We start from the raw sequence: 54,883 nt of genomic DNA, 5'->3' as shown, positions 1-54,883 counted from the left end.
TCATAAAGTATACAGTATAGGGTTATGTATGGAATAGCATATCGGGTAAATGGCCTCCACGGCTTTGCTGGCAGATACACACTCTTTTGTTGAAATTTTCCATGACCGTTTTGCATAAATGTGGCTGAATTTCGGTGAGGCTCATTTTCATCTTGATGGCTTGGTTAATCGACAAAATTGTCGCATTTGGGGTTGAGAAAATCCACGAGTGATTGTTGAGAAACAAATGCATCCACAACGTGTCATTGTTTGGTGCGGATTTTGGGGCTGGAGGCATCATTGGACCATTCTTTGAAAATGCGAAAATGCGGCTGCTCAGGTAATAACAAAAGAGTGTGTATGTGCCAGCAAATCCGTGGAGGCCATTTACCCGATATGCTATTCCATACGTAACCCTATACTGTATACTTTATGAATCAATAAAAAATGTACAATGTTTTATTATAAACCTGTGTTTTCTATCAAAAATTACTTCTTGCGTGAATTTTGGGACACCCTTTATAATACTTCATCTAAGGGGTAGGATCATGATATACTTAACCATTCCTTATTTCTAGATATTTAAAAAGCCTTACCTGTGTCATCTCAGCAATGTTATCCACGAGTTCGCCAAAGCACGAATGGCCGGGCAGGACTGTCAGCCACAAGATCTTCGATGGTCGCTTTGCTCACCCATCAGAAGCTAAGGGGGATGTCTGTAACGATGAACTGCCACTGTGCCAGAGCATGAGGAGTGAGGTGCCAGAAAGGACAGCGAAGGAGGGCCAGAGGACACGTTCTAAAAAGACAAGTATAACTTCCAATAATAAAGGCAAAGCCCCACAAAACACTTGCTCAGGAAAGTCACTGTACTATGTACCAGCAGTGCATACAGACATCTCAACAAACAATCCTGGCCCGAAGATGTAAGTGCAAAGATAATCTAGAAATGAACCAGGAGTTCAGCCAGCACTGGGGAGGTGGGGGTTAAGTGCCTGGGGCGGGGGCTCCACTGAGCTGGAGCTGCTTACCTGTGTCTTGACAGATGAGGGGGACTTCACTGGACAGACCAAGGAGAAAACAAAGGTAGGCAGAGGGAACAGCATGTGCAGGGTCTACAACAGCAAGGTGTGTTCAGGGACGCTCAACCCGGGCACTGAAATGAGAGAGGATGGGGTGAGCTGGGAAGAATGGCTGGGGTAGGACCCGAATGCCGTGTGTTGTACGACAGAGAATTTGTCTGGTCCTTGTCCCTGGTTCTTCAGAGGGAAACACCAAATCTTTGGAATTTCCCGAGTGATTCTTTATTACTTATGGTGGGTCCCTGACCACACCTGGGTTTATGCTAACACTACGACTCAGGATGTGGACTCCCCACGGACCATGTGATTAGAAGGTTGGGGTTTTGAGCCAGCTGACCGCTAGGCAGTGGACAGGGGCTGGAGATGGAGTTCAATCATGCCCACATAATGAAACTCCCATAAAACTCGAGACACCAAGGCTCCGGTGAGCTTCCTGCTTGGTGAGTGCATGAGTGTGCGGGAGGGCGGTGCGTCCTGATTCCACAGGGAAAGTGCCCAGAAGCCCAACATCCAGGACGCTCCCCGACCTCGCCCTGTGTGTCTCTTCCTGTGGCTGGTCCTGATGTGTAACCCTTTCTCATTAAACTATCACCGTGAGCATACCACTTTCCTGAGAGTTCTGTTTACCAAATGTTCTAGCAAAGGAGCATACCTTAGGTAACTGACCAAATTTGTAGCCAGTTGGTCAGAAGTGTGGGTAGCCTGGGCATCTCTGAACTTGTGCCTGGCATCTGAACTGAGAGCAGTCTTATGAGGGACCGTGCCCTTAACCCATGAGTCTGTGCCAACTCCAGGTGATCTGCAGAGGAATCACATAGCAATTATTGCACCATTCTAAGGTGTTTGGATCTTATTTTGAAGGAGTTTAAATACGGGAAATATCAACTATTAGAAAAATCACTCTGTGGAAGTACAAAGAATGGGTTAGACAGGAAGGAATATGAAGGAGGGGGGGGGATCATAGATTTCTGAAGATCAGGCAGAAACAATAAACTGTCCGACAGACAGCATCAGGAGTGAAGACGAATTGCCATCATCTCTGAAAGAAGTGTGTGAAGGGGCAGATCAAAGAGCAGCATCCCCATGGGTTGGTTCTGCCAGGGTGTGTCCAGCCTGTGGTGGAAGGAAGGCAGCAGTTTATTGGAAACATCGCCTTCAATGATCCAAAAGCTAAAAGATTTATATCTTCTATAAAAAGGACTAACAAGATACATTTTCCTTTTGAGTCTGTGGGAAGAGTTTAAAGATGTTGAATAATACAGCATATTATTGTGTGCTCACCCCTGTCCCCAATTTAGCACATATTAACATTTTCTTCTTTTTCCTTAATTTATTCTATTTGTGCTTATTTGTTTTTTATTATAAATCAATGGTTCTCGCTGGGGGCTGGGGGAGTGGCAATTTTCCTCTCCAGGGGACATTTGGCAACGTGTGGAAATATCTTCTGTTGTCATAACCGGGGAGTGATACTGAAGCTAGTGGACAGAGGCCAGGGATGCTGCTAAGCATTCTACAATGTACAGGACAGCCCAAGAAAGAATCATCAGGCCCCAAATGTCAAGAGTGCCGAGCCTGAAAAACCCTGATTTAAAAGAACTAAATTGTAGAAAAAATGGAAATCCCTGTGTACCCACTGAGAAAGGGAGAGGAGATTCAACTCTCCTCTCTTTACTCTCCTTTATTCACTGTGGTAGAAAATAAGATCAGGAAAAGCCATTTCCAGAAATAAGATTAGATACAGGGCTAGGCTTGTTTCAGCCCTGACCAAAACATAATGTAACAAACACTCCCTCCTTCATTCGGTCCCTTTAGACACGGCCATCGGGAGTCCATCCTGCAAGATCTTCTACAGAATATAGTATGAGTTTAATATCTGTTGGAATAGAGTCACCAAAGGTAGGCTTATTAAACAAAGATGACCTATTTCAAATCATATTTTTATAAACAACTTATAAGAACCTTAGGTTAATTAACCCAAGAATTTGAGATACTGACATGATGCTTCAATGCAAGAAAAAAATTAATCAACTGAAATAAGTGAAAGTTACCAAAACAGATGGGAAAAAAAGCTTATTTTTTTATTTAAAAAAAGAACACTAATATTTTTCAACTACATACTAAGTACTATCCTCTACACTGGTGATAAAATATCATCTCAGGTGAGGGAAACATCATTTAAGATGCCTTCAAGGATCTCATAATCCAGAATGAGAAGCGCACACATTAGCAGATAATGTTCATGAGATGATGTGGTGGGACCATGGAAGAGAAATTTTTTCAGTATAATTGCAGCAGCAATGAAATAAAAGACTCAACTGGTAATAGCAACACTCTTTTCATCACACCCGAACTATGGTTTATAAGCATGCAATATGAGCTGAGAATGCCATTTAAATAGTCAAGTAAACTTGCCCTACCAGATTTAAAATATATTGCTGCAATAGTCCACAGTAATTTGAATGGTATGGCATTGGTTTAAAACAAGGTAGACATAATAGCACAGAATGCGGAGTACAGAAACAGAACGTACTCCATCATATGTATGGCATTTCAAATCAGCGAAGAGATAATGATCTCAAAATAAATTTTAATTCAGAGGAAAAAATGTTATTATAGCCCCAGTTCTCCTTAATACCAAATAAATTCTAGTTGGGTCAAAGATTAATTATTTTAAAAACACATGCAAAACAAAAAATATATAGGTGTTTTTTACATCTTGGGGCAAATAAGATCTTTCTAAACATGACACCAAAGCTAGAAATTCTGAAAAGAAAATGTTGATAGATTTTACTAAATTAAGATTTTTTTAAACTTCCAAACTATGAAAAAAAAACCTGTCAAAAACAAATATAAAAAGTGAAGCAACAAAAAAATGTTTAAAAACTACGTCATCTGAATTAATACCTGAAAACATATAAAGAAAGATCTCTTATAAATAAGAAAAATATGACTCTCCCCCATAAAAATGGGAACATGAAATGAAAATGCAATTCACAAACCAAGATATGCAAATAAGGTGGAAAGATATTGTTCTCTTTAATAGTCAAAGAAATGCAAATTTCACCACAATAAATGATAGTGAAAATTTAAAAGCCTGAAAATTCCAGTATGTGCAGAAGACCTATATACACTGAGAGTGGGGAAATAACTGGGTAGAAACCTACTGGATAGGAATTTGGTAATATGTGTAAGAAAGTCAAAGGAGAAAATAATAAAGGCAGGAAGAGGGGGGAAGGAGACGATACAGGGAATACTTTTGAACTAACGCGTCCTTTTCTAGGAATTTACCTCAAATGCATATCTGTTGTGTTTATAATGGTGGGTTAGTCTGCTATGGATGCCATAACTAAAAAACACAAATTGTGACTTAAACAACAGACATTTATTTCTTGGAGGCTAGAAGTCCAAGATCAAGGTGTTGGGAGGGCTAGTTTCTGGTGAGACCTCTTCCTGGCTTGCAGACAGCCAGGTCTTTTCCCTGTGTCCTCACATGGCCTTTGCTCTGGTGTCTCTCCTCTTCATATAAAGATGCCAATCATATTGGATTAAGGCCTCACCCTTATGACCTCATTGAACCTTACAGTCACACTGAGGTCTTCAACATACGAATTCTGGAGGAACATAATTCAGTCCATAACAAACAGTGAAAATTAAAAACAACCTAAAGTTCTATACAGTAAAATGTTATGCAGCCTTAAACTGGAATTGGTTTAAGTGATGAAATCACCCTAGCCAGTGTGGCTTTAGTTGGTTGGGCGTTGTCCCATGCATCAAAAGGTGGCTGGTTCGATTCCTGATCAGGGCACATACCCAGGTTGCTGGCTTAATCCCCAGGAGTGGGTGTGGAGGCAACTATCAATACCTATCAATGTTTCTCTCTCCTTCTGCTTTCCTCTCTTTAAAATCAATAAAAAATGTATTTTTTTAAAAAAGTGATGAAACCGATTTATACTTATTAATATGGAAGCTGCTATGATATGACATGTTTCTTAAAGGTTTTAAAACAATAGGCTTAGTATGAACACACTTGTGGGAAAAATATATTATATGTATATTTGAAAAATAAAGTTTATGCATCCCAAAGTAAACAAGGTAACATCTAGGCAATGGAGTTGTGGAAAATATATGCATTTAACTTTATATTATAGTGCAGAATATATAATGAATATTCTTACCTTTATAATAAAGGAGAAAGAAGTTATTTACAAAAGGACAGTTCAGTCCCAAATTTATTTCTTCCAGGATTATTTAAATAAAGTTCAATTTCTGATTACTAATTTTTTGCATAAAGAATTGCAAACTATGAGCCAAAGTGGCTCTACAGGGTGCACCAGCAAAGAGGCCACTGACATGAGGCAGATTATAAGCTTGAGTGCAAGTGATTCATTTGGGGGGAAATTATGAACCTAAATAAATATTAATTAACTAATAGAATTTATGGGTGTACTTAGTGGACACTTGGCAATCATTTTATTAATTTGATCATGTTAGCCTGTCAAACTAGATAATTTAAGCCAAAAGGCCCTATTAGACAAGTACAAAATAATATACTGACGAATTTCAGAGACAATTCATTCTCTTTTTAGCAGCTCAGAATCCAGTGCTCAACTTCAACATCAACATCAACATCAACCACATGGAATTCTGGGGGTAAATCCACTTTACAACTAGGAAAAAACCAAACAGCAGTCTATGTTTGTTTAGCTCCTGCTTGGTTTACCAACTAATCCAGTCCTCAGAGTGACAACTTTTTCCTTTTAGTGAAAAATCATCTCAGTTTGCTCCTTATTTTGAGTTAGATTTTGTATTTAAAAAATAAAAATTCAGCCCTGGCAGGTAGCTCAGTTGATTAGAGCGACGTCCCCAAACACCAAGGTTGCAAGTTTGATCCCTGGTCAGGGCACATACAAGAAGCAATCAATGAATGCATAAATAAAAGTGTTTCTCTCTCTCTCTCTCTCTCTCCCTCTCTCTCTCTCTCTCTCTCTCATCAATAAATAAAAAAATTATTTAAAAATTTAAAAATATTTTAAACCTAAATTCAAGTCAGGTCCTTCAAATTTGAAGAGCTCAGCAATGAAATGTCTGGTGACAGTGGTGACAGTCATTCAGACTAGCAACACTCCCAGTTTGGTTTGCCATTCTGCATCATTAGTGATGCCTGTGTTGTAGGCAGAATTCCGTAACACAGCTTGATTTGCCTAAACTCGAGAAACACCTCTCTCCCTGTTAGATGGGAAGGTGGCATCAAGGGTGGAATTCATCTCCTGATTTGTCACTATCTTCAGAAGTTTGGCTCACTGATTCATCAGAACAAGTGAAGGCATGATGTCTTCCAACCTCTCTTGAGCTGATCAGGCAGCTGATGGCAACCTTGCACGGTCCTTCAGCATATGGGTTGCATAATCTATGGGGGATTCTGCAGAATATGTTGATAATGACTTCCTCTGACATTCCAGTTAATTATCACTATTGATTCTTTAATACTTAAAAAATACATGATGCTTAATTTGTTCATGAATCAGTGGTTTAATAAATGCCAGTGTATATATTAAATTATGTTAATGTTTAATATCTTTTATGAGCAGTCAAGAGTACATTAAAAATTAAAATAAAATTAATTCCCACTTTCCCATTCTTACACTGTAGGTAATGTTATTTTACACTGTACAAATTGATGTTCGGTATTTGGAATTAATGAACTTTGTGATTTGTTTACTGCCTGGGGTGTTATTCATTACTTTTTCAATTACTGTAAAACTTTATACATCACAACATGAGACCCTAAGCAATCAGATAAACAGTGCTAGGGAGTTTTTCCTTTTAAATGGGATCATGTAATAAAGGCAGAAGACTAAATTAACATCTCTAATATGCCAGCCAGAGACACTGGGTTTCTCATCGGTGGGCTTGCGAAGAACCTTCCAGAAGTGAACCTTTCAGAACCAGGATGCTCAGGAGAACCTGGTGTCCTGCCCTTGAGCAACTGAAAAGTCACGGTTTTGTCGCCCACAGCACTCAAAAGCAAGATTCCCTGGGACCCAGTGTAATAGCTAGAGGCAGCTGAGATTTTCAAAGTACTGCCATGTCATATCAGCCTACAAACTTTCAGAACTGCCAGGCCGTAAATGTGTCCATGTGTTTGATTTCTTTTCATATTTCTTTTAGTAAGCATGGACAAGATTCCCAGCACTGCCCTGGGTTCTAAGGGCTGAGGGAACATACAGAGATGACACCACCCCCCACCCCACCCCACCCCACCTCAGGGTTTTTTTGTTTGTTTGTTTGTTTGTTTCATCTCCTGGAAACCCTGTGTCATTCCCAGGAGGGGCACCCCATGTAGAACATCACCCCTGCTGGGAAACTCACAGGGAGGCAAGTAAAGGTTAGAGGGGGCCTCACTGAGCTGCTCCCACAATCACAGGAGAGGGAGAAGAGCAGTGGGGAGTGAGGAGAAGCCGTTGGCAAGGTGACAGAAGCAGCACATGGGCTCAGTGGGAGTCCAGGTTGCACACCAGCGAGCCAGCTGGAGGAGGTAAATACACAACCAGGAGGGCCCAGGCTTCCTCCAGCAGCTCAGCCCACTCTGCCTGCTGACCCTCAATGTGCCAATAGGAGGGGGAGCTTATCACTTGATACGAGGGATCACTATTCAATGGCAAGAATGAAGGCAGGAAGGAAAGACCTCTCACCTCCACAAAAAATAGACCTGATGACAAGGTGCTGCATTACTAATGCCCCAGAGGCTGGGGAGCCTGTTGGCTACTGGGGCTGGGACCAGGCCACACAAAACACCAGAAGGAAGCTGGTGGGAGCTGTGTAACGAATGAGCGTTTATTGGTCCTTTGCAAAGTTATACAAAATGCCCATCGCACAAGGAAACATCAAACTAATTGTAGGCATTTTATTTCTGTATCAAACATATAACAGAATCTCCGTTTTCTAGAATTTTCCTAATTAGTCCATTCTGGCATGTCTTAGCCATTCTGTGCTCACCCTTTTGGTTATCCTGGATTGGAACAGGTCCCCCCAGTGCCATGGCTCCTCAGTCACAGGGATGGTCCCAGTTCACTCGTCTGTCGTATAAGCATCTATCTGGGCTGAGCCCTCACTTCTTATCCCCCAACCTGCTCCTTGCGTATAGCCTTTCTGAGACCCTTGGACCTCCGATGGCTTCTCTGGGCCTTAACCCTTCTTCCTGCTCCTCCTTAATTTAAACCCATTCCGTTTATGAGGCCTGTACAGACCCCTCTAGGAGCCCCTTACTCAGGGCGGGTCTCTGCAAGCCATCCCAGTCCCTCCGGCTGAGCTGACCAAGGCAGTCGTGGATAATTTGCTTTTTGGAGCCAAGGAAAAAAAATCTTTTGCTTCAACACTTCCAAAGACCCCCTGGTTCTTCCTGGATGGTGAGGGAAGGTGTGGACCTCAGGGTCTTCATTCCAAACATCAGTGAAGGCTCCAGAGTTGTGGCTCACCCCAAAATGTGGCTCCTCAGATAATAGGACCAGACACTGGACTCCTTGGCTTGAGTCACCTCTCTCATCATTTGATGTTTTCTGATAAGGGACAATACTATAAAATTAAACAAGCAATGGTGTTCCAGTAGTTGCAAGTTCTGGGGAGTGGAATTCTTTTAGGCCTGTTATAACTATCTATAAAAGGTCCCCAAAGCTATATAGCCCCTGGGAAGTAAAGATGACTTAGGGCCTCTGAAACTGCCACAATTATTTTGTTAAATAAATCATGCTCCCCAGAAATACCCGGATAATTCAGGGATACTCTTTAGAACCTGGCTGTGGTGACCTCATTGTAGTGAACAGAGTGTGGGTTCTGAGAAGTCAGGACTAGTGTTCAGTTCCAGGGCAGTTCGTGGCTATAGTGCAATGATGGCGAACCTAGGACACGCGTGTCAGAGGTGACACGCGAACTCATTTTTTTGGTTGATTTTTCTTTGTTAAATGGCATTTAAATATATAAAATAAATATCAAAAATATAAGTCTTTGTTTTACTATGGTTGCAAATATCAAAAAATTTCTACATGTGACACGGCACCAGAGTTAAGTTAGGGTTTTTCAAAATGCTGACACGCCGAGCTCAAACAGTTCGCCATCACTGCTATAGTGTCTTCAGTCCCAGCTGGGCCCACGCAGTCCAGGGACCACCAGCCCCTGTGGGAAGGTGGCAACAGGCTGGGAAAGTGACCGAAGGAGGGTTCAGGGATCTGCCCCACCGCAGTCTCTGGAATAGGTGTGCCACTTGCCCCAGTTGGAAGAACTAGTGAATTCCCAAAGCTGAACGTCAGAGCGCCGATTTCTCGAATATAGTGGGCAGCAGCCTGGATATTTTGGGAACCACCCATATCATTTCCCTTCTCTCTCCTGGGAGAGCAGTCTACATCTACACATCGGTTCCCAGGAGATCAATCTCCAGAAGCCCCGTGAGTGCAGGTTACAGGGTCAAGGTCCTGCTGCTTCAGCTGCCAGCTCAGGTGATGAGCAGAGAGCCAGAATCACAGAGGCACGTTATGTGGACTTACGCTGCTTCCATGGCAACACACAGACACCATGAAAACGACTGTGAAAAGTTTAGCCATCTTGATGTACCTGTTCATCTTAAGCTTATTTCAACTATCACTTTAAATGGTCAGCTTCTAACCTGATCTGATTCTTGCAACTTGTGTTTGATTTTTAAGCTTAAAATATTAATGAAACGATTTACTTAGGAATTCACCTGGTGTCTATTTTTTTTTTTATGTATGGTTTTTGCAACAGCAATCCCAAACTCTTGAAGGACTGTTTACTTCCATTATTTTTATTTGTAAAAAATATATTTTTATAATCTATTTTTATTGATTTCAGAGAGGGAGAGATAGAAACATCAATGATGAGAATCGAGCCCACAACCCGGGCATGTGCCCTTGACTGGAATCGAACCCCCACCTTTCAGTCCACAGGCCGATGCTCTATCCACTAAAACAAACCAGCTAGGGCTACGCCTCCATTATTTATTGATTGCTTTCTGCTTTGTTAACCCAGGGAGGTCATTCATTCTCAAAATATAAACTCTTGCAATTGAATTGAATGACTCAGATCTCCGCCCCCCCCGCCCCCGCCCCCCCACCCCCCCACCCCCCCGCCAGCCATGTGGCCAGGTCTCTCCTCAGAGCTCCAGATACCTGTACAGCTGCCGAAAGCACATCTCTACGTGTCCACATGTCCTGTTGTATGAAACAAAACCTGTTCCCTTCTTTCCCAACTGACTTCCTTTTCCAAGTCTCCTATTGACTTCTATCAGCTACACTGTGCAAATATTCCTGTTTCCTTTGGGGATCCCAAACCCATTTATTTCATCACCCACTGGGTCCCATGAATTATACATAGTGTCATCACTTCCTGGGTAAATGAGTGCATATTTTTCTGGGGAGAAGGCCTCCCAAGTTTTCATTCTATTCTCAAAGGGTCTATGATCCTCTCCTCCTCCAAAAGGATCAAAATGGTCTGCCATTTAATCAATGCTATCATTATGTTACACTTTATATTAAAACAGCCCCGTGGCTGAACCCCTGGCCTGTTCTCCTTTCAATCCATCTGTACACTGACGCCACCCACTATTTCTTCAGTCAAACACAAGTGCTAATGGCTTCAGTTCTCTCTCCCTCCTCCCAGTCTGAAGGGTCCCCAGGAGCTGGGCAGTGCACCCCCCCCCCCCGACACACACACACACACACACACACACACACACACACACACACTTTATTCCTAATTCTCTGTGGCTGCTCTCCTACCTAGAACACCTCCCTTGCCCCTCTCCCCACCCCTAGCCACACCCACATTTTAAGCAAAAGAAGCCTTCCAGACTAAGACCGTCCTAGATATAAGAGTTTGGTTTCAGATAGAATACCCATCTGAGTGGGGATGTGGGCCTAGAGGGCTACAGGGCTGAAAACCTTGACTTGAGAGTTGTCTGCACAGAGTTTAAAATCTTGAAAAAAAGACGAGCTCTCGAAAGCTTCAACCTTGAGGATGAAAAGAGCTCTCAAAGGGAGATGAAAGCAGAAAGCACTCAAGTGCTCATTCTCAATTCTACAGCACTTCGGTGCCCGGCCCTGTGCTCCGCAAAGAGTGTCACTCCAACGCTTACAGAATGAATGTGGATGTTACATTGAAAACGTGTCTGATGGGTGGTGCAGGGAGTTGCATAGGGTCAAATTTGCCTGCAAAATATTGTTGCGGGACAGGGAACCTGGTCCTGATCAGGTCTGCCCAGGGCCGGCCAGTATTGTGTCGTTTCTTGATTTCGTGCAGGAGAGATTTCACAAGTCCAGGTGATTTTGAGGGTACGCTTACTAAAGCTGGGGACAGTGAGACAAGGAAGTGCTTAGCGCAGAGGAAGTAACAGGAGAGGACAAGATGGCCTCTTTGGCTCACTAAGAAGTCAGAGAAAAGGGGGCCTTGGAGACAGGTACAGGGGGTTAGCTGTCCATTGCTCCCTGGCTCCTCATCTTGTGGGGACCCTGAGAGTTTAGAGATGCTGCCAGTGGGGGAAGGTGAAGGGGAAGAGAAAGACATTGTGCGCGCTCCCAGGAAGGAGAGCACATGCTGGGTCCTTGGTTTTGAGGGTTTTTACCTGTCTCTTGCAGGCGGGAATCTTAGGGGCGGTCGCAGGGAGGGTTTCAGCAGAATACTCATCAGTTTTCCAGGTGTGCCCTTTCAGGGTCATGGTCTCTACGGCTTGGTCAGCGCCTTAGTCATTGCAGCTGGTCCTGGTGTTGCCCACCTGGTTTTGCCGCTTTTCTGGGCCTGGATCTGAAATACAACAGAGGCCTAGATGTTATCTCTAGGGTGGTGACCTTCTCCAGCTGGCTGTAAGTGGCTTGGCCAGTTTGTTCAGCTCTCCATCTCAGTTTCCCCATTCCACTTGCCAAGGAATGTTTCCAGCTTTTACTATCCTGACTCAATCTTTTGAACAAAGTGATTTGCAAAAAATAGGTGAATTATTTCCCTTGTCCTTGCATTAAAAATTGTTATTTATAAAAGCATGATAGTTGATAAACTGTTTAAAGTAGTGCATTAAGTCAAATGACATCCTTAATAGGTGCTCATTAAATATATATCTTTCTATTAACATTTTTCATAGATATGATAATAAAGTACATCTAAAGTGGAGAGAAAAAAAATAGACTTTGAATTAATAACTGGTAAATAATTATCTCAGGCATTTGCTTAATTACTGTTACTTATGCAACTACCCCAGGCATAATTTTTCAGGAAATTATTCATGTCTTCTTAGCAACACATTCAAACCAATATTATTGGTCTCTAAGTAGTAAATGTGTCCGCAGTTAAGTTAGGTATTTCATATTATGAGTAAGTATTAGTATTAAACTTGGAGCTAAAGAGAGAACAAAAAACGGGCTGGTGCACAGACAAATACATAAGGTCTGTTATTTTTGCAGGCAACTGAGTTGCCAAATTAGCTGTTACTGGGATGGAAGACCAAGCAGGAAGCGTGTGGCTCCAGGGCTGGACTCCTCTCTCTGCATCAGCAATGCTCACCAATATGACATCCCTGCAATGCTTCATCCTCCTCATTTGCAGAAGGTAATGGATAATAGCAAGGCCTAGCAAGCTTGGTTACTTGCGCCAGGCACACAGTTGCTATGGAGCCAGATCTCTACCTGACAATCTACTGCCTCCCAAATCTGCAGCCATTTTTGTGTAAGTTTCCCCCAGGGCTTACTCATGCCCTTTGGACCTCCATGCACAAGGGCCCTTTAAAAACCTTTCAACGAGGCTTCCTGAAAGCTCCTGAAACCTTCATCCCCAAAGCCGCTACCCACAGCATTCCGCCAGCATTCGGACCACACAGTCCCACTGTGCCCCAAATCTAGCAGAGAATTTCCAAGTAGAAGCCCCAAGGATAACTGCTCCTCTCATTTTACATGTGACAAAACAGAAGCCTGGAAAACCTAAGAGCCGGCCCAAAACTGTGCACCTGGTTATGGTGTGGCTGGGCCAGAACTCTGATCTTCTCCCCCCAGAGTAGGCGCCGCTGTACCCCAGTTCTCCCAGCTGTTAGTGACGTTAGCTAAGCAGAGCTGGCTTTTCAGCAGGTGAAAGCGGGTCCCTTTAGGAGTCCTGAGAAGCATCTGAGACTTTTGTTATTTATTAGAAAGGCATTGCTCCAATTTACTGGAATGTTTCCCTTTTACAAATTGACTCCTGTCCTTGCCAAACCCTTCCCATTGATTTCCTTTGGAAATGACCTACTTTGACACCCTTGACCTTGTTGCCCAGCTGTGGGCGTGGGGATTCCTGTCCTCCAGACTCCCTTGTAAATGTAGTGAGCACTGGCAAAGAATGGGAGGAAAAGGCCGGAGATTCAGAGGTCTTATGATGCAGCCAGCAGCCAAGTCCTTGACCTTCGAGCAGCCTTGGGTGCCTATGCTTTCAGGAAAGGCTTGAAGGTAGCTCAGTGCTAGCGTGGCTCAGAAATGCCCTTCAAAGGAAAAAAAAGAAAGCCTTTCAGCTGGATAAACTTGGGGTAGCCCTTGTCCTGCCTTGTTTCCAACTTAAAGCTCCCTCACCCCTCTCACCCTTCCTCACGGGTTTAGGCAGTTGGCCCAATTTGTCAGCAACCAAAGCAAAGACCATGGGCTGAGCTGACTCACTTAGGAACAGTAATTCCTTTCAGAGAAGAGTCCCCGTTTCATTTAGGCACCAGAGCAATTATTTGCTGGCTGACAGTTCTAATTACTTTTTACTGCAGGTAGGTAACTGTTCCAGAAGCCACGCTAATAGGATTACTGGTTTCTGAAGGGCTTTTGGAACAAGTAATTTTCAAGTAGTCAGCTCAGCCTGTTCAGTGAACTTTCCACTCGGGGTAAATTCCTTCCTCTGCGGCTCCTCACGGCAGGCAAGCTGTGGGTCCTTGGATGGGGCACTTTGGAATGCAGGGGTATTCTTCTTCCATGCTCCTTTGTTTGAAAAGGGGAACAGAGCAAATCATGCTTGAAGATTTTTCATGAGCTTGCACCAAATCATTCTTCTAATTTTCAACTGCTCTGGCAGTTGGTATTACATTGTATCAGCCAGCCCACCTTTTTAGCAGTAGTTAGGGTCACTCACCTTCCCAGTCATGGTGTCCCATGGTAACTTCTCCCTCCATGCTACCCATTTCTGAAGGGAAGTTAAACAATAAACCCAGAAGACCTTTGAGTTGAGGTTCCCACCAAGATTACCAACTGTTTTAGACTGCAGATAATGATTTCGCAACACGGTTCTCTATTTGATAAGAAATAACCCTTCTGAATGATTACCAACATTTGACTCTATCAGTTGGTTTGACATTTAACAAAGTTTAAAAAGCTCACCCATAATCCGTTGGGAAAACAGCGTCTTACTGAGAAGTCATTCAAGGTGTTTTTGCTCTTGTTATTATGACTACTTAAACATTCCCACCCTCTGCATTGCCATAATTGTTCTCTTTGTGTCCCCGAGTTGGCCTATCCTGACACCTGGCCAGGAGAAGCAGAAAATACAAAGTTATATTATTGGGAGAAGACTGGGCCTAATGTGAATCTTAACAGCTCAAGAAGATGCAGTTCTGCTTTTAAGTAGATGAGAGCACTGAGTTCTTGGGAATCAAGAGAGGATGAACTATATAGACTATTTCTTTTTCTGCTTCATTGAAAGATAATTGACATGTAACAGTGTAAGTTTGAGGCATACAATGTGATGATTTGATATCGTGAAATGTTTACCACAGTAAGGTTAGCTAACACCTCCAGTCCCTCAAATAATTACTATTTGTGTGTGTAAGCCAACTTCCAGGTATCCTATATAATAAAAGGCTAATATGCAAATAGACCAAATGGCAGAATGACCAGTCGCCATACTGTGCACTGACCACCAGGGGTCAGGTGCTCTACGCAGGAGCTGCCCCCTGGTGGTCAGTGCACTCCCACAGGGGGCGGGCCACTCAGCCAGAAGCTGGGCTCATAGCTGGCAAGCGCAGTGGCAGTGGTGGGAGCCTCTCCCACCTCTGCAGCAGTGCTAAGGATAGGTCTCTAGTCTATCCTATATAACTAGAGGCCCGGTGCACAAAAATGTGTGCACTCGGGGGGGAGAGGGGGTCCCTCAGCCCGGCCTGTGCCCTCTCCCAGTCTGGGACCCCTCAGGAGATTACGACCTGCTGGCTTAGGCCTGCTCCTGGGTGGCAGAGGACAGGCCTAATCCCTAGGTGCAGCCCCTGGTCGGGCTCAGAGCAGGGCTGATTGGGGGGTTGGGGCGCTGCCCCCTGTCATGCACAGAGCAGGGCGGATCAGGAGGTTGCGATGCCACCCTCAGTCACGCTCAGGGTAGGGCCGATTGGGGGGTTGGGGCACCGCCCCCTGTCACACTCAAGGTAGGGTCGATTGGCACAGAGCAGGGCCAATCAGGGGGTTGGGGCGCTGCCCCCTGTCACTCACAGAGCAGGGCCCATCAGGGGCATTGGGGCTCCGTACCCTGTCACGCACAGAGCAAGGTCGAACAGGGAGTTGGGGAGCTGCCCCCTGTCACGCACAGAGCAGGGCCAATCAGGGGGTTGAGGAGCTCCCACCGTCACTCACAGAGTAGGGCCAATAGGGGAGTTGGGGCACCGCCCCCTGTCACACACAGAGCAGGGCGGATCAGGGGGTTGGGGTGCCACCACTGTCACACTCAGGGCAGGGCCGATGGGGAGATTATGGCTCTACCCCGTCACACACAGAGCAGGGCCCGTGGGGGGGGGGGTGGTTGGGGCGCCACACCCTGTCACACACAGAGCTGCAGGGCAATCAGGGGGTTGGGGAGCTCCCCCCTATCAGGCACAGAGCAGGGCTGATCAGGGGGTTGGGGCGCCTTACCCTGTCACGAACAGAGCAGGGCGGATAGGGAGGTTGTGGCCCCGCCCCCTGTCACACACAGAGCTGCAGGGCGATCAGGGGGTTTGGGCGCTGCCCCCTGTCACGCTGATCCTGGTGCCAGGAGGCCTCGCGGCTCCGCTGATCCCGGTGCTGGGAGGCATATTACCCTTTTACTATATAGGATAGAGGCCTGGTGCACGGGTTGGGGCTGGCTGGTTTGCCCTGAAGGGTGTCCTGGATCAGGGTGGGGGTCCCCACTGGGGTGCCTGGCCAGTCTGGGTGAGGGGCTGAGGGCTGTTTTCAGGCTGGCAGGTGACTGAAGCTCCCAACCGCTCCTTTTCTTCTTCTTTTTTTTTATTCTGGGCCAGCTTTAGCTCTGAGGCTTGGCTCCAGCTCTTAGGCCTTGGCTGCTGAAAGCAGGTATCTGGTTTGTTTAGGTTCTATAATCAAAACACTGTTTCAACTCCAGCTCTGAGATCCCGGCTGGCTGAAAGCAGGTTTCTGGGGTTTTGTTTAGCTTCTATATTTGTAACAATGTTTCAAACTGCAAGCTCAGAGGCCAGCAGCGGCAGGGAGGGAACGTTGGAGTCCTCCGTCACTGAAGCAAGCAAGCCTCATGTTCACTTGAAGCTGCCTGGTGCCGGCCGCCATCTTGGCTGGCACTTAATTTGCATATCGCCCTGATTAGCCAATGGGAAGGGTAGCGGAGGTACGGCTAATTACCATGTTTCTCTTTTATTAGATAGGATAAAGCCTAATATGCAAATCGCCTGAACGGTGGAATGACCGGTCACTATGAGGCACACTGACCACCAGGGGGCAGACACTCAAAGCAGGAGCCGCCCCCAGCCCACAGGCCCCAGGCCAGCCAAGGCAGGTGCCAGTGGAGGCCCCCGATCACCCCACCAGTTGCCCCGCAGAGAGAGGCAACTGGCAGCAGCAGGGGGCGGGGCTGGTGAGCCAGCAGCACCAGGCTGGCCAAGGTGGGTGCCAGCGGGCCTCCACTCCCCCCTGCCAATCACCCCATAGATCGGCCCTGATCGCCAGCCAGGCTTAGGGACCCCACCTGTGCACAAATTTTGTGCACTGGGCCTCTAGAGTGTATATATATATAGTTAAGCGACTGTCCAACCAGTAGCTATGACATGCCCTGACCACCAGGGGGCAGACGCTCAATGCAGAAACTGCCGAGCTGCTGTGACTTGGCAGTGGTAGTTCTCAGGTGACACACACCAGAACCAGAGAGGAGGGAGACCAATTCTGGGGTGCATCACCCAAAAATGGCCCTCTCACAATCCGGGACCCCTCAGGGGATGTCAGAGAGCAGGATTTGACCCAATCCCTGCAGGCAAGGCCAAGGAACCCCACCTGCTATAGGGACCCCGCTCACTACACAGATGCCCTTCGAGCCATGGCACCACCCCAGGTGTGGCCGGCCAGAGAGGGACCCCAGGAGGTTGGCTTCAGGGCATATTCAGCCCGTCCTGCCCAGTCCTGCCCCGCCAGCCACCTTCTAATTAATTTCCTTTCAATGTGCACAAATCTGTACAATATAGTCACTGTGCTGTACATTAGCTCCAGAAATATACTACTTTATATTTAAATATTTATGATCCTTTGTATTTCCTCTTTGATAAATTGCTTAATCATGACTGTTACCCATTTTATTGGAGTCGTTTTCTTTACTTGTAAGAATTCTTCGTTAAATATGCATATATGATGTTACACAGGTTGAGCGTTAACCCATAAACCAAAAGATCCTCGGTTCGATTCCCAGTCAAGGTATGTGCCCGGGTTGTGGACTCAATCCCCAGTAAGGGGCGTGCAGGAGGCAGCCAATTGATGTTTCTCTCTCATGCGTTTCCATCTCTCTACCCTTCTCCCTTCCTCTCTAAAAAAATCAATAAAAACATATTTTTTAAAAAAAGAAACGTTTGAAATGCGCATATCCCTGAGAGATAAGACATTAACCTAAATTTCACTTTAGCATATTAATAACTCATCTTTTCCAGAAAGTGAGCTTTAGGAGAAGGTGTACTGTGGAGGATACCAAATCAAGACCCTGAATGTCTGAGAATGGAAGCTATGACTCGAAGACCAGGGAGGAGAAAGTGGAAGCCAGGGTGAATGGGTGTAAACCATGTCATAGTTTTACTAAGGGTCCGTTTACCACGGTCAGCAACCTCCGGATTACTGCTTATCTGGGTCCAGGAGACCCCTCCCTGGGGAATTCTAACAGTGCTTCACCGACACTTCACAGGCACCAGCAGACAAGAAACTATTTCTCCTTCAGCTAGATGTATTTTGGGGAACAGTGAGAGGATGTGTAGCTGGTACCCACCCAAAAGGGAAGAATCCTGCCCTTGGGTTCTGATCACAGTGTTTTTCTACTGGAAAGAGAATGGATATTCAGCATATTTTAAGAGTAAAAGCAAATGTAGATGAATTACAGACATTTTGAAACATGAATTGAACTAGAAGTAAAAACCAAAAGCTTTCTCAAATATGTTTTAAATAAACTATTAGAGCCAGACTACAAAAGAATACTTTAAGTTTTGACCAGAATTTTAAATATTTGTAAAAATCTTAAAATATATGACCAAAATAAACAGAAAAATATGGAGGTCACCATCTTCTGATTGGGCTCAATGTGGAAATAATACTTTACACTGTTGCCTAAAGTCAATAATAACAAGAGTCAAACCGAGATAAAATTCTAAAGAAAGGGGATCTGATAATTAAATCATGAGATGCATTAACCTTCCAGGAGGCAGCAGGAAGAAGGTAATCTCAGCCTACGTTTCTATTCAGCAGAAAAGGGAGCCCTGAGAAGTTAAATGATTTGGATGCAAGTCCCCTATAGTCCTCTATGATTGATAAGGTGATGTTTTTGGTTCAGTTGTAAGTATCCATACAGATGAAAATTAATTACAGCACATGCTTGCTTGCACTGTCAGCCATGTCCAAATGCTGCCTTCTACTCTACTATAATAATCACATTTCCTCTTGAAAGGGATTAAAACCTCCACAAATACTGAAGAAAATTGAAAATCAGTGTGAAATAGACTGCAGTTTAAAGCTTCATGAAATCAGCAACTTTAAACAGAATTACCATTTTTGTCCCAGATAAAATTTCAGGACGCCCATCCAAAGCAATCCTTAGAATACTTCAATGTCTCCAATTGTATTAGTGGGAAGGGAGGCAAAACAATCCTATTTGGATCTGTTTTGAACAAAACAAAGTTTAGAGACAAATTCCATAATTTACTTTAGAATCAGAATCTTTTTTCTGTAATATTTTAGTTGTAATTTTGAAATAGCTGAAAAATGTTTCCTGCTATCTATTCCCCATGTTCACTGTGAACCAAAGTGCTGTGGGATTGGATCCTTTATGTGACAAAAGATAAACGCGAAGGTGCATCAGCAGGGGATGGAAAGACTGAATTCCACACATCCTAGTTGCAATGGGAAACCATCTATCCTCATCACTTCCCAGCGATATAAAAAGGAAAAAGGAAGACTGCTGTATTTCACAATCATGTGTGAGCAGCTGACCACAGCTTTCATAAAATATGCCTGTCAGCACTTGCACCCAATTACTTCAAAGACTCAGTCTCTTGATCCAAACAATTTCAAAAGCAAAAAAATAAAATGGTGCCTAGAAAATATTTATTGGGTTCAACAAACAATGAAAATTGGGGTGAGGGGCTTCTTGGATTTCTGTGGATTCTTTCCTAGAGAGCTAAAATTAAGAATTATCAAAGAAAATAAATTTCAAAATGCTGTATAAACTCTTTTGGAAATAAGCTACGTATACATAAACAGGTATTCTCTTAATCTGTGCAAAAACCATCTCCTGACACTAACAGATATAATACCCTGTTTTGGTAGTTCCATTTAGGATCCATAAGATGGCACACCTAGTTTGACAGTGGGAAGTACACAAGTATCTTCCACAAAATGGGTAATTTTCTAGTTATTTGAATGGGTGGTGGGTTCACTTTAATATTTTGCTTAATAATTTACATTTACCATATAATTTTGTAGGTATAAATATTACACAATCAAGGTGTTTTAAAAGAACATAATAGCCTTGGCTGGGTGGCTCAATTAGTTGGAATGTCATACCATACACCAAAAAGGTTGTGGGTTTGATGTCTGGTCAGGGTATATACCTAAGTTGTGGGGGGTTCGATCCCCAGTCGGAGTGCATACGGGAGGCAACCCATGAATGTTTCTCTCTCTCCCTTCCTCTCTCTAAAAATCAATAAAAACATATCCTTGGGTCAGGAATAAAAAAAGAGAGAACATAATATTTTCCTTTTAAAAAGCTACATTGTAAGAGAAGCTGTCCTTTTTCATTTAATTCCTCTTTTTCTCTCAATGGTTGTTGATTCAAGTGTTCAACATATATTTATTTAGCGACTATTATGTGTCAGACATGGTTGTAAGTATTGAGGCATAAGTAAAAATATATAACAAAAACCAACATCAATAAAAATACAGTTCCTGTCCTCGTGCAGGTTACAGCTAGTTAGCTGTGAGCACTGAGCTGAGGGGTAATTCTTTGCAAGCCTGGTACCTTTTAGAGTGCCTTGCCCATGGAAGAACCTCAATGTTTCCTAGTGGTTTTTCATCATGTTTGTTCTGCCTATAGATCATTTTTAGGGGTAGATTCTTTATGTCGTAATCAGCTCATTTTACCATTTAAAATAGACTTCATCCAGCACCAAGGAAATCTGTCACACTGGATTCCTAAAGCCACTTGGAATCTCATCCTTTTGGGAATCTCAATAACCTTGTTTTACTGAAATAATAATCATTGCAACAAGTTTCCAGGTAGAGGTAAGGAGTTGTAGAAGTCTACAAATTTTGTTTTGTATTCAGTTACCCCATCATTAACTATTCATATATAGAGGAAATTCTCCAATGACAGCTCCCCCCCCCCCCTTCTCGGTGCCCTTTAACATACAAGTTTTACACAAATTCAGAGATCACAGGGTCCAAATGACAGGGTTCCATCTAAGTCTTTCTGCAATAAAATTTAGCAAATGCTGGTGTTAATTAGGAGGAGCAGCACAAGGGAAGGAATACAAAGAAACCCATGACACACTGCTATGAAAATTACTCATGCCATCACTACGCATTCTCTCAGTGAAAATGTTTTCGAGATAATAAACAAACATTTATTGAAACATCAATTGTACTAAATCTCATGGGAAAATGTTTCATGGAAAATCTCATTTATGTACTCCAGATCAGAGTTGAATTTAATTATACGTTTCAGGTAGCACAAAATTTAAAACAAGAGACTACAACTTCAAAATGTCAAAGACTAGGTTTGCCAATATGGCATATTATAATTTGAAAAATGCTATTATCAGTGATTAATTAGAATGCTTACATTAAAGAAAAAACAATGCTAGAATGTGTTTTGCCTTCCAAATTCTAGTAGCAGAAAAATGGCCAGTTTTTGCCTTAGAGTCTTATTTGATAAAAATAAAAAACCAAACAGTTCAAGTATTAATATAATTCCCTTTAATATTAGATGATCAATTACATATGAATGACTACATACACACTTATCAGTATAGAGATCATATGTGTTCACACAGTGGTAAACACTAACCACATCACACTGAAGAGGATCTTTTGGATTTAAAGTTTTTTTGTTTTGGCCCTGGCCAGTTTTGCTCAGTGGATAGAGTGTTGGCCTGCGGACCGAAGGGTCCCAGGTTCTACTCAGGTAAACAGGCTCCTCCCCAGCAACCACTCATGTGTTTCTCTCACATCAATATTTCTGTCTTTCCCTCTCTTTTCCACTCTCTAAAAATCAATGGAAAAATATCCTTGGGTGAGGATTAAAAAAATAAAAAGGATTTTTTGCTTTGGTTTTGAGAGAGTCAGAAAGTCTAGACCAGTGGTTCTCAACCTTCCTAATGCCGCGACCCTTTAATACAGTTCCTCATGTTGTGGTGACCCCCAATTTCATGGTTACAAATTGAACATAATTAAAGCATAGTGATTCATCACAAAACAATATGTCATTATATATGTGTTTTCTGATGGTCTTAGGCGACCCCTGTAAAAGGGTCCTTCGAACCCCAAAGGGGTCGCGACCCACAGGTTGAGAACCGCTGGTCTAGACTTTATGACAGGGTTCAACATAATTATGTTATGTATATATGTTTTTCTGGGAGGTTTCTGTGGCTTTTATCAGACCCTCAAAGGTGTTGATGACCCTGTTCTTCCCCTACCCCCCCCCAAAAAAAACCCCGCTAAGAAGCATGACTCCAAGAGAGATTAATCAGTACTCACATTCTAAGGTACCTGCTATATAGAATTAATTCAATAAACATTGTTGAACGAATAAACTTTTTCTAGAATATCACTGATGCTGTCATCAAAGATAAATGTTGAACAGGAAAGACAAATCAGGAAAACAGTGACAAATCAAGACTGACTACTATATGCAGGACAGATCTTAGTCTTTTTTTTGTTAATTTGTTTTTAAGAAACTAATCAGAATGACAAAAGATACACAGAAGAATGTAAGAATATTAGCAAAGAAAATATAGTCGATGTGTTATAAAATGTATACTAGAATTTTTGAAGGTGAAAGCCTTTCCTGGGTTTGAAGGAGTTTTGACATGCAGTTTTTAATTTTCCATCTACACTCAGGAGGAGACCAAAAGTATAAATGGTAGGGAGAAGCGGCACAGAAGGAAGTTTTTTCAGTCTTCAGTTATTGGGAGGAGAGTACCAAGGGGAATGCAAAGTGATCCAGTGCTTCCTGAAGAGCACACTCACTAGCTCCTTGGTATGGCTGCCTTTTGGGGGGCAGGGGGAGAAAGGGAGAATGTAGCGGTTGCTGACTCCTCCAGTGCCCTGAAACTATTATACATCTTTAAACAGATACTAGGCCAAGAAAGGAGCAAATGCCTTGAAAATTCTAGCTCACATTCGGGGAGCACTCCCAATAGGAATATTTGGAAGCATTAACTGGGTGCACATCCAAGCCAGTACTGTCGCCACTTTCTTGTGAGGTTTCTGAGGAGTCCCAACAGAAGGTCAAGTCCAACTAGAATCTATATCCTTTCCTCATTTCGGTATTATGAGTTTTTGGAAAGTAAGGTACAACTGCTTACTGCTGTCTTATTTACTGTAGAAAAATATGTAGGAGATACATGATGAGACCAATATTGGAGAAGATAGTCCAGGAATTGAGCCCAACCATGGTGACATTTGTGGCATTTTCACTCCTCACCTCTAATGTAAAGTATGAAAATACTGTCACTTAAAGAGAGGATAATTTCTTGGATCTTCTCTAATTCCACTGCTAATATGTTCAGATTATAACTAATTTGTAGGCCAGCTACTGCAATCTGGTTCAACTTCTAGTTCTGTCTCCATGGGTGAACCGGATAAGTTATTCATCTTCTCTAAGCTTAACTTTTCTTATTTGTGAAGAGGAGTGAAATAACAGGATTTTGTATGCAGTATGCTCAGTAAATACTAGCCATTCTTCTTATAGTGATTGCCTTCATCAGTGTCCCTGTCTACAGTTTCTCTCTAAAATTCACCTCCCACTTTGCTGCCACACAATTATTCTTAAACTAGTGGCCGGGTGCATGGATTTGTGCACACTGAAAAGAACTTAATTAGAAGGTGGCCGGTGGGGTGGGACTGGGTGAGAGGGGCCAGACACGCCCTGGAGCCAACCTCCCGCAGTCCCTCCCCTGCCAGCCGAACCAGAGGCGGCACCATGGCTCAAAAGGCGTCTGCGGAGTGAGCGGGGTCCCTCCAGCAGGTGGGGTCCCTCAGCCTGGCCTGTGGGGATCAGACTGAAACCAGCTTTCTGACATCCCCCAAGGGGTCCCAGAGTATGAGAGGGCACTCTGCAAAGTTGCTGTTGTACAGGGTGTGGAACACAAACGCAAGTGTGCAGTAAACCAGACTCGGGGCTGACAGTACCCTAGCAACAACATAACCCACCGCTGAAGGTGAAATCGCATGGCCCCATGAGGAATTGGTTCTGGGGTGCGTCACCCAAGAACTGCCGCTGCCAAGTCACTGCAGCTCAGCAGCTCCTGCGTTGAGTGTCTGCCCCCTGGTGATCACCGCATGTCATACCTATCAGCTGGTTGGACAGACACTTAGCCTTATCCTATATAATAAAAGCTAATATGCAAATAGACTGAACGGCAGAACAACCGAACTGGTCGCTGTGACGTGCACTGACCACCAGGGGGCATGTGTGGAACATGGTGGGTGTTGGCCGTGGCAAGATGGTGGAGCAGGTGAGCAGGGGTGCTAGACCAAGGCAGGGTGCCAGTTGCTGTCATGGGGGCAAGCCTTTGGCGGTTACTGAAAATTCTTTGCTCCATTCGCACCTGCTGCTGGCACCAGCCCTGCTTGCACCTGCTGCTGGCGCTGAATCACTTGGCGCCAGCAATGGGTGCGAATGGTGGCTGTCAGCCCTGATCGCCCGAGGGCTTCTCTACCTCCCCCTGCTCCTGAGGGGCAATCAGGGCAGCAGCCGCCACTCGCACCCACTGACGGCACCAGCCCCGCTCACACCTGCTGCTGGCACGGGCCCCAATCGCTCCACACCATCAGCAGGTGCGAGTGGTGCCAGCGCTGTCAGCGCATGGGAGTGGGGCTACCAGCAGACAGGGGACTGGAGTCTGTGGCAGGAGGGGCAGGCTGGGGGCATGGAGGGTGGGCCAAGACCCACCCCTGTGCCTACCGCAACCTCGCGGCCCACAGTTCCTTTCAAGGTGCACGAATTCGTGCACTTGGCCCCTAGTGTGTGTGTGTGTGTGTGTGTGTGTGTGTGTGTGTGTGTGTGTATAAGTAATACCTTTGATTTTGTCAGTCTCTATTCAAAACTCTTCAATAGATTTCATGCAAACAGGAATAGTTTTATCTTCCTGCCTGGTATGTGTGGCCGTTGTCTAGCTAGCCTTAACCACCCTAAACCCACCCTGGTCTCTCATGAAGCCCCTTAAAAACAGAATAAACTTCTCCTTTCCCAACATACCTTGCTCTTTTAAGCCTCCCTGCTTTGTTCCTGGTATTCCATCTGCATGGAATGCCTTCCCTGTGAGTATCCATATAAGTTGCTGACCCTCCAAGCTAGCTCAGGTGCTACCAGCTCCACAAAGCTTTCTCTCATTCCTCTAGCAAAGTGAGTTTTCCCCTACGGATTCCTGAAATAGTTGTCATTTCTTCTACCTTGAAAAACTGTTACTTAGGTTCACATTATCTCCCAACCAAAATATAAGTCCTTCAAACCCAAGGTTCCAATCGGTTTCATTTTATATCCCTACTAGAGGCCCAGTGCACGAAATTCGTGCATGGGTAGAGGGTCCCTAGGCCTGGCTGGCGATCAGGGCCGGCCGGGGCCTCCCTTTCCTGGCTGCCAGCTGCCAGCCAGGGCCTTCCTTCATTCCCACCGCCCCCTGGAGGTCATCGCTGTCATAGTGAGCAATCGAACTCCAGGTCTCCCGGTGGAACTCCCGAGGGGACAATGTGCGTATTAGGCTTTATATATAGAAGGAACACAGGGCCACACTTACAAAAGGTGTTTAACAAATATTTATGGAATCGAGTAACCATATATTATTACTAAAAGTACAATGTGGTAACAGAAGAGGATGAAATGAAGTGCTAAAGAAGCACAGTGGAGGTAGAGCTTATTTTATGACTGCATTTGAAGAAAGCTTTACGGATATTAGAACTTTTTGGACAGAGAGCTAGGCCAAGAATGCAAATGAATAAAGAATGAGTGGGGAGATCACTTTGACTTTGGATGTGCCGAGTTTCAGATGTCAGCCCACACTTATCTTATACAAAAACATCCATTTGTCCAGTAACCCTCCAGCTGCAGGGAACCCTAATCACCTCTATACGGTAAGAACCCTCACTTCCCATTCTGCTCATCCTCCCAGCTTGTGGCACTGAAAACAGTCCAAGGTTGACCAACTGTCCCAGTTTGCCTGGGACAAAGAGGTTTTCTAGGACAAGGGCCTTTGAGTGCTAAAACCAGGAAATTCCAAGCCAAACTGTGATAAGCCAGTGACCCCAAGGGCCCCAAATCTGGCTATATGCTATATATATATATGCTAATAAGACTATATTACTATTATGCCTTCAATTAAGAAATAAAGCTATGATCCCTACAGTTTATTTTGGATCTGAGTCTGTCCATCTGTTCTTCCCACAACGTAGAAAATCCTGAAGGAAAAATCTTCCCCTCACCAAGTCAAGACAGTTAAGGGCACTCAATAAATGCTCCAGGAACCAGAGAGCATTACGTCAGTAATTTTTACAGTTTACACAGTGCTGGCAACACTCACATCTCATGCAGCCTTCACCAGCAGGCTGTGCGACCGAAGAAACCCAGGCTCTGGGAAAGCTCGGTCCTCTGCTCTGTCTACTGTGCACAGCAAGCAAAGCGCCGGCTCCGAGCACCGCGGCTGCCAAAGAACACCGTGTGTTCCACAGAAGCACGAGCGGCTGCTGCTATATGGAGATTATGCAAAACTGCAGTTTCCTTTCTTTTGCAATGTCCACGGACAGGGTACCGACACACAATAAAATGGAGTGTTCCTTTTAGGGTGCCAGTGGTGGGTTGTTCCCTACAGGAAAAGGCATAAAAGGCAATTAATTAAAATATTCGTAATTGGTGAGATCAGGTAAGAGGAGCAACAACTTACAAACCAAAAAAGAAGGCAAGTGGTACGAAGATTGTGCTCTCACACCCAGCACCTAATCAGAACATCTACCCAAGGCAGTGAATGCGCCTGCATTAGTCAATACGGGAGGGCATCGACACGCCCATGGGTGCCTGTATCGATCAACCCAGGAATCTTGGCCGGGGCTGTGAATGGGGAAAGCCAGGATGTATAAATCAGGGGGGTCAATTACTCCTAAAGCTTCGTAAACCGGAGAGACCGGGCCTTGCTGGGTGTATGGGCCCGCAATTCACCAACCACCTAGCCCTGTAGCCATGGCAACGCCCACGCCGAGGCAGCGCCAGCATTCACCTTCGGATAAGCCACAATCCACCGCACTTGCACCTACGCAGCTCAAATAAAACCAACCGGGACGTCGCCTCCCGCCCAACCAAGGCAGCCCAGCCATGGCTTCTCCGTGTTCCTCTCTCTAACCTATGCAGGGAACATGTTCTTTTATTCTTTACAGCCGTGTCCCCGGCAGAGAGGGCGAGTCCTGAGCGACGGCCACTTTTGCTACAAAGATAAGAAGAGTTTTTCTCTTTTTGGGGGGGTGGACGTCAGAGACGCCTGAAAACCGGATGCACACCCAAACAGAAGTTGCCTAAAAAGGCAAATGAGCTGATACGATCAAAAACATTTTTTTCAGCCAACATCTCGGAGCATGTCTGTCAGGCAAGCTCAGTTTTGCCCCTGCAGGCCACTGTTTCTGGAGCGATAAACAGCTTCCAAGACGTCTGTTTGATTGGGAGTTCAAAACAAAACAAAACAAAAAACCCCGCATTCCGTGCGGGTGGGACCGCGCGCCGCGAGCGCAACCATGACGTATGCGGGAGAGCGTTCCAGAACCGCTTTCCAGCGCCAGCAAGTTGCCCGGGAAGCAAATCTCACGTTTGCTCCTAAAATTTAAGGGGAATCCATTCGCCCTCCCCGCGCCCGGTGAGAGAAAGCAAACCGAGCGGTCTGACGGAAGCGGCAGCTAAAACCCCTGTGAGACCCCCCTCGTCCCAGGGCGGCCACTCAGCTCCCTGAGCTCCCAGCCGCCAGCCCGCGAGTTCTATCCCCGCCACATCCCTGGGACCTACGCACAAACAACACAACCCACCGCCAAGTAAAAAAAAAAGGGAACCCCCAACAAAACTTCTGCCGCGCAGCCTTTTTTCTGCCGCTCAGAGAGCGCCGTGAACAGACCCGCGGCGTCCGGGGCGGCCCTCGCTGCCACTAGTAAAGATGGCCGCCCTCAGCGGGGCCGCTCCCTCCCGGCGGCCGCGGGCTGCCCCGCGAGCCTAGACCACTCACGCGGAGCCCTCCACGCCCGCCGCGGCTTGACGCATTGCAGGTGCGGAGCGGCCAATCAGGAGGCTCAGCTCTTTCCGGCCAACCACTGCAGGGGCGCGCTGGCCAATCAGAGCGTCCTCGTCGCCCTGAGCGAGGAAAGCAGGCTCGGCAGCGCCAACTAAGCACTCGGAGGCGCGGCGCGGTCTGGGGCGTTACTGCGACGGCCTGTGTGCTCCTCCGCCGGGAGATATAGTGCCCTCGCCCGCGCCGCGCCCCGCCCCGCCGGCCGGCGCGCTGTTGAAAAGCCTGGGTGCGTGGCTGGCTCCTTCTCTGCCGCTTGGGGACAAACAGTTGCCTTGGGAACGACGCTAAACGCCTTGGCCGTGGCCCTCGGAGGGGCGATCGCCAACCACCCTCGCTCTGCTCCCAGGCTCAGTGAAGCCGCGCTGGTTGCTTTGCATGCGGCACGCGTTGGGAAAGCGGTGGTCGCCCGAGAAATAAGAAAACTGTCCCTGATCTCGAAAACCGGATTCAAACTGCAGCGGAGCCGACCCTTCCTGTTTGCGAGCGCAGGCCCTGGCCCCGAGGGCACCCTCGTGGGCACTGGCGTGTCAAAAGGGCCCATTTTCCATTCCCATCCCCACCCCCTACCCCCCTGCGGTTTCCTGATCCCCTCGCGGGGCTGCAGTTTTCTGCCCAGTGCGAGCGGGAGCACCCGCCCGGGGCCGGGGGAGGGGATGGTGGGTTGCCTGGCAGCCGCCTGACTCGGCTGGTCCTCCCCCCTGGAAAGCTTGTTATTTCTCTGAAAAACGCCCTGCTAGATGGAGGTTTAGCGAAATGACTGCCACCAGGGGCCCGATCCGGTACCCTTGTCTGTCTAGCTAGCGCTAGGAGATAGCGCTAAGCCCTGATGACACAGTGGAAAGTCCGAGACTCAGGGGGGTCCGTAGACACACACGCCTGCAGCCGCACAGCATTTTCGTAGCAGCGCGCAGCCTGGGATCTAGGCTGTGCGTCTCCCGAGCCTGGGAGTCTCTGCTCCATCACACCCCGGCCCGAGCTGACACTGAGGCTGTCAGATGGCTCCATTATTTGGGGAACTTTATTGTATAACCGAAGGAAGCTGTAGGAGCTAAGGGAATCGTTTTATTTTTATTATTTTCTGAACGTGATTTTCAATCGTGTCCTACAGACAAAATACTAGCAGAGAAGACATGTTACTTGGTTATTCTCCCAACTCTCGGAATCTAGCTAAGAATATGAAATCTAATGGATTTCTCAGAACTGCCATTTCATTGAACATCCTCTGTGATTTTGGCACGATTAGGGCTTGGATAATCTCATGATTTTTTTTTTTTTTTTCGCGATCGAGCTATAGTCACATCCTGTTTCTAAGGTTACGCCATGAATGGTCTTTCCTGGGGTTTTACGACCAGTAGTGGGGACGGCACTGTAGCCAGGTAAAGGTTGTTCTTTGATCGGAGGCCATCGTTGCCGCTTGCCATTTATTGCTGCTGCTTAAACTTTTACTCAAAGCCTCGTTCAAAAGCCGTGGTTTTCTTTCTGTGGGCGGCGAGTCGTCATCCCCAAAGATGTTTGCCAAGTGAGCAAATATCTGAACTTCCAAGGAGCTGCTCACCATAAAAAATACCTGCCCAAAGAAGCAATACTTCACATGTCTTTTTGCCATGCATATGGCATAGGAAATACCTATGGCAACATCTTTGTATCAAGTCAGAGGGTGATGTGAGAAAAGAGATCTGACTGTGTCACTAACACATTGGGAATTCTTGGGTAAGTTCCTTTGTGCCCAGAACCTCAGTTTTCTAGTCTGTAGAATGGGAAGATTGGATTAGATGATTTCCAGATTTCTTTCCAGCTCTAACCTTTGATTCTGCCGTGAAGAATTTGGAAGATAACTTACTTGTGTCATTATATTCAGCCTGATGACAGTGCTTTAGGCTTTTAATATCACCTTTATATGTCCCCATTTACAAAGAAGTTAGGTTTGCTAAAAAGTTGGCCCCAGGCTTATCTAAAACATGAATCAGTGTGCCACAACATATTCCTTTAGGCTTATTACTTCAGTCCTGGTACAACCACATTTGCTGCTTTTGGGTGGTCAGTAAGTTAGCTCCCTATATTGTGAGCTCCTTAAGGACAGGACCCATCCAATTTATCTTCATATTCTTAGTGCTTAGTAAATTTCATTTTACAGTCCAGGGACTTAATAGAGTTTTGTTGAAGGAATGAATGAACAGTAATTACAACAGTGGTAGAAGAATTGGATGTAAAAGGGTTCTTGAGTTCCAATCAATACTTATTGAGAGTCTACAATGCAGAAGTATTTTCTTTCAACATTACAGATGTCTCTCTCTCTCTGTCTCCACTTCTTCAAATTAAGGAAATATCATCATTATGGGACATTAATAATGCCTTCTTAAATAGTAGGGCTTATCGCCAGGCCTTTCTTTGTATGCATTTTATTGCATTCTTTGAAGAATACAAAGATTTAGAAGAAAATGATTTCAAAAAAATCTGACTCACTCAAACCAAATTGCTCACTTTCCCCGTGTATTGTTGCTTTTCTCGTTGTTGTAAAGAGACAATGTCCTGTACCTAGCTTTTGATCTTTTTTGAGTTTTTTGAAATAAATGTCAGGATTGATCAGTCAGTTTGAGCAGGCACAGCTTAGTCTGTTCTAAGTATTTTAATGGAGTATCATTCAACAAAGTAGGAATTCTTTAATGATCTTAAGTTTTACCATTTATAAAAAGATGAAACTCGTGAGTCAAGTCCCCTATGACTATAGCTCTATTTATATCTACATCTCCAGGGGTCTCCTAGTTACTAGGGAATTCTGTACAAATTCCTCACAAAATTCACAAGCAAAATATTAAGCATCATAAAAATCCCAAGTTTGGGAAGAACAAGAGAAAGTCCATCTGGTTCACCTTTTCCATTTTTCAGGTAAGTTCTGAGAAGTGATTAGTTAGGGACAGAGCAGGCTTTAGAACAGGGGTGGGCAAACTTTTTGACTCGAGGGCCACAATGGGTTCTTAAACTGGACCGGAGGGCCGGAACAAAAGCATGGATGGAGTGTTTGTGTGAACTAATATAAATTCAAAGTAAACATCATTACATAAAAGGGTACGGTCTTTTTTTTTTTTTTTAGTTTTATTCATTCAAATGGGCCGTAGTTTGCCCACGGCTGCTTTAGAATGATACTAGACTGATCTGGCCTTTGACCTTTGATTACATTTTAATCAAAGATTAATCATAATAAGAAGAGCAGAGGAATGCTGCCATCCACAAGGCCTCCGAGTGACTGTGGAAAACTCTTGCAATGACTTTGCTTTGGACTTTGTTATCCCATTTGGGGTTTGGCTGTCTTGAATTGTTGTCTGTGCTAGGCCTTATCTATACAGCTGTTTAAAATCTTTGACCTTCATTTAAGTTGCTGACCCTTTCCTGTTAAGCCTTATCATGCTTTCTTTACTTGTGTCTTCTCAATTCTAGCCGTGTTTCCCTCTCTTATCCCCCAAAGCAAATGTTTTAAGATGGCTAACAAACAAATGCAAAGGAATGTAGCCGTACAATTATAATTCTTTTGTATTTTTTAGGGTACGGCAAAGTGCTAATGAAGAATAGTCATGGCTATAGCTTCATTTCTCATAGTGAAACTTTTAGGCTGGTTCCTCAAAAAAACAGTCCTCTTCTTCAGCTGATTAAAACAGGTATGGACTGGACTTGTTCAGAGATGGCATTCTTTCGCAAAAAGGAAACCTCGTTCCATGGCTCCAGCGGCACCTAACCTTTAACCTAACTGGCTGACTAGCAAATATTTAGAAGCCAAACACCGTTTAGAAAATAACAATGGCTTGGTAGAAGCCTGTGGTATCGCCATACAAAACACAGGCTGAGATATATGCTCCAACCTCAAGGCCTTACAAAGTACAAGTTCCCACGGCGACAGAGTGCTGAATAGCTCTCGTCGGTTCTTCTCCTTTCTTCAGGGTTTGAAAATGAGAAATGCCTCCGTTAGCATCACGGTGTCAATAGGCCATTTCAATGCTGGCTTATGGATTTTGCTGCTATTCCGCTTTGAGGTCATTTCCGAGGTTTCAAACTTAGTGCGAGACAGGTGCAGCCATGCCACTTTGCGTGGTGGGGGAGAGCTAGAGCAGTGAAACATGAAACTATCAATCAGTTCTCTTGTCACCAGTCTCTTGGGCTGCTCAACAAGAGGGTCCTGACTCAGCAGCATTCCGCTGGAGTGGTGAAGGGAACCAGGCCGGGGAAGGCTTGTTCCCCAGAGCCCGCCTGTGGAGGGCGCAGAATGATGGAAGACCTGGGGTCTTCCCACTGCTGAACACGTTAGACTATAGCCTCAGATTCCAACTAATTTTTCCTTGACTTCTGATCTGACTTTTGTCAATTGAACTGACCTTTTCAATAGTGTCAATACCACACCTGATATATGTCTAGGGCTTTATTGTCTACAAACTAATTTGATCTTTTTTTTCTCCTCTCATGTGATCCTCACACAAGCCCTTGAGGTATATGATTATTATACCCATTGTACAAATGAGATAACTGAGTCTGTGGCTAAGCGGCCAAGGAAGCAACCATTTAACCTAGCAAAGAATATTCCACAATATTGTAAAAGAGGTTTCTTGGGAAATAACTGTTTTCAAAACAAAACAACAACAACCAAAAATAAACCTTTCATTGAAATAAGACAAAATTTCTATCTAAACTCTTGGTTTGTGGAGGAGAATGTGAGAAGAGAGGGGCATACCAATACTCATTCGTACAACGTGAAAATTCTCCCGAAGGAAATATGTTCAGGGAGCAAGTGATCCCATCATCCTGTTGTGACGCCTAGAATTGGTTTATTATCCCAAGGACTGAGAGTCTTTACTTAGAATGAATAAGGACTCAGGAAGCACCTTCACTGGACTTAGAAAGAGACCCAGTTTTTCTGTTCAAGTACAACTTGCCTTCGGCCATATGTTCTCCATGACAGGAAGCGGGGAATGGGGTCATTTCGGTGAAAGTAGGGAGAGAACAGCCGAAGCAGGAAGGCCCAGGCCAGGAATGTGGTTGCTCAGGTGATACAGGGTACGGGTCGGGATCCCAGCAGAACAGTCCAGCGTGTTCCTGAGGAGGTGTGGCTTGCCACCAAACCTAGGAAGACTGGCTTGATTTGGGGGTTAATAGAGGACACACTGCTGCAGGGGGTTTAGCATTAGAGCAAAGGACTCCCCCCCGCCCCCCTTTTTTCCCCTCTACTTTGGAAAATCCACACCTACTGTCTTCTCTAGTTCCATGAGTGAATTGAGCTCAACACTAAATAATTAAATGATCTGTCGGTATTTATTGACTTAGTGACTATGATGAGGCCAAAGAGTATATGATGGTAGCTTCTGCTACTAACTGGTTGAACAGGTAAGATAGAAAAGATAGCAAGCAGAAGTGGATAAGAGGTATAGGAATTCGGGAGATAAGAAGTTCACAAGGAGCGATGATAATCAGGAATGTTTGGAAGCCAGGGCATTTAAACTGGCCATGAAGAGAGGAGGTGAAGATACGGACAGCCATGTGGATCCTGGGAATGGTGTGGAAAAGGCAATGAGTTGGAAGGGCACAATATGTATTCAGGGGGTAGAGAGTAAACCAATTTGAAAGAGAGCTCATATTTGTAGAACAATGGGGGGGAAAAGTTGAAAAAGTAAATCAACCAACTGTTGAAGGGCTTTGAATGCTGGGCACAAGGACTTAGCATTAAATCCTGCCGGCACTGAGGAGCCAATGAAAGCTTTTGAACAGGTAAGTGACATGACGAAACTAATCTGGCGGCCGTGTATTGAATGGACCAGAAGAGGACACGATCACTGGGATGATAAAGAACCATGGATGTGATATTAAAACTTTTAGGACCCTCAAGATGATCTGTTTTCCATTTTTTTTAATTGTCTAAAGTTTTACATATGTCTCCTTTTTTTCCCCGATTGAGACCCTCAAGATTCTTGATCCAGGCAACACGGTAGTGCCGTCCAATAGAATTTTTTGAGATGAGGAAATCTATGCTGTCCAATGTGATAACCACTAGCCATGTGGGTCTACTGAGTTCTTGAAATGTGGTGAGTGAAAGTGAGGAATTGAGTGTTTTATTTTAATAATTTTGATTTAAATAGCCTCATGTGGCTGTGGCTACCATATTGGACAGCACAGATCCAGAAGGTAGGACAAAGGCTTTTCATTATGATTCAAAACCAAACCACAGTTACCAAAAGCAGACCTTCCCTCTGCTGGAAGTGATGAGACCCATTCTTTGGTATAATCCACAATCAACATCAATTTACCCGATGTACCATTATGGTCCAGTTCTCTGCATGTCAGGCCCCCAGTGAAAGTGTCAATTTGCGCCACTCTGGCGCTGCTCTTCAGGCAAACTGAGTCATCCCCAAACCTGCCATTCCAGTCTATCACCGTGGCCACATATCCCTCAACTGAATAGTCGGCGAATCATTTGTAAGCCGCTAAATGCCTATTGTTGCAGGGATCTGCTCCCTGTAGGGTAGGAATGAGAAGTTGCTGGTTACTGTTTTATGTTGACTGAAGTTACTTTTGCACTTAGTTTTTTGATTCATGGGGAAATAGTGATTCAAGAACTTCCAAAATAATACAATTTAGAGAAAACTGCTCAGTAGGTTAGCCGCATTAAAAAAACAAACAAACAAAAAAAAAACAGCTTGAATTTAGTGTAAACAATTAAAGCACAAAACCTATGATCTTATCCCATCGAGTATTTAAAATCTGAATTCATATACTTGGTCCCTAAGTCTTTTCTAACCAGTGGCTGCTTGTGACTTAAGAGCTCAATAGGTCAAAGCACAGAACTAATGAGGCCTCAAGTCATGGGTCTAGTCTCATTAATGGCCCATTATTTTGCTCTGTTCTCTATCCCTGACCCCTTGCTGTGTTGCATATTCATGACCTTGGTCACAAGGGTGGAACAGGCCAGAGAGGGACTAGTGCAAATCCATCACCACAGCTACTAGCAAAACAAGCTCTGTGAATGGAGGGCAAGAGGTGTCCTCTACTATACAAATGAAAGCATTTGAGGAAAAAAGAAAAACAAGAACAGGGCACACATACCAGGTGAGTGTGCTGTTTGGAAAGATTGCACTTTAGGCCATTAACTAAATATATTGATGAACATTGCAAGCTGGAACACACAGCAGGACATGTGGTCTGGTTATGATTCACTGAGATTATGGGACACTAAATAGACACCTATACTTGTATGTTAAAATTGATAATGTTTTCCTCATGGTATAAAGTCATGGTCTAACATTTGCTTGTTCTGTTCTGATAGCAACATCTATTCAAATTTAAATGTTATATTAGGATTCTTACTCTATTCTTTACCTATAGGAGTCATTCATAAATGATAATAGCAAAATTTTAAATGAGATATTTTGTTGACAGAGATAATAAAGCTTTTCTAAACAATCCTGTATAACATTAAATGAAATGTAACTCCACACACAAACAGCAAGAATCTGTTCTGGCTCTTGGAGATGACTCGAGGTAGAGAATCCCAAATGGTGGATAATTACCAAAATGCCATTGGACTATGGGCAGAGAGGAGGGAACGGGGATGGTAGGGAGGCAGGAGACAAGATTTCTCTCCTGTGAGATAGCACAGGACAGGGGCTCTAGTTTGGGGTTACAGATTTCTTGAGGAAAATAAATAGATAATCCATCCATGAAGACACAACTGACTATAGTTATATGTAGTGAATGAATTTAGGTTACTTTGTAGAAACCATGAGATAAATTCTCTCTCTCTCTCTCTCACACACACACATACACACATTCATTTTCTCAAAAGAATTTAAATTCCATAAAGGCAAGAAGATCTATCATCTATCTATCTATCTATCTATCTATCTATCTATCTATTAATCAATCAATCAATCATCTATTGATCAATCTTAGCTACTGTATTCATAGGGCCTAAAAGAGTGTGGGATATAATAATATTTAAATAGAGCTTTGTTTTGAGGCAGACGTAGATATGTAAATACATATATATCAGGACTATACTTTGATTTGCATAAATTTATGTCTTAAAAATCAGGTTTGCTCTAAGACAATTTTGTAGAAGAGAAACTTAAAAGACCAAATCCTGGAGATAGGGTTTGGAACAGGACTAGGATTAGGGCACACCCAGTCACCTCTTTTGATGCAAGCATAGAGACATCGACTGCATGCTTGACAGTGAGAAAGGCTCCTTGCCTCCTTAGGCCTCATCCGCACGGTGAGAGATGCCTTTCACCTAGAAGGCATCCCAAAGGTAAGGTTTTGCTTGAGTTTTCTCTCACAGACACTCTACTCCTTGTGTGTCATAGAGCTATTACGACATTCCTATGACCTTATTTTAATTTTAACTAAATGGGTAAGAAGTATCTCTTTAAAGTCAACATTTAAACTTATTCTTCCCACTCCCCCAACAAAAAATTAAATAAAAAATAAATCCTATTAAATAATAGATATAGTGTGATTCTTACATGCTTGGTTCTCTGAGCTAGAATCTTGGGTTCCACCACATAGATTAGGCAAATCACTGAATCACTCAGTGCCTCGGTTTCCATATAAGGACTGAGCAGAAGAATGAAATAACACATTTAACACAGAACCTAGCCATAGTCAATGCTCAGCAAATTCTTTTTTTAAAAATTTTTAAACTATTTCCATTTCTCCGTTTTTTCCACCTCATCTTCAATATATGTATATTGAAGTATGCATACATATATGACACGTATGTGTAATATGTATATGGGATATATGTATATTTTATAATCATCTGTTATAATCTCAGACACAGGGTTTTACGACTGGAAAGAACTTATAGATTAAATTCAAACTTCTTGTTTTCCCCAGGAGTATGTACAATAATTGCATTGGTATTCTTTCTGTGAGACTCAGAGGGTTGGGGCGATCTGGTTACTGACAGAAATGATATTCAAAACTGAGATTCCTGGTTTGGGGCTTCATTCTTTCTACTCTTGGTCTAGTTAACATTATTTTATTTAAATAATAATGATAACCATTTTCTCTCAATATCATGACATATTCCATAGGCTTGGTTCTCAGCAAATTATGATATATAATAATGTGGCTAATTTTCCTGATTGCTGATCTCTCCATAAATTAAGTTTATCCACTTTCGGGAGGTTAGAGTAGTCCCCCCTTATCTGTGGGCATTATGTTTCAAGACCCCAGTGAATGCATGAAATCACCGATAGTACTGAACCCTAAAATGTATGTTTTCTCCTATATATACACCTATTTTTTCACTAAAAGGAAACAATTTAAAACTTTTATTTATGTATTTATTATTATAGTTATTATTTTAAAATTCTCATCCAAAGATATGTTTCTATTGATTTGAGAGAGTAAGGGAGAGAGGGGAAAAATCAATGTGAGAGGGAAACATTGATTGGTTGCCTCCCATACATGCCTCAATCAGGGTTAAACCCACAACCTGGGTATGTGCCCTGACTGGGATTCGAACCCGAGACCCTTCGGTGCAGGGGACAATGCTCCAACCAACTGAGCCACACAGGCCAGGGCAAGGAGGCCCTTTATAGCTTCTCTTTGGAGTATCTGAATTGCCAGCATCACTACTCTTGCACTTTGGGGGCCATTATTAGGTAAAATAAAGGGGTACTTGAACACAGCACTGCGATACAGCAACAGTCTATCTGGTAACCCAGACAGCCACTACATAACGAACAGGTGGGGAGCTTATTCAGCGTGGATATGCTGGACAAAGGGATGATTCATGTCCCAGGCAGGATGAAGCGGGACTCGCAAGATTGCATCATGCTACTCAAAGCGGCATGTCGTTTAAACCTTATGAATTGTTTATTTCTGGAATTTTTCATTTACTATTTTTGGGCCGCGGTTGACCATGGGTAACTGAAGCCTCGGAAAGTGTGGGCCAGGGGAGCCTATTGTACAATTGACAGTTGAGTAACGTGGGGGTTAAGGGGGCGGGCCCCCTGGGGGGTTGAAAACCCGAGTATAACTTCTGATGGATCCAAAACTTAAGTTGTCCCTTGGTGTCCATGGGGGTTGGTTCCAGGGCCTCGTGCAGAAACCCAAATCCGAGGATGTTCAAGTCACCAGTATATAAATAGCACAGATCAATGCATACAGTGGGCCCTCTGCATCTGTGGACTCCCAGCAGTACAGGTATTTATTGAAAAAAAATCCACCTATAAGTGGACCCACAGAGTTCAAACTGTGACCTTTGTGCTGGTCAAGATGAAAATCCTGTAATCATCTAAGTTGTTAGAAGAATCTGCTTGATGAGGGCAAGTCCTTCACATTGCATGTTTAAAAATTTCAGATATTGATTTCATCCATATATAATCTAAGATTAGAGCCCTGAACAAGGGCTCACACTCTATTTTATGCTCCATCCTGACTCATGGTAAGATCTTGGGCAAGTCACTTGACCTTCTTATATTTCAGTGTGGCAAACTAGCCATAAAACTGAATAAAGTATGACCTCATTATAAACCCACTAGACTTGAAAGCTAAGATGTGATTTGATACATTTAAAAATTACCAGAAGATAACTCTAGATGGTGAATATGAAGACTCAGAATAATGAATTTTCCTGTAATAAGTAAAGTTATTCTATTGTTAGCAAGTAAAGTCATGGGAAGCATTTTATTTGGGCGAAATAGGTTAAATGACAGAGGGAGAAATATTACTTTATAAAATGCCTGGTTTTCAAAACCATGGATTGTAGCAATTTAACCAAAATAATGATAAGAAATGAAAGAATATTAGAAGCTAATGAATCCTTAATAATTAAATACATTTCATTTCTAGGCCATTATTTCCTCCTACTCATACAATATACCCCATGTTTTAAAATGTATTAAATTAACTACTATGTGAGAAACCTGACAAAAGAATACAAATTCCTTCTCTCTCTCTCTCTCTCTCTCTCTCTCTCTCTCTCTCTCTCTCGCAGCCTCTTTCTATTGACAGCAGGTTCACCCTTTCTGTGGTATGCTAGAAAGAACATAAAAGTAAGAAGAACAACTCCACAGATGACTGTCTAAGGTTACCTCAGCAGTCCTGCGGCATCTGCAATGTGCCTGAACATTTTCCATTCTTTTAAAATATCTTTCTGCAGATTTTGTTAAAGCATGAAACAAACACAACCAAAGTCCTTTAGAGCAGAGCTTCTCAATCCCACACGTTGCCCCTTTCTCTGAAAGAGTAAGCAGATGATAACGTGCGGCTGTTGCCCGGCCCTGTAAACAAAAGATCAAATTGTGTTCTGCCTTGGCAAGAAAAGAAACTGCAGCGTTTTTGTTTGGTCAAGATTTATTTTTTCTTCTTTTTACAAGTTTTGGGCTTCAAATCAACAGCTGGAATTGCCCCCCCCACCCCCCCCCCCCAGTTTACAGAAAAAAATGAAAACAGTAAATTTAAAGATTAAAATGCCATTTAAAAATGAATATAATCAAGATTGTAGGTTAAAATCTAGTCTAGCTCCATAGCAGTGTCAATTAGCTGTGTCTTCCAACTGTACTCTGAGGGATTCTAAGTATTTTTTTCTTCCTTTGTTTCTCTGGATTGATGAATAAAGATCTGATCCCTCTCAGTCAGGATCAGTAAAATTAAGAAAAACAATGCAAGCATGGTTATTAAGGTCCATCGAAGATATACAGATACCTAAGTTTTAATAAGACTGCAGTCAGGATGAGTAATAGTATTTTCCATAGGAAAAAGAGAACAAAACACTAGGGAAGAGATATTGTTCAGGCATACAAAAAAAAAAAATAGAGGAAACGTTAAAACATCCCATTAAGAGTGGCTAAGCTTATGAACGTGATAGATTTAGCAATTGGGCATTTATAATTTGTCTCAGCTATTGCTTCAAATTTTGAGAAAAAGAAAAACGCCCAATTTCTTGCATGAGGAAAACTGCTTTGCCCCTTCCAGACCCCTCTCCCGGGCAGCTGAAGGTGCCCGGTCAATTCCTCTGTCCTGTCCCCAGCTCCCCGCGGCCGCCCCAGCCCCAGGACGGGGTGCCCAGCGCAGCGGCAGGAGACGTTAGCGCAGGGGGTGGTGGTGGGGGGGGGGGGGTCTTGCAGATGGGGTGGGGCTGGGTGAGGGGCGGTCGGCTTCTGAAGCCCAGGGCCGCCTTAGGGCCGCACTGTGCAGGCGCTCGGTTCTCGCCCCGGCCCCGATGGGCCGGCCGGGTCGCTCCGCACCGCTCCCCGAGCCGGGGCCGGAGGTGGCGGGCGCGCAGAGGGCGGGGGGGGCCGGGCGCGCCGGGGGCGGGGCCCGGCGGGCGAGGCCCGGCCTTCGCGGCGGCGCTGAGCGAGGCGGCGCGGCCGCGGCGGAGGGATACCGAGCGCCGTATATAGCCCGCGAGCGCAGGGCGCGCTTCGGCATTCGTGCTGGGAGGCTCGCGGCGCGGCGCCGTTACTCGCAGTCGGGCGGCGGCGCAGGCGGCGGCGGCAGCGGCTCGGCACAGCGCTCAGCGCACCCCGCGCCTTAGCAGCAGCAGCAGCCGCAGCAGCAGCGGAGGCTCCCGCCGTCTCAGCCCCGCGCTGGTGCAGGCTCCCTCGGTCCTTCGGCGCTTCCTCCCTCCGTTCGCACCATGGTAGGTCGGGGATGGCAAATGCCGGCGTAGCAGCTGCCTGCCCAGGATTTCTAAACACATTTTTAGTTCAGTCCGGATTTATTCTTCTTTTGCTGTTCGTTTGTCTTTTTATGGGGGGGGGGGGTGGATTTCCCCCCTCTTTCCCGGGCATTACGCAGCAGTGGCGGCTAAAACGGATACATTTCGGGTTTGCATCTCAGTTTCTTCGGCCAGGGATCCTCCTTTAAATCTGGGTCCTCTTGGGGCTCTGACTACAGCTGCACGGGGCTTCCGCATCCCCCGCCCCCCCCCTCAGCCCCGCACCACTGCATCCAGCGCGCCGCACCCGGGCTGCCCGCAGCGCCGCGCCTCGGCCGGGGCCCCGGGGGGGTGGGGGAGCCGGGCGGGGCCGGGCACTAGCCCCCCCACCCCACCGCCTTTCCCCAGGCTCGGAGGCGGCGGGTCCTGCGGGCCCGGGAGAATGAATGGGCCGGGGCGAGCGGGTGGCGCACATAGCTCGGGGCCGGGCGTGGGGGGCGCCGTCGGTGTTGCCCCCGCCCTCCCCACCAGCCTACCCCGCTGGGCACCATCTTTCAGCCGCTGTTCCCTCCTACCTCCCGGGGGGCGCGGCGCGGGCGTGGGCTGGGAAGGAAGGAACCGGGGAAGGGTGGGGTGGGGGCAGGAAGGCGGGGGGGAGGTGGTGCGGAGAGCGGAAGCGGCGGGCAGGCCGCCCTGCGCCCGGGCGGGGCCCTGCGGTGTGGCCGGCACTCTCCTTTCCCTGTTTCGCACCCCAGCAGCCCCCCCCCCCCTACACCTCCGGGCAGCAGTATAGGCGTGCGGGAGCCTCGGCACACCCGGAGGCCCCTTCCCGCGGGAGGCGCTGGGTTGGCGCTAATTGGGGCGGGGGGGGGGGGGGGACCGGGGGAGGAGGGAGCTGGCGCGCGGCTCGGTTTCCATTAGAGACGCAAAGTTTCTGCTCCGGGAGGAGGCGTCGCGGCGGGCTCACCGCCTGGGGGAGCTGAAGCGGGTGGGAGGCGCGGGGCGGGCTTTGCGCTCCCCGTGGTGCAGGTCCGGGGTTGGGAGTGGGAGGTCGCCCCGGCTGGTGAGGGGCGGCTCTCCCACCCCCAGCGCTGGGGCCATCTCCTGGCCCCTCGTCTGGCCTTGGGGCGCGCACCCCTGGCAGGCCCCTCGCGTTGCGTTTCCCCACTCGGCGCCACTTCCCAGTCCGCAGGGAGATGCCCTCTACATTTCCGCTTTCTCTGCGGCTTGGAGATTGCCAGATGCGCCTGTGCGCCTCGCTGGGTGTGTGCTCACAGCCCCCTTCCTCCCGGCGCTGGGCTGACATCACCAGCAGGGTTTTCTGGCTGGGCTGGGTAGGGAGATGGCCCTCTGGCAGTTTCGGGGCACCCTTGTCCCCAAGGCCAGTGCCATCGGGCGATGTTCCTTTGTCGAGGAAGGCTGATGCTGGCAATAATAGCCCCTCTAACATGACAGCTCGGCCGCGTGGAGGGACCGTGCTCCCCGGTAAGGGTGACAGCTTCTCTTTCGAGGTGTGGCAGCGCTTCCTGTTGTACAAGACAGACGCTGCTCCGGCGTTACATAAATCATCGCGTCTCCCTCGTTCGATATAAAGAAAACCTATTAGGCAGTCACTGGGGTAGAAAGGAAGCAGACTCAGTTCTAATATGAAAAAAAAAAAGTTTTCCATATATTGGAACACCGTTCCTCTTTGTGAAAGTTTTCATTTAAGAGTTAGAATAGACTTAACACCGTCACCTTTCTGTTAGGACCTGTTTTGTAGCTGGCTTCATTACGTGCCCTTCATTAAAATAAAAATACATATTAGCTCTCCAATTCCCCTGGCTGGAGATGCAGCTTCCATGTTGGCGTGAGAGTTACCTCCGTGCCCATTACCACCTCCAGCAAAATGTTCATTGTGAGCAGCTCTGTTGTCATCTTTAAGGTCGGTAAACATCCTCCAGCAGAGTTCCTCCTCTCCAGAAAAGAGATTAGTCTCATAATCGTGTAGTTTTCGGTGCACTGCACATTCGCAGTTTTGTAAGAGCTCATTTATCGGAGGTTCCATCCCCCCCTCCCTTCCCGGCTTCTGAGTCCGGATACTTTGACAGAGGGCATTAAGCCATTGCAAATGGTGGACTTTTAACGAATAACTGCCTAATTTAAACGATTGAAAGCATTTACTACATGGAAATGGAGTTAGCGGGATAACCCATTGCGGTATATTTATTTTCCCCTCCTAATTGTATCTCATAAAATGAATGTAAAAGCCCGTTAATCCAACCCAGTGCCATTATGTAACGCCGGTTTGGAGATTGGAGTGCCCGCAGCAATGCGCAAGGTGCGCTAAAAGCCTGCCCCTGGACCGATCCGAGATCCTGGCTGCGGTGACAGCAGCGTCAGGCTAGGTCCTTGCTGGGGCGGAAGCGGGGACTGCGGCGCCCGGGTGCAGTAGGTGGCGCTCTTCTTTCTCAGCGCCTGCTGCTGCTGCTGCCCGTGCTGTGGGACCCTTTGCCACTAGAGGTGCCCTTTTTCAAGTTATGAACTGACCCTTCCTAGTTAGATCTCACAGCACAGCCCTAGGCCCAGACAGGAAAACCTGAAGGGAGCTGTCACTTCCTCACTTCCTTGTCATTCCTTTTTTTTTTTTTTTTTTAAACAGCATCAAGAGTTTTCTTTATTTTTGTTTTCATTAAATGATAGTGCTAAAGTCTTCAAACAGTTGACATTTTAAAAATATGGACAAAAGGTCACTATTAAAAGTGTAATCGGAGCAAGTGTTGATCTCAGTGTTGTAGATTGAATTACAGCCTTTTCTTTCTCCATGTAGGCTGATCAACTGACTGAAGAACAGATTGCTGGTAAGTCCATGGCTTCAGGAAGTCCCCAGCAGGCCAGAGCTAGGCATCAGTCAGTCCCTCTCCCCTATAATATGAACAGTTTTCTAAGAGTCTATAAAAACGAAAACAAGCAGAAGTATTTAGGTGAGATGTTACTCCTCGCCAGTATTTTGGAGATCCAGTGAAAGGACGCAGCACTAAGGATATCCATTTGTTACTCTCTGGAGTAGCCGACTATGTTTCACGGTGCGAGGTTTTGTATATGATGAGATTGCACTGAGTTTACCACTCAGACACGTAGTTTGGAATTTTTATGTCACAGGTCTTTTAGTAATCCACCTTGAAAACCTGTGCTTGCTATTCTAAAATCTATGGGAATGGGTGAAAGTGAGTGTTAGGACCATTATAATAATGGGGAAGGGAGTTGTTTTAGTTTAGATTTTAATATTCCCTGGAGGACTTTTTTGGGATGGCTTCTCCTTAGGAAACCAGAAATGCCTGTGGAATATTCTGAATGCCCTGTAGAGAGAACACACTGGCTGCCTGGAATGCACGTTTTAGTAACCGTCACATCGCTAGGAAAACAAGGCCTTCGCATGGCTGTAGACATTTTAACAGGAAGGGACCTTAAGGGGACACAGACCAATCTTGGTCTCATTTCAGTGTGTTCAAGCTTAGCCTTTAAAGATGTGAGAATACTGTGGTTTTACGGAGCTGGTTAACAGGAGCAGTGTTTGCTTTACGGTCTGCTGTGGAGAGGCCAGTCCAACAGGACTGTTGTAGTCTTTATTTCAGTAGATAAAGCCAGGCAGTTTCGGACAGCTTGCACACCTTGGACCACTTGCTTTGGCAAGCCGCAGGGAAGTGTGCGTTGTGGCTGGCTTGGGTGCAGACATTCGTTCTAAAAGGTAAACTTTTGTTTTCAGAATTCAAGGAAGCTTTCTCCCTATTTGACAAAGATGGCGATGGGACCATCACAACAAAGGAACTTGGCACCGTCATGAGGTCACTGGGTCAGAACCCAACAGAAGCCGAATTGCAGGATATGATCAATGAAGTGGATGCTGATGGTAAGGGCTTTAGAACTATGAATGAGCACCAGTGTTCATTCAATTTCGGACATGTTACGGGATCGTCTCTCAGGTCCCACAGCAAAACAAATGTGCAAAGATCTTTTCTGTGGTTGCCTTCTGGCCACTGACAATGTAAATAGGAGATTATGGGCCTGCCTTTTGCCCTGCTCACCGGCTAGAACGTTTCCTGGATCGGATCACTGTATTGTTCTTTTCTACCTGCCATGATCCACAGCTCAGTCTTTTATCCACTGGCCCATGAGTCTGCACTGAGTTCTGTGGGGAAGTAAAAGACAAATAGCCATCAACCTTTTTAAAAAGCCTATTGTCTCTAAGAGGAGGAGAAAAAACCCTTAGGTGAAGTGGGTGAAGAGCACTGTTAGATGCTAACAGAATTGGATACAGTGTGAGCTGTAGATGTGTGTATTGAAGAGAATTTTGAAGTCCTTGTGAGGCTTGGAGGTGTGGGGTCGTGATGGACTGTAGGGAATAGATCTGCAGAATCTAACAGAAGGAGAGGATGTGTAAGGCCTGGGGCAGGAAGGAACAAGCAAGAACCTCTGTAGCAGTTGGTCACCAATTGTTCATCGTCTTCTGATTTCTAGAACAGTGGGCAGTAGATCTTTTATTGCTTGCTTCTATCAGTAAACAGTTTTTGAGACCCCCTCCAAAAAACCATATACACACACACATACACACACACAAACACAATAGTAAATGTACTACACAACATTGTAGAACATAGTGATCTAAGAAGAATTTGGATCTGGACTACTTTCTAGATGATTGACTTGATAGTCATTTAAAAATAGGGTTTTGAAAGGTGATAAAAGTTGAGTCAGATGTGTCATGTACATTTAAGAAGCAGGGGCTTTGGTTAAACTCTTTAACGATGGTTTTAGCCCATTCACACCATTTCTAAAGACTGTTTTCAGCCTTAATATTGCTTTGGAAAAAGAGGTTGTCCATAGTTCTCTCCAGTGTGCTAAGGTTATCAGATTTCTCCGGTAAACCCTGGGGAACTGAGCTTGGGGACTGGCAGAGCTATTAGGCTCCCCGAGATTTGTATGGAACAAGGGGGTGTGGGTGTGGTGAGAGGTCCTGGTGACAGAATCTGGTATTCACAGTGAATAAGTATGATGCCGCCTAAGGACATGCATCTCTGCTTGGCTGTGAGCATGCTAAATACTTAATATTGACTTGCATGAATACCAATAATGCTTTACGTGAGGCCAAAAGAACTTGAAAGCATCTGTTGAATTACTGTTTGGATTTAAAGGTACTGGTGAAAATGGGGAGCTTGACCTAAAGCTTTCTTCTTCTAGTTTAACTTTATTTCCTCTTAATTCAAGTTACATTGTTAATCGAGTGGTTTGTCTCTGGCGAGTTCATCTAACACTTCGTATCAGAGGGGTTGTTTGGAAGATTGGCCATAGAACAGATTCTTTTGACACAGTTTTCTCATGTTAATGGTCTGAGCTGTGAAAACACTTCTGAGTTTTGCCCTTAATGGGAAATAAAGATACTGAGTGGGGAGAAAGCCATTAGGTGACTTCTCATAACCGTGGCTGAGAAATGCCCCTGGAGAAGATGTTCTAACCTTTATGGTCCATGGCATAATAAAGTCAGTTTGTCCCCATCATGATCCTTTTCATCCCTGGGGGCCCAAATCTAGGCCTTGACCAGCACCACTAGCCAAGGGCGAGTTGGCTCCCTCTGATTGCCCTAACTTGGAGCGGGGGCGGGAGGGGAGAGCGGGAGAGACAATCTGGAATGCTTCCCTTGGGAGCGGAAAGAGTCAGCCTTCAGTGCTGTGTGCTTTTTTTCTCCTGAACCGAACAACCCCATTCAGTGGTCATGGTTCTGTATGTGCAGTTTCCTTTGCATTCTTAAATGCTGTGCAGGGCATCGGTTATTAATTTGAATCATGTGAAATCGCCCTGTGAAGTATTGCAACAGTTTAAACTTACAAATGGTTCAACCAAATAAAATAATTTACCAGTTTGTCCTAGCAGGCGCTTACCATTCCAAAAAGTGGTTCTAAAATTATTACTGCAGAGGAGCATTGCTGGAGCACTTATTTTACACAAACTTTTTGTTTTCACTTGAGGCAATGGCACCATTGACTTCCCAGAATTTTTGACTATGATGGCTAGAAAAATGAAAGATACAGACAGCGAAGAAGAAATCCGCGAGGCATTCCGAGTCTTTGACAAGGTAATCCTGCATCTGCATGGCAGATGGTACTTAAGTACTGCTTTTTTGCTCTCCTTGCTAAAATCTTCAACAATCTGTTCTGGTTAGAACACTTACCTAACTGCCCTAACCTCTGAAATCTCACTTTCAAATAACCCCGACTTATTGCAGTAACTTTATCGAGTAAGGGAAAGCATAATAAGTAGCTGAGAAAATTTGAACCAAGTTTCTTGATTGGGGAAATTTCTATTAGCTTTTGAAACCCCGCTGTGTATTCTGCCCTCGCAGACTGCATGTATGTAGTGGGTAGAGGAGGGGACTGGAGATCGAATTGTCGACGAGAGCAGAGTTGGCAGTAACTTGAGAGGGCATAATTGAGTCAAAGACCTATTTGCCCACACTGACCCACTATCGGCCCCTATTGCTAACAATTGCTGAATGTTCACAGGATGGCAATGGGTACATCAGTGCGGCAGAACTACGTCATGTCATGACAAACTTAGGAGAAAAACTAACAGATGAAGAAGTAGATGAAATGATCAGAGAAGCAGATATTGATGGAGATGGACAAGTCAACTATGAAGGTAAAACAGTGTTTCTTACCTTAGTTTTTAAGAGTCTTCCCTTCAGAATCTATAAACAAGGTAACTGTTTCACTAGACATGCACTAATTTTTTTTTTACGCAGAGCAGAGATGGTGGGTTCATAAAGCTGCTTTTGAAGATAACTGAGTTATGACTATTTGTCTTTTCAGAATTCGTACAGATGATGACTGCAAAATGAAGACCTACTTTCAACTTTTCCCCACCTCTAGAAGAATCAAATTGAATCTTTTACTTACCTCTTGCAAAAAAAAAAAAAAATCATTTACTCATTCTGTTTCTATATAGCAAAACTGAATGTCAAAAGTACCTTCTGTCCACACACACAAAAAATCTGCATGTATTGGTTGGTGGTCCTGTCCCCTAAAAGATCAAGCTACACATCAGTTTTACAGTATAAATCCTCGTACTACCTTAACGATAAGGAAGCACTTAGTGGACTCCTTGCAGTTCCATTTGCTAATGATTAATACACTGTTTGGGCTGGCCAGTTTTTCATGCATGCAGCTTGACAATTGAGCACAGTCAGGCATTTGTATTAAAAACGAAAAACGAAAAAACAAATTCAAAACCTATTCAGATGGGTTCTAGTTCAGTTTGTTAGTAGAAGTTGTCCTAGCTTGGTTTGCTGAAAGCAAACACATTTAAAATTGGTTTACCTCAGGCTGTTGTGTAGAAAAATGGGTGAAGGATAAACTGTCTAGACGTAGCCCCACTAGCAGGATGATGGTCCCTCTTGTACTTTCATGTGCCCCGACCCATGGTGACGGCGAGGCATCCTGCTGGCATGCCCGCGTGTGTTGGTTTAGCGTTGTCTGCGTTGTGCTAGTGCGAAATGGGTGTCAGGCTGTCACCATTCACACAAATTTTTAAAAAAGAAACTTTTACCAAGGGAGCATCTTTGGACTCTCTGTTTTTAAAACCTCCTGAACCGTGACTTGGAGCCAGCAGAGGTAGGCTGTGGCTGTGGACTTCAGCACAACCATCAACATTGCTGTTCAAGAAATTACCATTTAACGTCCATTCCAAGTTGTGTAAATGCTAGTCTTTTTATTTTATTTTATTTTCCAATAAAAAGACCATTAACTTAAAGTGGTGTTAAATGCTTTGTAAAGCTGAGATTCAAACGGGAACAAGGCAGTTGGAGGGGGAGGCCCAGTGCACCTGTAACTGCTCCCAGCCCAGCATTGGGTTTCCCTCCCCCGCTCCCTCCCAGCATCCCAGCACCAACCTCCGAGCTGAGACCTCGCCTAAAACCAAGCAAATTTCGACTGCTTCATCATGTTTATGGACATGGAGGTCTATTGTGTTTTCACCCGGGGGGGGGAGGGGGGACAGTGAATCATGGTAGCTTAATGATTATTCAGATAGTAGAGCTCTTAATGAAGGAAAAAAACCCACTTTCTCTCAAGCATGTATTTAGGGGTTTGTCTCAGTCGTGCTGCTGATTACCTGTTTTATGTAACTAGAGACCATCTGTGCAAGAGACATGATTCAGTGTGTCTGTAACTCAATCCTCGCTGTGTGTGGTAGAAGCAGTAGTCACTTTTCTAAGCCAGTCTCTTCATGCCTAAAAGACACTACCAGTCACCTTTTGATTCACGATTATTTTTAAGTTATGATTATCCTCTACCGTAGCCTCCTTTTACTTTTTAAAAAAAGTTGACTTGACTTTGCTTTCCCCCCCCCCAAGTAGAACTAATGGTAGCCCTCAGCTTGAAAGTAAACCACCACCCCAGAGGGAATGTTGTGTCTAATTATAAACCTGTAACCAAAACGAAGATGCTGGTACTGGTCTTGGCCGTGGGATTGGTCTGCTTTTAAAAAGCCCCTTTGAAGGCACGTTGCATTTTGCAGAACTCTTTGAAATGAAGGCTGGATGTGCATTTTTTCAGGGTGTTAACTGGTGGTGTCTTATTAGCAAGGAGGTTTGGGTTCTGAGTGTGTGTGTGGGAGGTTTTAATTTGCCAGGGAACAGTGGAACAGTGGCAGGCTGCGCGCGCGAGGCAGTGAGGAGCTCTTGGCAGCCAGCTGGGTGCATTCAGGGCTGATTTATAGAGACCCTTGGCTTCTCCCTCTCCTACTCCCTGCCTCTCTGGCATTTTGCAGCTTGTTAGATTTCCTGCCAGAGGGGTGGGTCAGAGCCGTGGAGAGGAGCCCGCCCATCTGCCTCTGCGACTGGTCCTTAGACTCAGTGGTTGGTGGAAGAGAGGTTGACATCATGAGCTAGGTTTGCCTTTCATCATTTCCTGAATCTGGAAGGAACACCTAAGAATACCTTGGGGGTTCTGATGAGCTAGGAGGAGTGAGGGCTCCTGGTTCGAATAAGTTACAGACCTGGATGTTTCTTGCAGGGAGTTCCAATAGCCTGCCTGTTGACCCAGTCTCAGGCCTGTGGGAGATGGCCTCTTGGTAATTCCAAAGAGGGTTGGGGGTGACTTGACTTGCTGGAAACTTTGCCTTCTATCTCTCTAGAACAGTGGTGGCGAACCTATGACACACGTGTCAGAGGTGACACGCGAACTCATTTTTTTTGGTTGATTTTTCTTTGTTATGTGGCATTTAAATATATAAAATAAATGTCAAAAATATAAGTCTTTGTTTTACTATGGTTGCAAATATCAAAAAATTTCTATATGTGACACGGCACCAGAGTTAAGTTAGCGTTTCTCAAAATGCTGACATGCTGAGCTCGAAAGGTTCGCCATCACTGCTCTAGAAGCTGGGTGGACTCCATTTCCGTGGTCCCACAGTCTTTCCTACGAGACTACTTTGGAACTAGATTCTGAAAGGGCCAGGATCCTGTGGGCACAGCAGCTTTCCCCAGGGAATGTGGAGGTGCAGCCAGGCGCACTGTAGCCTTTTTCCTCTGGTGTTGGAGGGGACGGCCAGCCCGGGGGCGAGGTGTTTGCAGTCTGCGTGAGTTTGAGAGAGGAAAGAGCTGGATGTCGTGGCAGTACTTCTTGCAAGAGGGTTAGCACCTTCCCGTAAACTCTTGCCCCTCCTCCTAACTGCTCTATACATGTACACACATATATATATTTATATATATAAAGTGACTAGTTTAACTGGCATCCCGCTTGAGCCTGAGACTTGCCGTAAAAATCTGCTGAGTACTTGGCAAACCCTTTCCTAGTTTCATTCGCCATCTGTTTGGGGTAGGTGTTGAGCAAGGCAAATGTAGCTTGATATTTCGGATGAGCTTTTAATGCACCGTTGCCAAGGAAGGCTTTTTTTTTTCTGATTTTTTTGACAAAATGAATTTTTGCACACTTTAATTGGTGTCTTTCAGCAACTTAAACACATTGAAAATTAGCTACTGTACATATTTTTATATTCTCTTTATAAATGCATGTCTGACTGTACCTGTAACCGTATTGTTAACGAGTGGCTGTCCAGTAGGCCTGGCGCTGCTGTGGCCCGTCGGAGTAGCAGCATATTGTTAGCCCCTCAGCATACTGGGAACTTCTTCCTAAACCGAGAATGTAAATTTGGTCAATCTGCTCTTTGTTCATTCGATTACTTTAAAACATTTGAACTAATTATTGTATATCTTCAATAATCCTTTTATTGTATATCCTAAATTTACCCTTCTGGCAGTGACTAGATTCCATGAATGTGTCTTACTCTATCCCTTCAGCTAACAATGACTATTTCCTTTTTTTTTAAATCCCTTGAAGTTGTCCTGTAGGAGACACTTGGCTGTCTGTATCCCTTGGAGTGAGAAGGTAGTGGCATGGGTGGCGTGCGTGCTCTCTCCAGATCTATTATAATGTTCATTAAACACGTCTGTGGCCAAGATGGTGGTAGTTCTTTGGTTACTGAAGTTTCCCTTCACCGTGGCGATTTGCAAAGGAGAAAATGTACTTGAAAGTTTCTGTAAATCTTGAGATAAACTGTTTGGAGATTTTACCACCTCTCTGATGGGGGACCAACTCTATGGAAATTGTAAATAAGTTTTATTTATAAACCTGGCACTGTATTCAATAAACATTTCTGCAGCCTTTCATCTCTAACTGCGAACTGTGTAGGTTTTTAGCTTGCGTGGCTATCAACCCCTTTGCTCAGTGAACGAGATGTACCTGCCCACGGATGTAATTCCACCTCGCCTCTAGGTGAGGGGCCAGAAATAGCCTACTATGGCAGCCTTACTCCAGTTTTAAGTAGTTTGGGTGTTAGCTGACATTTTTAACACAGTCTCTTGGCCTAGTCATGTATCCACGCTTGCTTTATGCAGAAAATGTACACCATAAAAGAGATTGATTTCCCTTTAACCTCAGCGTTAATCCAAGTCTCATTAGGAATAGTGGAAAGAAATACACGTTAAGAAGAAGATGGGCGTTTTAAATCACCTAAGCACATACTGTTGCCGGGAGCAGGGTCACCAAGGAAAATGGGAGTGGCTACAACTCCATTTAGAGTCTTGGGAGTTGAAACCTTCCCCTTCATCAGTGCCATCCCAGTCCCTGGTTCCCAGGCAAGCTTCTCTAGCAGAAGAGGCCACCTCCTGGCTGCCGCCTATTTCCAGAAGGATCTTTCCCCAGCTGCCTGGCCCGTGTCCTTTCCCACTCTGCACAGAAGCAGGGAGAGGGCTGAAAAGTGGAATGGTCACAGAGTAAGCCCTGCTGTGCCCACAAAGCTTGAGACAGCTCCAGAGAGCAGTGAAATAGCCCCAGCTGCATGCAGGAGCTGCGGCTACAAGGATGGGGACGCCACCGTGGGACAGGCCTTGCCTACCTTTGGTTCTGTCCCTCCGCAGCCATGGTCTCTTACCTTCTGTGGACCTCATTCCCCGCGCCCACCCCCCTTGGTAAAACGAAGATTATTGGACTAGATACCTCCTACCTGTGGCTTTCTAGGATTCTGACCAACCCCGGTTGGCATCACTTGGTGTTTAAATGGAAACTGCAGCCTGAAGGGTGGGAGGCAAAATAGTGTGGGCGTGCCGTATGCTTTGAGATGACAAATGGGATTTTTTAAAAAAGTCTCAGCAGCTCCCCGGTGGGGGTGGAGTGCAGGGTAAGCGTGCTGAGAAGGCTGATGTAATATTGGGACATGGGTCAGAGAAGCTGATCACTCAGGGACATCCACCCTCCTCACAGGACGGAAATAGGAAGCTGCCTGCACGGGATTCAGTTCAAGCGGCGACAACATCTGCCTTTTCAGCAGCTTTGGCTCAGGTCTTTTTCCGGACACATTTCCATGCACACATTTCCGATCTGAGCTCAACTTCTTTGGGCACCAGGGGCTGGAGCGCCCAGTGACTCAGGACGCCTTAGAAGGAAATAAAACAAACGTTTTTTTATAGCTTGGTGCATCTCCGCTCCCACTGCCCTCAGCCCTCAGCCCTCTGCCAGCGAGTGGGAGGAGTTAGCTCACGTTCCTCACCCACCCGAGGCTGATGAGGACCAGGAGCTGAGGAGGGGCCTGGCTCTCCTCTCCCATCTCATGGCCGACACTCCCTGAACTGGGGATAAAAAAAAAAAAGGTGGCAGTTTCCCTCATAAGACTTATTTATGTTCTGCCCGTGTGTCAGCAACCTTTGGAGAGAGTGTGTCATTTACACAGAGTATTTCAAATGTCACACAATTTTTTTTTTCACTTTCACAAAAATGAAAGGGAAAACCCGTCTTCTCTAGTCAGATCATTTCTTAAATAGTTTGATGCAACATAATCTTTTTATTCTGGCTGCTTATAAGCATGTACCGTTTGCTTTTAAACTAATTTTCTTACCCTTTTTGAGTCTTAATATACCTTTCAAATTGTGATCAGCTTTAAAAAAAATAAAAGTTGAATCCCCCCGCCTACTCCCCCCCCCCCTGCCCCGCCCAGACTGGTACCAGAGTCAAGATTTGAGATAATGAATTATTTAAAAAAAAGAAAGAAAAGGATAATTATAAAATGATAATATTTCAGTTAGAAAAAGTCTGGGCCATACACTGTAGGTCAAACTCCCAGTGCAAATATTCACATCTGCTGATTCTCAAACTTTGGGGAATATTTTCCATGACAAGAATCTTGTTACCGCAACAGGCAGCCCATTTTTTAAAAAAGTGTTTTGTTTTTTTTTCTGATTCTAAAAGAAATGCTGTTTATTATATAAAATTTGTGACTCCAAATAACCCCATTATCCTACAAAACATAGCTAACTCTTCGTATTTCTTTCCAGAATTTTTTCTCACCATATGGATGCAGAGATATAGTTGACAAAATTGGGTTCTGTATGTGTTTTTTTTTTAATTAAGCATACTATTCCTTATTATATACAATTACATATTGTATACATACATCAGTATTAGTCTTTTTATTCCTTATACTTTTCTCTTGATACAATTCATGTACTATAAAATTTACCCTTTAAAAGTATAAAATTCATGGTTTTGATATACTCATAAGGTTGTATAACCCATTGACACCATCTAATGCCAGAAATTCTTATCACCCATAAAGAAACCCTGTGGGTTAGCAGTCACTCCCCATCCTCTCCTTCCTCCACCCCAGCAACCACTAATCTATTTTGTACCTATGGGTTTGCTTATTCTGGATATACTAGTATATAAATAGAATCGTGTTCTCATAGTTTTTCTCTCTCTTTAAAAAAACTTATGTTGAACATCTCCATAAACTTAAGTTCTTGGGTATTATTATTTTTTTTTAAATATATTTTTTATTGATTTTTTACAGAGAGGAAGGGAGAGAGATAGAGAGTTAGAAACATTGATGAAAGAGAAACATCGATCAGCCACCTTCTGCACATCTCCTACTGGGGATATGCCCGCAACCCAGGTACATGCCCTTGAGCGGAATCGAACCTGGGACCTTTCAGTCTGCAGGCCGACGCTCTATCCACTGAGCCAAACCGGTTTCGGCTAGGGTATTATTTTTAGGAGCTGTATATCAATATGGCATGATTTAGTTAATCCTTTAGTTAATAAAGGCTATTTGGCACATTCCATTTGGAGCAGTTCTAAGTGTGAAAACATTCTTAATAGGTTGACACCTGCTTCCTTTGTGGCCTCCACCCATTGATCCTCCTGCCTCCCCCTCATAAGGACCCACCTAGGCTTTCCTGGGCCCATCTGGTGACTCTTTCTACCTCCAGATCTTCAACGTAATCACCTTTACAAAGTCTCTCTTTGCCATCTAAGGGAACATATTTGCACGTTCCCGGAATGAGGGTGTGGACATTTTGGGGGGCCATTAGTCTGTCTGCCACAGCCTGTGATTGGCTTAGCTTGGATCAGGTGTTCACCTCTAAACCAATCAACTACTGCGAGGAAGCTGGGCTCCTCTAAGGTCAGGGCAGCTCCCACAGGAACCACAGGGAAGGGAGACTTCTCAGAACCGATGTTGCGCTGAGGGAAGGAAAGGTTTCCACGTCATTAGCATTGCCATCCACTCATCACCCAAATTAGAACCGTGGGACTTATTCATAATCCCTTCCTTCCCCCTCATGAAATGCCAATTATATTAGATTGACCAACACTTATGTAGCAC

The 54,883-nt window shown here is 44.9% G+C and overlaps 1 protein-coding gene and 1 long non-coding RNA gene across 2 annotated transcripts; one reads left to right on the top strand and one right to left on the bottom strand.

Annotated features, from left to right (window-relative positions):
* Nucleotides 1-220: 220 nt before the first annotated feature.
* On the bottom strand, nt 221-26,439 carry LOC132230591 (uncharacterized). The gene is made up of 10 exons (XR_009451893.1): nt 26,311-26,439; nt 20,922-20,981; nt 19,062-19,172; nt 13,332-13,560; nt 11,689-11,867; nt 2,068-2,174; nt 1,714-1,860; nt 1,011-1,135; nt 576-778; nt 221-311 (listed from the first exon to the last, which is right to left on the bottom strand). It is a non-coding gene; the product is annotated as an uncharacterized LOC132230591 (long non-coding RNA).
* Nucleotides 26,440-40,453: 14,014 nt separating this feature from the next.
* On the top strand, nt 40,454-51,402 carry CALM1 (calmodulin 1). The gene is made up of 6 exons (XM_059688224.1): nt 40,454-40,678; nt 43,506-43,536; nt 44,442-44,585; nt 46,699-46,805; nt 47,233-47,368; nt 47,539-51,402. The coding sequence occupies exons 1-6, from the start codon at nt 40,676-40,678 to the stop codon at nt 47,565-47,567; spliced, it is 450 nt and encodes a 149-aa protein (XP_059544207.1). The 5' UTR covers nt 40,454-40,675; the 3' UTR covers nt 47,568-51,402.
* The last annotated feature ends 3,481 nt before the right edge of the window (nt 51,403-54,883 follow it).

Source organism: Myotis daubentonii, chromosome 1 (genome assembly GCF_963259705.1).
Source record: "Myotis daubentonii chromosome 1, mMyoDau2.1, whole genome shotgun sequence".
NCBI classification, from domain to species: domain Eukaryota; kingdom Metazoa; phylum Chordata; class Mammalia; order Chiroptera; family Vespertilionidae; genus Myotis; species Myotis daubentonii.
The sequence above is the reverse complement of the archived record's forward strand: the minus strand, read 5'-3'. Positions and strand labels throughout refer to the sequence as shown.

Coding starts and splice junctions, on each gene's coding strand:
- CALM1 (XM_059688224.1), top strand. Junction 44,586..46,698: donor CAATGAAGTGGATGCTGATG/GTAAGGGCTTTA, acceptor TTTTCACTTGAG/GCAATGGCACCATTGACTTC. Junction 46,806..47,232: donor CATTCCGAGTCTTTGACAAG/GTAATCCTGCAT, acceptor GAATGTTCACAG/GATGGCAATGGGTACATCAG.